This window comes from Myodes glareolus, chromosome 3, assembly GCF_982192425.1.
Source record: "Myodes glareolus chromosome 3, mMyoGla1.1, whole genome shotgun sequence".
Classification (NCBI taxonomy): Eukaryota; Metazoa; Chordata; class Mammalia; order Rodentia; family Cricetidae; genus Myodes; species Myodes glareolus.
Window position 1 is genome coordinate 15878231 of NC_142028.1, and position 58817 is coordinate 15937047.

Consider the following 58817-nt stretch of genomic DNA (forward strand, 5'->3'; position numbering starts at 1 on the left):
TACCACCCACCACGTGTTTCTGTGTACCAACACCTATCTTAGTGCCATAGATTTTTTTTTTCATGGCAGTTCCTTTCCTAAGTAGGGTCAGTGCACTCTCCCCAGACCTGAGACAGACGCTGGGAACATTATCCAGTAAGCCACTGCCACGTGGAGAGACACAGATTAATAGAAATGGGTTAAATTAATGTATGAGTTAGCTAATAAGAAGCTAGAGCTAATGGGCCAAGCTGTGATTTAATTAATACAGTTTCTGTGTGATTATTTTGGGGCTAAGTTAGCCCGGTGGCTGGGAACCAACAAGCGGCCTGCTGCTAGAGCTACCGCTGACTTCTCCCACTAAGGTCTATCTAAGGAACTCATGGATGCTCTGGAATACTGGCATCTAACTCCTCAGGAAACTCAGATCCTCTTCTAAGACAGTTTCTCATTCTTACATTATCTTTCCAGAGCAAAGGCCACACTCTAGTGTGTATTCCTGAAGCCCCTATGAGCCAGGTCAGCCTGCCTCCCCCTCTTCACCTGTAACTCAAGAGATGGGTTCTTTAAAAGACAGCACTCAGTATGGCAGGGTGGCATATGCCTCTGACCTAGGGTTTGGAAAGAAGAGTTGGGACTGGGCGTTCAAAGTCAGTCCTAGTTTAATCTAGGGAGTCTGAGGCCAGCCTGAGACCTTGTCTCAAAAAACAACAAACAAAAACAAAACAACAATAATGAAAACAGACTGTTAAAATTAACCAGTTAGGATACTGTCTTTGTCTCAGTGAGAAATAGTATATTAAAAAACATAATTTTCCCAGTCTTTTAGCTTATATCAAAATAAACCCCTTTAGTTTTGTGAACTTGAAACCCAAATTCAAAGAACCAAGGACCTGAACCATTCAAAAATAAGCCAAGGGCTCAAAAACTGGTAACAAAACAGATTCAATGGAGAAAACATGATAAAGAAAAATTAAGTTATTCTAAACTACCCTGTCTCCCTTGTAATCACTTTGTTGCCCCTCGCATGATCTACACTAGTTACCATAGTAATATCTTCATGTTTATTAAAAGAGTCAAACTATGCCAACAGAATGTTTAATTTGTTTTCCTCCCTTAAGTAATTCCTTTCAGCAAAACAAATGTGTGCCAAACACACACACACACACACACACACACACACACACTATACCACACAATACACAATCTGCTCTTTATCACTGACTTTACAAAGAAGGATTTATGTCAAAATATTTCAAATCCTCAAAATTCTTGGTATGCTTCTAGAAAAACACAGCCAGCTGTTTGTAGCAGCTTAGTTTTACCTGTGACCTCTGCCAGTGGAGAACATTAGTAGCGTGGTCTTAGGGGAGTGGTGTGGTCTTGGGGGAGTGGCGTGGTCTCCGCACCTGTTGCTGAGTAGTAAACGGGAAGCCATTGCTAAAACTGACCCCATGAGATGCTGGTAAGAAGGAAATGGCAGTGTGTGGAAGGCTCTTAGCAGACCCTCTGCCACCGGAAGGGCTCCAACATCTAGCTCCATTACTGTTCTTCCCTGTTTCGTTTTACTCTGGACTTCAGTTCTCTGAACCATCTTCCTCCTGCCTGTGGTGTACCCCTGGCCTTGATGTAGAGTGACTGTCTCAGGGGAACAGGTAAAAGAACAAATAATTCAGAGCTGCTTATAATGTCTTATGACTATAATCTTGGCTGAGGCAGGAGGATTGTAGGCAGAGTTTCTCTGTGTCCTGGCAGCTGCTCCCAAATAACCACACTGAGACTATTATTAATTATGAATGGTTGGTCAAGAGCTCAGGCTTATTACTGACTCGCACTTACAACTCAAAGTAACCCATTTATATCCATCTACATTCTGCCATGTGGCTTTTCCTCTCCGTGTCTGGCTGGCAACTCCTCTGTTTCCACCCCTCTTCTTCCCAGTGTCCTTAGTCTGGTTCTCCCACCTAACCTTATCCTGTCCAGTTATTGGCCAGTCAGTTTCTTTATTGAACTAATTGCAGTGACACATAGTCACACAGTGTACAGGAACCTTTATTCCACAGAGGATTGCTGCAAGTTCAAGGCCAGCCTGAAGTACATAGTGAGATAGAGACTGAGACCAGGTCTAAAAGAATTGACTATGACCTGTGGGGTAAAAAGTAAGTAGGCTCTGGAGTCTGAGTGTGTTGGCAGCTATGAGGCCTTGTGACGACACCTGAGCCCTGGGCTGGTTACTCTGCTTATGAAATATAAACAGTGCTTGCTTGTGGAAATGACATGACAGGACTTAGGTGTCACTACTCACTCAAGCAAAAGCAAGAACCTGGGCAGTCATTTGCATGTGGAAGAGAGATAAGGGGTTAATAGTATAAATACATGCTTTAGTGAGATTAACTGTAAGGACAGAGACAGACAGAGAAAGGGGAGCTCTACCGCATTTTAAGTGCCTCCTTTTTGCTAGGGAATATTCTAAATTAACAGGAAGGAAAAATTCATTCAACCTGGGAGGATAGCATTAAAAACAGCTTCTGGGGAGTGGGGAGATGGTTCGGCAGTTGTCTTAGTTCTGCTTCCATGGCTGTGAAGAGACACCATGACCACAGCAGCTCTTTTTTATTATTATTGATATTAATTGAGCTCTACAATTTTCTCTGTTCCCCTCCCTGCCTCTCACCTTCCCCCTTCAATCCTCCCCCAAGGTCCCTATGCTTCCAATTTACTCAGGAGATCTTGTCTTTCTACTTTCTATTTCCCATCTAAGTTTCTCTTAGTGTCCTCATTGTTGACTAAGTTCTCTGGGATTGCGGTTTGTAGGCTGATTTTCTTTGCTTTATGTTTAAAAACCACCTATGAGTGAGTACATGTGATAATTGTCTTTCTGGGTCTGGGTTACCTCACTCAAAATGATGTTTTCTAGCTCTATCCATTTTTTGCAAAATTTAAGCTGTCATTTTTTTCCCCACTGTGTAGTACTCCATTGTGTAAATGTACCACATTTTCCTTAACTATTCTTCGGTGGAGGGGCATTTAGGTTGTTTTCAGGTTCTGGCTATGACAAACAAAGCTTCTATGAACATAGTTGAGCACATGTCCTTGTGGCATGATTGAGAATCCTTTGAGTATATACCCAAAAGGACCACAGCAGATCTTATAAGGAAAACATTTAATTGAGGGGGCTCACTTAAAGTTTTAGAGGTTCCCTCATCATGACAGGGAGCATGGCAGCCTGCGGGTAAATGTGATGCTGGAGGAATTGAGAGTACTATATCCTGTAGCCAACAGGAAGTCGACTGCAACACTGAGCATAGGAAACCTCAAAGCACACCCCCACTGTGACACACTTCCAACAAGGCCATACCCACTCCAACAAAACCATGCCTCCTAATAGTGCCATCCCCTATGAGATCATGGGAGCCAATTACATTCAAACTACCACAGGAGTTAAGAACATGTACTGGTCTCTGGAACCTGAGTTTGGTCTCCAGAACCCACATCAGCCAACTCACAACTAGCTATAACTCCAGTGCCAGGGGTTCTGATGCCTCTGTCTTCCTCAGGCCCCTGCACTCACCTTACATACTCAGGAGCCACACACAGATGTCACAGTTAAAAATAATAAAAATTATCGTCCTAATTCTTATGAAGAGGCTGCCAAGGATGAACAGGATTATAGGGTGACAATGCCACTTTTGTGGCTGATGTAGTAACATCACCGTATTAAACAACAGCTAGGGGTCACGCATCCTGTAAATATTCATTGAGCATGTCCTATGTGATGGAACCATTCTAGCAAGGGAATGGCTAGGGAAACACCTCTGCCCTCAGGGATTTTCCATTCCACTTTGATGAGGCAGACAACAAAACAAACCGTAGGTTATTGGGCGGTAGGTACTATGGAACAAAACCGAGCAGAACCAGGGCCTAGGGGATGCAGTATGGGAGAGTTGCAATATTAAAATGGGTGATTAAGGAAAGTACCACAGAGGAGGAGCTGCTGAGCAAAAAGGGGTGCGCAGGGGTGGAGGGGAGAGTTAGACTCATACCTGTCTGAGGAAAGAGCCTCCCAAGGGGAAGCAGCCTAAGCGAGGCTGCTTCGGCTGCTCTCACTACATATGTGACACTTTACATCCCTCTGCTACAATTTTATCAATTACAAAACAAAGACAAGGAAAATAAATACCTCCTAAGTTTGTTGTGAAGGCTAAAAAGGTTAGCAGATGTCGAGGGGGGCAGGGTGATGATGGCTGCGTCAGTAAAGCTCCTGCTACGTAAGCATAAGGATCCCCAGCACCCACATTTAAAAAAAAATCAGATGTGATGGCACACATTGCAAATTTAGTACTGAGGGGGGAAAGGAAGTAGAGAAGGTGAAACCCCAGAGCTACATGGCCTATTATTCTAGCCAATCAGTGAGCTCCAGGGTCAGTGAGTGTCTCTCTCTCAAAAACTAAGGTGGAAAGTAACGAGGAAGATGCTGAGTTTCCACCTCTGGCCTTCACACATATGTGCACACATGTAATGTGCACTGGAATTCACACACGCCCACATTAATACATATATTTTTAATGCTGAGGGCTCAAAACAGACCCAGACTAATCAAAGGTTAGCTTTGGCAGTGATGAAGATGATGACAAAGACAGGAATGATAGGGGAGGAGTCGTGCAGCAGCTGATGATGATGATGAAGATGATGATGGCCCAGAGACTGAGAAAGTCTCTGGACCTCTTCCTGTCTCCTGCGCAGAATAACTTAAGTTCTCTGAGTCAGACATCAAAGAGTCGGTTCCTTTTCTTGATGCTATAACAAAATGTCTTAAGAGGGAGAAGGATTTATTTGGGCTTACAGCTTGAGGAGGCGCAGTCCACCACAGTGTGGAAGGCGCTAAGGCAGGAGTATAACGCAGCTTCTCACTAAGAGCACAGGAAATGCAAAACAGACAAAATACGGCCAAGTTATAAAGCTCAAAGACCCGCCCCCAGTGGGTAATTCCTCCAGCAAGACTGCACTTCCTAAGGGTTGGCATACCTTCCAAATCAGCACCAGCAGCTGGACACTGAGGGTTTATGCTCAAATCACAATGGAGAGTTGTTTTGAGTTTAGCTTTTTAAAGTAACTGACTTCAAATGTTCCCATTAGGAAGTCACTGTGTTACATCAATGAATAAGAAAGAAATGGGCTCATTCCAAAGAAAATTCTCTGCGGCTAGGGCTGGGGAGAAGGTTTAGCAGGGAAGAGTGACTGCCGCTCTGTCAGAAGAACGCAGTTCAGTTCCCAGCACACATAGCTAGTGGCTCACAACCACCTGTGTGGGCTCCTGCATTCTGGTGTGCACACTTCCACACAAGCACACATGCGTCCACACGTGTTTCAAAATAAAGCAAACCTTGCACAGGAGGCAGAAGCAGGTGGGTCTCTGTGAGTTGAGGGTGACTTATCTACATAACAAGTTCCAGATCAGCCAGAGCTATATAAAGAGTGAGACCCCATCTCAGACGTGAATGTGTGTGTGTGTGTGTGTGTGTGTGTGTGTGTGTGTGTGTGTGTAAGGGAGAGAAAGAAAAAAAACATTGAGAGAGACAGAGAGAGAGAGAGAGAGAGAGATCTTTATTTTGAGGCAGTGCCCCATTACACAGCTCTGGCTGTCCTGGAACTCCCTTTGTAGACCAAGCTGGCCTTGAACTCAGAGAACCACCTGCTTCTGGCACCCAGGGATTAAAGTCACATGCCCCTACACTTTGCTTAAAAAATAAATGTTTAAAAATCTCCCCCACCTAACCCATCTCTAAGTTGTGTCCTTTTTTGTTTCTCCAGCTTCCAGCAGGAGATGCACCCCTGATCTGATGGTTATTGCTTGCCTCTGTTTGGTCAGCATTGTTATCTCCTCCATAGACAGAGAGCAAAGGAATCCACTGGCTCCTTTTTAAAGGAGCTATTTAAACTTTTTACTCATCTTTTGGTATCAGAATCTGAGATCCACACTTCCCACCACACCACAGAGGATACAGGAGACAGAAGTTGGTGGAAGAAAATAAGTTTATTCAAAACCAGCCCTAACTAAGGCAGAAGACACTGTCTCAAATCCCTACTGAAGGGGATCTATCTATATTGGCTACTTCCTTGTCGCTGTGACCAAAACCAAAGGCAGAAGTTCAAGGTTCAAAAGGAAAGTTTTACTTATAAACGTACAGAACACCATGGCCGGAAATGCATGGCACCAGGACACCGGGCACTACAGATGCTTAAGTGGGACAGGGTACCAAACCTCAAGACACTAAGTACTCCAAGACCTAAGGAGCTTTAACATTCAAACCATAACAAGGTCTTATGTTCAAAGTGCTCTTACAGAGATGGGAGTGCAGACAGACACCGGGCAGAATGTTCCTGTCCTGAGCAGGCTCTGTCCTCAGGGATGCCTTTTTTTCTCTGCCCTAGCAGGAACCTCACAAAGGACCACTCTCCTGCCGCAGCTGCTTAACCAGACCTGGCAAAGACCTTTATTCCACTATTGCCCAAGCGCATGGTAGCCTCTACCAGGCGCATTCTTATCCAATCAGGACACCACTTGCCTATGAGTTGACCGGAGACCCACGGTGAGAGAGGCCACCACTCAGTTGTAGCCTATGAGACACAGCCAGGGTTTGTTTTCAAAATCAGCTTAGGAGCACAGCAGGAATCTCTTCTTCTGGGTGATTAGCAGAAGCGGTACATGTGTGCTCAGCCTTGCTACCAGCCTCCTTGCCACAAAGAGAGAAGAATTTGCCTCCTGAGAAGCGAATTCAGTGGAGGCCGAGCTAAGAAACAGAAAGAATTGAGACAGGCGGGAGCGTGTGGTGAGCCCTAGGGCAGAACTGTGCCTGAAGCTTACATCAAGCTTCATCATTACACGAATCAATAAATGATGCCTTTGCTAACGTAATCTGGATTCCGTTTTCTATCTCAAGCAATTGGAACGGGTCTGCGAGCACACACGTTCACATTTTTTTTTAAACTTGGTGATCCTAAGTAGTAAACAAATCACAGAAGAGTGAGAAGGAAAACACCGAATGATTTTTCTTTGGGACTTTTGTCAGCATTCAAGATCAAATCAATACGCTTTCAAACGGGGAGGCACGGTCGTGCAGAAACCTGGGTGGGAAAATGGAATGTGTTGGTGTTAGATTTCTCAGGCAGCACAGGGAGACCCGCATTCTCTTTCTTCCTCTCCGGTTGAGTCTGACCCAACAAGGCATTCTATCAGCTAGTAAAACCTCAGCCATGCCTGTGACAAGTTCCTACATGCATGCTCCTAAAACATTATTAGAAACTGGAATTTAGGCATGTTACTTTATAGACTAGATAGAAATTTTTATTTCAAATCCTTGCAGAAAAGCCTATGTTGTGGGGAGAGGATTGTGCGGAGTCAAGGTGAGACTATAAGGGGAAATGATTATCAAGTAACTACCAAAATACTTGAGTTCCGTTATGTACTATGAGATGCAGAATATACATTATATACAAAATATATATTTTTCTAGCCTTTCCCTCAAGAAATGTATGGCTTAAATTCAGACCTGATCTCCAACGGCCCTGCTAGTGCAGCAGATGGAATAAGGAGTGTGGGGTGACTGAACTCTGACTACGTGATGCAATTCTTAGCCCCTTGAAGAGGACCGAGATAAAATGCACCGGAAGTGGAAATCAGCTCGTCTGTCCCAGAGAGGAGTGGGGGAGGAGCCATATACTCCAAACAGCAGGATGGACAGCTAGCCAAGTAAGCCACCTGTCGGACTCCTCAGCAGCCGGCACCCTGTCTCTGCAGCTGGGGAGTCCCAGACTAACAGGACTGACTTAGGGTTACTATTGCTGCAACAAAACACGATGACCAAAGCAAGTTGGCAAGGAAAGGGTTTGTTTGGCTGATACCTCTACAGCACTATTTATCAACGAAGGAAGTCAGGGCAGGAACCTTGAGTCAGGAGCTGATGTAGAAGCCATGGAGGGTGCTGCTTACCAGCTTGCTCCTCAAGGCTGGCTCAGCTTGCTTTCTTACAGAACCTAGGACCACAGCCCAGGGATGACACCACCCACAATGGGCTGTGCCAGCTCCCTCATCAGTCCCTTAATCAAGAAAATGCCCTACAGGCTTACCTACATCCCAATCTTACGGAAGCATTCTCTTTTTCAAACAAGGGTCCCACCTCTCAGATGAATATAGCTTGGTGTCAAGTTGACATAAAACTATCCAGCACAAGGAACAAGAATTACCACAAACAGTTTCTGTTACCCTTTGCATAGAGTCTTTGGTGACAGCCTAGGGAACGGCTTTGCAGGGCGCCCTGGAGAGGCAGCAGGAAAAGTCCCCCAACATCCGGCATACATTTCTCTTTGGCGCCATATTGTGATCAACGAAATTTGGTGTTAGAATTTGTGGTATGTGATTTCGGTGTTAGAAATTGAGGACAGGGTGGGCGAGATGGTTCAGCAGGTGAAGGGGCTTGCGGGGCAAGCCTGACAACTAAACTTAAACTCTGGAACCCACATAAAAAGCAATATATGGTCATGTGCATCTGTAATCCCAGTACTTCTACAGTGAGGTGGAAAACAGAGAAGGGAATCACTTTGAAGCTCAAATGCAACCAGCCAAACGGAAATATTAAAAAAAAAAACTGCCTTAAAAACAAGATTGGCGGGTTGGAGGGGAAAACCTCCTCTCGAAGGTTACCTTCCGACCTCACATGGATATCATGGCATGCGCACACTCACACACATGCACAGTAGCAGAGATATGCTTGATCTTACTTTTAAAATTTAAATACATTTGATCAGACCTCTCACAAATTTGTATTCTCTAAGAAGAAATTTAAAAGGAAAAAGTCTCAAGAGGAATATGGAAAGAACGGAAAACCAAGTCCTAGGGTCATGAGAGTCCAGGCACTTTTAAGATGCCTTGAAGAAGAACCAGGATGAAGGCTTTGGATGAAGGCTTTGGATGGATGGTGCCAGTATTTGAGCCAGGTCACAGGATGTCTAGTGGGAGGGAGGGGTGAGAGGAGGGGAGGAAGACAATAAGACATTGTATATGGCAGTGTGTTGTGGCCAGAACAAGTACAAACAAACCATAGACATGAAGCGGGGAAGAAAATGAGATGCCTCTGGACCATGGATATAGAAGCTTTCTAGCAGAGATGAGAATGTGTCTAGGTTAGATGCAACCTCATGTGGGTGGGACAGCTGAGAAAGAAAAGGTAAAGCTGGATAGTCCTCAAATTTATACAGCCAAGAAATAGTTAGGTCTGGCAGAGAAAGGAGTAAGGCGGTGGAAGGTGAGACTTAGAACCCACAATGCAGGCTGACAAGATGGCTCTGTGGTAAGGGCACTTCCTGCTGAGCTGAGTTTGACCCCCAGAATCTACATAGTAGAAGACTCCTCAAAGTTATCTTCTGACCTCGACATGTGCACATGCACGCACGCACACACACACACATGCACGCACAAATATTGTTTCAAATATTTTAAAATTTATAAAGCCACATAACAAAGCCACAAAGTCAGCCGAAAGCATTTCATCTCTGTGTCTGATCAGGTTTCCGGTGGTTCTAAACAGGGGAATCTTACGGAGTGCTCTCCATACAGTTAACACCATTGTCTCGAGCAGCCCGCAGTGAACACGGTAGAAATATGGGCTCTGAAGCAGATGCTGCTATATCAGCAGACTCTTAGCAGTCTGTGCCTTCATCCAGTTCCTCTCTCCTCCAACATTGCAACCTATGTGGTCATGACTCTCAGGAAGTAAGTTCCTCCTGACTTAAGTTGCTGATGACTTAAGTTCTCCCTCCTGCTGCTATTCACAGACCAAAGCTCTGGAGACAGAAATTATTCTTCTGAAATAATGCAGACTTATGAGTTTGGTTAAGGATAAAAGCATGGTTTCTATTCCCTTGAGCTCTCCCACAAGTTCAAAGTGTTTAAGTATGAAATCTGTAAAGTGGGTCTTTTATTTACATCAAATCAAAACCCAAGTTAGCATTTCATAGTTTAAGCTGGACCTGGTAACACATCTGAAATCCCAGCATGGGAAGGTGGAGACAGGAGGATGCCCAGAGTGTGCTGGGAGATAGTTGAAGGCATTCTGCGGGCTCCAGGGTCAGCAAGGGAACCTGTCAATCAAACATTGTGAAGTACGGTAGAAGAAGATGCCTGATATGAGCCTTTGGCCTCTTCACACACACAATCACACACACACAGTTGGTCACACGCACACAGTCAGACACACACACTCAGACACTCATGAAACGGTAGACTAGTCTAGCTGTTTCGCTGTAATAATTCTTGTCTTCTTCTGTTAGTCCGGGGTATCTTCTACAGAGAAAACTGATGCTGAAAAATTTACATAGACCGTTAGAAGAAACTACTAGACAAGGCACAAAGTGACTACCTCTCGTAGTGATTACATCCAAGTAATGACGCGTCTTTCGTTTGTGTGTATAAAAATATCCAGAATGCATTTAATATTTATTTCTATGTCATAGCACAGTGCTTTCTTCAATGTGCCCATCTGAAGCTCTGTGTGTACTCTTTTACCTAAAACAGCAGGAGAGGGGCGAGACACTTGCTGCTCTTGCGTAGGACCCAGACGCAGGTCCCAGCACCCACATGGTCACCCACAACAGTCTGAGACTCCAGTTCCAGGGACTCCAGTGCTCTCCTGTGGAGTCTGAGGGATCCTGCATACATGTAGACACATACATAGATGCAGGCAGAACACCCATAACATACACAAGAATGAATAATTTTATTAAACAGTGAAAATAAAGTTTCTGGATAATTTACTTAGGAAATCAGTATTTGGGGGGTTAGTTGTCCACAGATTTGATTCCGGTTGACTTTTGTTAAATTAATTCATTTTCTTTTTAAATTTTTTATTGTTTTGGGTTTTTTTTGAAACAAGGTTTCTGCATCCCAGACTAGGATGATTCTTCTGTCTTTGCCTCCTGAACACTAAGATTGCAGGTGTGTGCCACCACACCCTACTACTCAGGGTTGGGGACCGATAAGGGGCAATGGTGCATACAAGAGAAACAATTTTCCAACTGAGACATCCCTGGCTCTTGATCTGGTCACATCCAACTGTCATTCTGCTGAATTTCTGGAACCTCGGGGCCTAGCAAAGATTGAACTGAGAAGTTGGAAAATAAGGGATTGGAGATTGCCAGGCAGGGCTTTCCTCTCTGGAACGTTTTCTGGGGATCTCAAAGGAGACTATTAACTTTGTTTATGGTAAAATCACCACAGCTCCTGCCCCTCTGAGATCTACAGCTACAGCTTGTCAGGTCAGATGCCCTCAGGAACCACCTGCCATCTCACTTGGCATCCTCGGAAATGTTTGAAGATAATAGCTTCATGCTCACCAAAGTCCTGCATGTAAGTGTTGAAAGAATGAAATAGGACTCTTTTTTGTAACTTTTATTTTATTTAAAAATTTCATGAGGCTGCCTGGAGAGGACTCAGCTCTCTAGGCCCTGGGAGGAACATCCCGCTGCCCCGTCCCACCCACCAAGCCCGGGAGACCCCGAGTAGTCTCCACACACTTGATAGCATCCTCCACCACATCTGTGACCACCGGAGCTTTGACACAGGTTGCCCCTGGAGAGAACTTTGGCCCAGACTGCCCCTGGAGAGAGCCTTTGCTCAGACTACCCCTGGAGAGAGCCTTGGCCCAGCCTGCCCCTGGAGAGAGCCTTGACCTAGACTGCCCCTGAAGGGAGCTTTGACCCAGGCTGCCCCTGGAGAGAGCCTTGGCCCAGACTGCCTCCGGAGAGGCACTTCAGAGTTTATCAGTATCCATTAGAAACACAGACCTGCCTGCACCTGGAAAAAAGCGACCACCTTAGCCACAGGCTGCACCTTTGCGGACTGGAGATGGGCAGATGGCACTGTAGGGACGCATCCAACAACATAAAAGAGCAGTATGGCACCACCAGAACCAAGTGGTCCTACAACAGGAAGACCTGAACGTCCTAACCCAGAAGAAGTGTAAGAAAACGACCTTCAATATAACTTTATGAAGATGATAGAGACCCTTTAAAGAGGAAATGAAAAATTCCATTAAAGAAATGGAGAAAAAGACAAACAAAAAATTGGGGAAAAAATCAATAGATCTCTTAAGAAACCCAAGAAAACACAAACAGGTGAAGCAAACAGCTCAAACAGTTCAAGATTTGAAAACTGAAATAGAGGCAATATCGAAAACAAGCTGAGGGAATTCTGGAAATGGGAACTCTGGGTAAACAAACAGGAACTACAGATGCAAGCATAACCAACACATTACAAAAGATGGAAGAGAACAATCTCAGGAGTTGAAAATATGATAGAAGAATTAGATTCATCAGTCCAAGAAAACAGTAAATCCAGCAAATCCTTAACTCAAAACATCCTGGAAATCTGGGACACCATAAAAAGACCAAACCTAAGAATAATAGGGATAGAAGAAGGAGAAGAACCGTAGCTCGAAGGCACAGAAAATATTTTCAACAAAATCATAGAAGAAAACTTTCCCAACCAAGGATATGCCTATGAAGGTACAAGAAGCTTACAGAACACCAAATAAACTGGACCAGAAAAAAATCCACTTACCATATAATAATCAAAATACTAAACATACAGAATAAAGAAAGTATATTAAAAGCTGCAAAGGAAAAAGGCAAAATAACATATAAAGACAGACTCATCAGAATTAGACCTGACTTTTCTACAGAAACTCTGAGAGCCAGAAGGTCCTGGTCAGATACACTGCAGACAGTAAGAGATCATGGATGCAAGCCCAGACTATACTATACCCAGCAAAGCTTTCAATCACCAAAGATGGAGAAAAAAAGATATTCCATGACAAAACTTCACATATTTTGATCATGCTTTTTCACTCCCCAAACCCTTCCCAGATCCTACCCACCCACCTTCATGTTCTCTCTTCTAAAATTATCAAAAATAGGAAAACCAAAATAACAAACAAAACATCAATAAAACAATATAAAAAGCACACAAAAAAACATGGAGTTTGTTTCTCATTGGCCAGCTACCCCTAGGCTTGGGGCCTGTCCTGGGGTGTGGTTGACACACTGGAGAAAATTGATTTTCCCTCTCCTGCTGTCAATTGCAAAGAGCTTCTTGGCTGGGCTGGGACTTTGTGTCCACTTCACTTTTTCAAAGCTCACACTGAAGTGTGACTTTCAGTTGGGGAGACCATACCCACACTTGGAGTTCCCCCAACGTGTGTTTAAAATTTGCATTAAAAATACTCTTTTAAGCCAGGCGGTGGTAGTACATGCCTTTAATCCCAGCATTCAAGAGGCAGAGACAGGTGGATCTCTGTGAGTTGGAGGCCACCCTGGTCTACAAGAGCTAGTTCTAGGACAGGCTCCAAAGCTACAGAGAAACCTTGTCTCGGAAAGGCAAATACTCTCTCTCTCTCTCTCTCTCTCTCTCTCTCTCTCTCTCTCTCTCTCTCTTTCAATAAACTGCAACTCTTCTTAGAGAATCCCACATCCACGCTCTAGGGTGTGTCTTACTTCCCTTCTGGAAACCATTCTGTCTTAACCCTCAGTCTTTATTAAGTCCCAACTCTGTGTTATCCTGGCTAGTCCTAAAATTGTTTTCTACAGTGAATACTAGTTTGTCCCGAAGTGATGTCCCCTGAAACATCAGAAAGACTCTTTGGAGTGCCATGAGATGAATGGAACTGTGTGCCCGCCCTGCTCTGTCCACCCTGACAAAACCACCTTCATGTTTTAGCTGCTAGTATCCCCTCAAGACCTTAGAGGAAACCGGTGAGAACAAACTCTGTGCTCTGGTCCTCTTCATGTAAGCAAGGAAATTATATTACTGCCATTTGTTGTTTTACTTAGTCCTAAGTGGTTTGTGATAATCGAGACACTGGGTCCTAAAGAAACTGTACTGAGGCAGGGGAGTAGGGCTGAGTGAGGGCCAGGAAAACCCTGACACAAAAGCTGTGAGATCAGCACACGAACCAAACGTGTGGCCTAAGGGAAGACTGACTCGGGTGGGCGTGTTACAGATGGGACAGCATGGCAGAAAAGCCAGGACAAGTATGTGTGAGAAACTGGGGCTGGAGAGACGGCTCAGCAGTTAAGAGCATTGGGTACTCTTCCAGAAGACCCAGGTTCAATTCCCCCAGCACCCACATGGCAGCTCACAACTGTCTGTAACTCAGGTTCCAGGGGGTTCAGCTCCCTCACACAGACATGCAGGCCAAACACGAATGCACATATAAAAAAGAAAGCCATGTGAGAAAGCTGGTACTATGCACCTGTCACATCAAGGGTCCCAAGCCTCCCAGCACAACCACTGAGCAATTAACACCCTTCCAGCTCTGGTCTCCTTCCTCTCTGGCTCTTAATGAACTGTCTGTTTTTGGTATAGTACAGATTTCTCTGTTCAGTTTTTCTTCTGGGATGCAGAACCCTGGAAATCCCAGGAAGGTGACGACCAGACTCCAATGTCACCCTGTATCAGTAAGAAGTCAAAGCATGGGTTGTGTTTCCTGGGAATGGGCAGTCACACTCCTTCCTTTATGATAATGAACGGATGACAGTTTGGATTACAGTACAGAAGAGTTCACCATATGAGAATGCCAGCACTTGCCTGGACTGGATGCTGTTGTAACTGCAGATGGACTTGTGAGAAGGAGAGATTAGTTGCTTAATTAACGCTTTCAAAGCAACAGCAGATTTAGAAGATTCCTGAACGAAATACTGAGTGCCTTGATCCCTACAGCAGCACATTCTATTTGATCACTGCGGTTATCCCTTTTGGTGTAACCAGTCAGAACTACAGGTGAGCAGTTTGTCAAAGGATGCCTCTCAAGACTGAAATGCTAACATACCACCCTTACAGCATTGATGGAATGTACAAAGTACCACAAAAAAAATGAGAGTTCCAGTTGATTTCAGACAGAAAGGAACACATCTTGCATTGCGCCTCTACTTGGTCCCAGCTTCCCTAAATGTGGAGATGCCCCCTTCCATGGTCTCTATGGCTTTCTGGAGGACCTGTAAGGTGAGCTCCATAGTCTGGATTAACTGTTCCAGTTCATCTGCGGCTGTTTCCTCTGGCTTGTGGGCATCCTCAGTTCCCAGGGCATCTTGCAGCTTCTTCAAGGCATCCTCTGGAGTGGCCTTGGGATGTTCTGGACTTGTGATTTTCTCGGATGTGGTGGCACTTGTGATTTTCTCGGATGTGGTGGCACCCAATTGTTCTTTGGTCTCTTCTCTATAGAAGTCACATAATCGGAGACCCATGATGGGGAACTGCATCAGGTTTGAGAAAGACAATTCCAGACTCCCAAGGACGAGACTACTGCTCAGCACAGAGGCAGCGGCTGGGACCTGGATATTTCTGAGCATTTCTCGAACTGTGTGGTGTGGGCTCACGTTGACACACTTCTCCACTGCAGAGGTCACAGCAGTCGCCACCGTGGAACATAAAGGCCGCTTCTGCCCTTGTTTGTGCTTGGCTTCAACCATCAGTTGCATCTCTTTAAAATTTGTGATCATTTGCTCAAAGAAATCTTTAATGCAACAGTCTTCCTTCAGATCCACCGGGAGGACCCGCGTCTTCATCGTGAGGTTAAACAACTCAACGAACTTATTTATGAAGGAAGCCAGATCTCGAATGTGGAAGAAAAATATTTTGGCAGCTTGACTCAGTCTCTCTTTATCCTTTTCTGACTCCGCAGACATTTCTCCAACAAAGAACTCGCAGCCCTGTTAAGCAAAGCAGAACGCAAATGAAACTAAGATTGGAGCCGGCCACCATGAAGAGACTAAAGGATGACTGAAACACAAAAAGTCCTGACAAGGACAGGAGAGCTCTCCAGTAGCGAGGCAGACGTGGTTCTGGGCTTTAATAGAAACAGAGGGTAGAGCAGGAGGGTAGTGCAGGAAATCTTGCTGAATTTATACCTACTTACACATTGGGTAGCTAGCTGGGCATTCGCAGGCATGGAGGCCACTGAAGAGGATCCCTCCCTCTCAGGACCAGCTTTGAACCCCACATGTAGTTGCCCTGGTAACACACTAACTTTACAGAAGGGGAAATATCACGTCTGTCCTTAGATGGGAAATGCTACAGCAGAGGGAGGAAGCCTGAGAGGAGGAGGGCGGGGCAGCAGGGCTTGCTCAGTCTCCATTAAGAGGAGGCTGTTTCAATCTGAGCATAGTGGTGCAGGCCTTTAATTCCAGCAGAGGTGGGTGGAACTCTGTGAGTTTAAGGACGCTGTCAGTACAAAGTGAGTTCCAGGACACCCCAAGCCAAGGACATGTAGAGAGACCATGCTCACAAAAAGAAATGGGGGGGGGGCAGGGGAGCGCATAATTTCTTCCTAGTATGGTAGTTTGTAGATTTTTTTAAAACTTATCTTGACTTTTCTGCTCTATTTTTGTGGTATTTTTATTCTTTGGGGCAAAGAATGGAATCTGAGCTCTACCTCTGGCCCTGAGCCACATGACATTCTGAACTGCCCATAAGAATGTCAGGTTACAATCTTGTCTGGTGATGGGGGGGGCAGACAATGGTGCCACATGCCTTTAATCTCAGCACTCAGGAGGAAGAGGCAGGCAGATCTTTGTGAGTTTGAGGCCAGTCTGGTCTACAGGAGCCAGGGCTGTTACACAGAGAAACCCTGTCTCAAAGTCTCAAAATGCAAACAAACAAAGTAAGATTACATAATCAGTCACCTAGATAGGACCCCTCAAAGCTGCAAGCTGAAGAAGTGAGATGCACAGCTAGTCCTGCTACAACACTGTCTGGGCCCTAGGGAGACGGCCACCCACAAGCCTGGGGACCTCAGTTTGACCCCAGAACCGGGTGGAAGGAGAAAATGACTCCTGTGAGCTCTCTCCTGACATCACTAGTGCAGCTGGGGCAAGTGCAGGCCTCCACACCACAACAATAACAACAGAGAGGCTGAAATGGCCTCTTGAGTGAGAGGAATGTGAGAGGAATGGTTGGTGTTTACTGATATAAAAACATACTATTACAAAGACAAAACCTCCACAGAGGCTAGCAGATCTTCACTGTCAATCCTGAGTCCTACCTCAGAGGTGGAGTTTTTCTTTCTCGCTTTCTCCCCTGTTTTGGATATTGACACAAACCCTAGTCCTGCTTGCCTTGATACTCTGGTCACCTCTGTCTCTCTCTGTCTCTCTGTGTCTCTCTCTCTGTCTCTCTCTCTCTGTCTCTCTGTCTCTCTCTCTCTCTGTCTCTCTCTCTCTCTCTGTCTCTCTCTCTCTCTCCACTCCTCTTCCTCATACAAATGCTCGCAAACTTATTTCTATCTCAAAAGATGGATTCTCTCTCTTCTTCCTACCCATCCCCTTATCTTAGCTCCTTCCTGTTGATGTGTAACGTAGGGGAGAGGGCACTCGTCTTGGCACCCTGGCCACACTTGGCGGTCAGTGTGGAGATGTCACAGATACAGGAGCTACAGACAAGCAGAGAGCAAGGAGTGCAGGCTTAGACTCAGCTCCCCCTCTCCACTCCTGCAGCCCACGATCTGGGGAATGGTGCCGCTCACAGTGGGGTGGGGCTTCCCACCACAGTTAATGCAATCTAGACAGTCTCCCCAGACATGTTCAGAGGCCCATCTCTCTGGTGATTCTAGAGTCTGCCTAGTTTGACAACACTAAACATCATATCCCTCCTCCTGGAAGCTGTCAAGATTTACAACTTGTCTGCTCTCCCCCCCACCCACCTTGAACTCCAGTTGAAGTGTCCTTAAGTTTTCTTCTGGGTTCTTTTTTAGATTATTTTATCTCAGAGGCTAAGAAGCCACAAAAGGGCCCGGCCCCAACATGCTCCTTGGTAACATACATAATCAAATACTGTGTGCTGTCCCAAGACTCCCCAGGAACACCAACAGCGCACGGACTATCAGTCTAATCTACCCCTTTCCTCTTCATTCCTGTCTGGTTATAGTGCCTGGCGGCTGGACCTTGACAGCGTGCCTAGATCCTCTTCCCTGCCACACCAGGACAAAGGACAAAACAGCACACGCACCAGCAGGCTCCAGACAGGTCCTAAAACTAGACCTGGAGGTGGCTTCCAGACGAGCCCTGCACTTAAGGCAGGAGGTGACTGTGTTTAAATCAGGAGGCCTACGCTCATCTTCAGTTGTTGGGCCAACCCCATGGCAAGCCTGGGAGATGCATGAACTTGCAGTCCTACTGGGGACTCATGCAGCGTTGGTAATTAGACTCATACACATGTGGAGTCGCCTGACCACCATCAGCCAAGGGCAACCATGTAGGTAACCAAGATGGTGGTACCCACATGGGCATAGCCATGGTGGTGCTAATGAAGATAATGATGCCTATGTGGCTGCCTTGGACCTACACTTCCTCCAGGTCCTCTGGGACCACATACTCCATATTTACCTGCACAGACATCTGCTCAGCCATCTTTACACTCTCCTTCCTTCCTTCCTTCCTTCCTTCCTTCCTTCCTTCCTTCCTCATTTCCTCTCTCCTTACTTCTTTCACCTTCCCTGAGTCCCACTAGGACAATGGAAACAGCACACCAAGACACCACAGGCTTGGACAAAGAGACTGCCACATAGCAATGGCAGCCATTGCCTGTGTACTCACACCTAAGGTAATCTCTCCATAGACCAACTGCTGTCCTGAGGCTGTGGGGATGAACACACTGAAAAGGTCAACTCTGTTACCCACTGGGTCCCCAAACCTGAATGCTTATCTCACCTGTCCTGCAGGGCCAATCCCTTCTGTGAATGGGGCTTTGAAATGTGGGGCCCAGATGTCAAAAAACAAGATACAGCAGAAGGGGCAGCCTGGGGACAGGGTTCAAAGTGAATACTGTCCAGGGTCTAAATGCCAGAGACTTTGCTAGGCAACAAGGAAAATCAGCATGGTTGGGGCGGGGGGGTCACTCCCTCTCAGGTCTCCTGGTTAAGTTTGGTCTGTACGTTCTTCTCTTGGAGTTGACTTCCTCTTGCTTCATCCCACCCCAGTGCTCTCAAAGCCTCCCAGAGGCAGGTAGTCCTCTACTTTTCCTAAAGCAATGAGACTTTTTCTGGGACAAGAAGTCCAAAGTAGTGTGGGAATTACTACTCACCTTCAATTTTCACCTACAAAGACAGCATCAATTGACATGCTGGGTTGGAGAGATGGCTCAGTGATTAATAGTACAGGACAGTTCTGTATTCTGTCAATTATGTTTTAAATAAATGCTGATTGGCCAATAGCCAGGCAGGAAGTAAAGGCAGGACAACCAGACAGAAAGTAGAGGTGGGGCAATGAGAACAGTAGAATTCTGGGAAGGAGAAAGCCTATTCCTCTGCAGTCTGGTCCAGACACCGAAGAAGCAGGATGTAACCTGCCTGGCTGAAAAGGGTACCGAGCCATCTGGCTAACATAGATAAGAATAAAGGGTTAATATAAGTGATAAGAACTAATACAAAGCCTGAGCTAATGGGCCAATCAGTTTATAACCTATAAAGATCTCTGTGTGATTTTCTTTGGGACTTGCTGGCTGTGGGAACTGGGCAGGACAGAAACCCAAACAAGCAGGCCCTCATGTTACAGGTTAAGAGCATTGTGTGCGCTTCCGGAGGACCTGGGTTCAGTTAAAAGTACCTACATGGCAGGTCACAGCTGCCCATAACTCCAATGTCCTCCTCTGACCTCTACAGGCTGCTGCACATGCTGTGCTCATGTGCGCTCAGACTCCCACTCACACACATACACATAAAATAGAAAAGGAATGCTGAGAGCTGATGTGGGGAGAGATGGTCTTAGCTGATGTGGGGAGAGATGGTCTTCCCAGGGATGAGTCACCTCATTGATCAGCCAATATCAAGTGTTAAACACTGAAATCATATACATACAAGTAACACGAAATGGAGTGAGAGGACTGTGTGTAATATATATATATATATATATATATATATATATATATATAGTGTGTGTGTGTGTGTGTGTGTGTGTGTGTGTGTGTGTACACTTAACAACAGCAGCTAGAGAAACAGAAGCCATGATTTCAGGAGGGAGAAGGGGGAGTGCAGAGGAGACAGTGCAGAGAGGAAAGGGAGACCCAGGCACTGAGTCTTTGGGACCAGTGCACCTCTGCTAAGACAATAACAAGTGACAAAAACAAAACTCCTAGCCTGGGAAAAAACAAACTCTGGGATACATTTTTGACTGTGTCTGGTTTTATATATCCTAAGAATCTGAACAAAGTCACCAGCAACAGATAAAGGTCCAAACGCAGTAGAAGCCAAAGAAAATAAATCTGGAGGAGTTGATAAGATGAATTCCCAAGGTTACAACCAAAGAGTCATCCCTCTGCCTGTTTGGTTTTGTTCAGTTTTACGGCGTTTTTAATATAAGAAAAACTCATTAAAAAGCAGAAAATATAGAAACAAGTTCTGCCAATTTATTAATCCCTCAAGTTACATTGCTTATGGCATCAACAGATTGTATTGTCGGAAACTGAAGGCTTCTCGGAACTATACCAGGGAGAAGTGGCTGTAAACCCGACAGGCAGAGGGACCCAGCAGCGACCAGCAAAGCCTGTAGATCATCACATTCCACCAGAAGCTTCCAGATAAACCCACATGAGAAAGCCCTTCAACAATACTCCTAAACATCAGAGGGGACAGAAACTTGGGAGCCCAACAAGGTAAGCGATGTGGAAAGTCCTACGAGTGAGCATTCTAACACCCTGAGTGCCAAGGGTTCAGGGCTCTGGAATAACGCCAGTTTTGGGGAGCCACATATAGTGCCAGCTTTGTTTTGAGAGGATCGCAGGGTATGCTTTGGCGATTGCCTCCTTGAAGATGACAGGGAATGAATACTTTCACTGAAAGATGTAGGACTAAGTCACTGAAGGAGAAAAGCAATGCAGACATTCATTTTAAGAAGGCTGGAGGTGCCATGATGCATGAAAGTATGTTGCTTGTGTGGATAACATGTACTTTCTATGTCATGAATGTCATCAAGAGACCCAGAAGCTAGTTCTGAGAGAATGAAAGTGAGCTCTTACTTTAGTTACTACACAGCTCTTGCTTGTACTCTGTGAAGTCAACCACACTTGGTGTGCCACACACACCATGTGCCTTTAAACAGCCTTTGATGAGGTGAGCATTGTTTTTCTCAGAAATGTCTCAAGTGCTTAATGGGATCCTTTGATAAGTGGAAATGGATAAACTTGATAGTCTACTATCTAATAGAATGCTCAGAATCATTAGTGCATTCTGTTCTAAATATTTCTCAGAGGAATTGGTATCAGAAAATGTATCACAACTTAAAATTTGAACACCAGAGATTTGATTTGAAGTGAGGCTCAGGACTAGACAGCAGCTGCTCTTTCCTTCTACAAGGCTCCTGGCCATATTTGTATGCTGTGTCCACTCACCAGTGGACAGTGAGGAGCCAAGACAGCAGTGCATATGCTGAGAGAACACCAGTGACAATATGGGAGCCTTGGCCCTACCTCCTCTCCCTCTCTTTCTCTCTGTGTGCGCATGTAATATAAAATATAATTATTATGGACAAAGTCCAGATCTACACAGCAGTGATTATACTGACATAGTGAACTTGCATGTATTAATTATCCTTTGACCTTCGACCTAGCTTTAGGAAGGACAGAACAAGGCCCATCTTATTTTTCTATGACCCCATGATGTGGGATTCCCCTCTGTATGCTGTGAATACCATTGGTTAATAAAGAAGCTACTTTGTACCTAATGCAGCACAGAACAGGGCAAGGTAGGAATTTGAAACAGATAGAGGAGAGAGGAGGTGGAGTCAAAGAGAAGCTAAGGAGCTGCCAGAGAAGAAAGATGCCAGCTGCCACCCTGAACCTTACCAGTAAACCACAAGCTTTGTGGTAAAATACAGAATAATAGAAATGGGTTAATTTAAGATATAAGAGCTAGCCAATGAGAAGCGTACGCTAATAGGCCAAGCAGTGTTGTAATAATATAGTTTTTGTGGGATTATTTTGGCTCTGCAGCTAGGAACAAATAAGCAGCCTCCGACTACAATCCCACCATACTATCTGTTCCAATTTAGTGAGAAATAAATCCCAGGGGTCTTATCATTTCATATTAAATGTCCTAAGTATACATTCCTAAAAGGAAAATTTCTTCTGAAATGTATCCTATGTTCTCCAAATCAACACTATTTCAACAAGACCACTTTGGAGAGAGATCAGTATCATGGCATGAAAATTTACTTTGATTATCAGCATAAAAGCTTTTGAAATGCAATTTGAATATGTTTCAAAGGTAATAAAAACTAGGATCACTAAGATAGTAAAAGTGTGTGCTGTCAAGCCTGACAACTTGAATTTGATCCCCAGAAGTCACGAGGTAGAAGGAGAGAAATAACTTTTACTTCCATGTGAAAATAATTCCTCTTATGTTGTTTTTCTACCTATTTATTCCAGGGAAATAACACGGATGATGGAGGAAAAATAAACTAACCAAATCATCCATATAAACATTACATCAGTGACATAATTTGAGATTTAATGAATAATGATAAAGATTTAGAATAGTTTATATAACTAATAAAGTCTTATAAAATTAGAAACATAGGAAAGTAAATGAGCTAAAATAAAAAGAATTTTACTATTACTATCATTTTACCGTGACTATAACTTTGCAGAGATCCTTATGCACATAGACAAAGTTTAGGACTAACTACAACAAACTGAGATAGTAGGACTGCAGATGTCTTTCTCTGTTTAAATATACATTTTTGTAATGGTTTTATACATAAAATATTCTCTGTTACTATTTTTAATTCCTCAACATTATGATTTGGGCATCTACCAGAACTCAAATTATATGAAGCTTCTTCTGTGAAGTTTCCTGCAGGTCCCCCAATCTTCATTTCTCTCTTTAAATTCCTGTAGCTCTTGACAGACAAAGCAATGGTGTTGTTCATAAAGTACCCTAAAGAGTCTTGTGGAAAACGTAACCAGCAAGAAGCAACATAGCAGTGAAGGAGGGGGTGAATAAGAGAGAAGCATAATGAGATATATGTATAAAATACCATAATGAAGCCCACTATTTTGAACGTTAACTTTAAACTTTAATTTAAATAGGTATTTTAAAGCATGGTAAACCAGGTGTGGTGGCACATGCCTTTAATCCTAGTATGTGGGAGGCAGAGATAAGAGGATCTCTATGAGTTCAAGGTCAGCCTGGATTACATCCAAAGTTCCATGCCTGCCAGAGATATTTATATTGATATTATTAAGAGGCAGTACCCTTTCTCTTGTAATGTGGCTCTTTTCCAGCAAAGTTAAACCACCTGCACATTACCATAAAATTAACCTTAATTCCTTTCTTTTCTATTTCTCCCCCACCCCACCCACTTTGAGACAGTCTCAGGTAACTCAGGTTGATCTTGGACTCACTGTGTAGTCGAGGTTGACTTTGAACTTGAACTCCTGATCCTCCTGCCTCTACCTCTTAAATTCTGTGATTGAGTTAGTTATGCACAACTACTCTTGGACTCAAAAGCCTGTTTTAACTACCCAACACTCACATCAAACTATATTTTAACCCCCTAGAGCCCAGATGTAAACCAAGCACAGCAAAACTGCATCAGCAAAGGCATGGGTGAGATGGGACTCCCAGGAGCCACGAGCTCCCCCTACTGGCTAGCGAGTTCCCAACAGGCTGTGGAAGGGCACTAGAATCTGGCTTAGTTGATGCTGCAAGAAGTGGACAGTAACCTTCAAACAGAGTGAGAGCTTTCTCATTCACAGGAAGCACTGGTTATATGATAACTCAGATTTTATGAAAGCCCAAATCTGCCATACATAGGTCTGTTACCTGTTAAACTCACCTCTGAGGCTCCTAGTAATGCCTCGATCTTTAACAGGCTCCAGGCAAGTAACTGTCAAAAATGTAATAAAGTGGTAGTAAGTGTATGGCCCAGAACACCTTTCGGGCATAGATGGCATTGTGTCATTGGCAGGCATCAGTGAGCTTTAAGAAGCCTAATAACAGGGCTTCTGCTCCACTGAGTAGAGCAACCAGACTGAAATTCAGAAGCAAACAGTTGAAAGCCAGAATGGAAGCAGCACACATTATCCACTCTCGATACTTCGTGCAGCATGAGCCTTAACTATCATGTGCACATTTAAAGGGATCAGTTCAAAAACCCACAAGCTGTGACCCTTCCTGAGTAATCAAGTGTCTCTACCTGGGGGCAATACTAATAGAGAGAAATAAAAAGTGGGAATTGTTTAAAAATTGACTTCACACAAGTCAATCACAAATCTTGTATAACCATTTTTTTTCAATTTGACATTGTAGTTATAAATGCCTTAACTTCCTAACCTGATTAGAAAAACCAAGGAAGTGGAGCATCACCCATAGTTCCTTCTTTGTGTTTCACTAGGTTGAAGAAAAGCACTTCTGAAAATTGTACCGAACACAAACTACAAACAACAAACGCAGTTCAAAGATGCTAGCTGGCTTTAGTTTCAGTGTTAGGGTAGACAGCATCAAATTCTTTTAAGTGTGCTCTGATGCACCAAACACAAGATAATTGTTCTTTTAACAGAAAAGGACAGATGTGAGAACAAACAAGATCAGAATATAACTTGGTAGTCAGTTGTCTGCCTTGTAAAACAGAAACAGGAAGACAGCCTTACAACACAGACAACAGAGAAATGATTGCTTGGTAATATATATATATATATATATATATATATATATATATATATATATACCTTTATGTATTTATAATATATAAATATATAAAGCAGGGTTAGAGAGATGGCTCTGAGGTTAAGATCACTGGACGCTCTTTCCAAAGAACCTGAGTTCAGTTACCAGCACCCACATGGAGGCTCACAACTGTCTGTAACTTCAGTTCTAGGGAATTCGGTGTCTTCTTCTGGCCTTAGAGGGCACTAGGCACACACATGATGCACAGACATGCATACATGCAGACAAAACACTCTTACACATAAAATAAAATAATTATAAAACTAACCATTGCAGAGTTTAACAGAATGTCAAAGTGCCAAGCACACAGAAAGCCTATTTGAAGTATGCACATTAAGTTAGAATGGCTGTTCTTTCTGTGCCCAGTTTTTCAGTAAAATAAACTCAGAAAAGCATCATTGCTTTCTTCTCTTAGTAGAAGGTGCTGTGAGTCACAGCACAAGTCCCCCCAAGTTACCTGTATTGTCCCACAGTGTGCTTTGGCTACTAATGCTTTTGTGAGAAGCCATTACCTTCCTTCAAACACTCACTCTTGGCTGTCTTAATGGCTGAGGACAGAGTGTGATGGCTGCTCTCAGCACTCAGGAGGTAGAAACAGGAGATGACTGTGAGTTTGAGATTTACTGGGCTACCTAGTGAATTCATATGTGTCTGGCCTACATGTGAGACCCTCTTTCATACAAAACAAATGGTCACATGCAATATAGACTATACTAAATCATTTAATGTGTGTGCTTTACGAAGAGAGTCCTAGACATAATCATAACTGTCCTGTCCTTGTTTGGTGTCCCAATCCTCCTTAAATGATATTCCAACCAACCATCTTGAAAATACACTCTTATTCTGAGAAATTTTTTGTATTTTGAGCTAGGATTTCACTGAACTGCTCTGGCTGACTTGGAACTTGTTATGCAGTACAGGCTGATCTTGAACTCACAGAGATCTGCCTGCCTCTGCGTCCAGAGTGCCAGAGTCAGAGGCATACACCACCATGCCTGGCTCATGGAGAATTTTTTTAAGATTCTAATATTACATGGGCATCCTTTTCGATAGTCCTTATGTTTTCAAAACAACTGGCCTGTAGAGGTATAAAATAGGCTAACATTTTATTTCCCTTTTTAAATTTTGAAATTATTTATTGGGGAGAGGTGAGGTGGTTGTGGGTGGGTGCATGAATGCCGCGGTAGGTGTGTAGAGGACACGTCCCAAGAGTCAGTTCTCGCCTCTATCATGTGGGTTTCAGGTTTGTAAAGCAAGTACTGGTACCCACTAAGCCATCTAGACGGTCCTGGTGTGAATAGTTTACAATATCAAATGCATACCCACTAAATTTATATCAGTGTTACTGTAGACACAGAGATCTTTATACTATTGATTTACCTCTAGGTGCCTGAGAAACATATCTGGTAGACACACACTTAACGTATTGGCTAAGGGATTGGGGAAATAAGTAACTAAGTAAACAAGAGGTGGAGAGCTGACCTCTGAAGGGCTGTGAGGGTTCAGCTCAGTTTGCTGGATGCTTGTGTAGCATGAATGAAGCTCTGCATTTGGTCCCCAGCACCGAATAAAGCAGGCAGGGGGTACAGGCCTGTAAGCACAGCTCATGGGAGGCTGAGGCTGGAGGATCAGAAATTCACACCTAGTTTGTCTCAAACCAACAAATAAATCAAACCTGCTAAGTTCTCAGGGAAAGCTTTCGCTGTGGCTACTTTGAAGGCCTCTGGGGTAGAGTCACACAGGTACTCTGTGACAATTTCAGCTTGATTTTTCAGAGACGGTGGCTGCAATATGGCTCAGAGTGACTTCCTCTACCCAGAAAACCCAAAGAGGCGGCAAGAAGTGAATCGCCTTCACCAGCAGCTCCTGGACTGCCTGTCTGACAGCTTCCAGGTCACCAACAAGCTGGCAGGGGTCCTGAACACCCACTTGGGCTGTAAGCTGGCCTTCATTGAAATGAAAAGAGATGGGACCATCAAAGAAAACTGTGACATCATTATCCAAGCCATGACCAAAATCCAAAAGGAACTGCAAAAGGTTGATGAGGCCCTGAAAGACAAACTGGAGCCAACCCTTTATAGGAAGCTTCAGGATATCAAGGAAAGGGAAACAGAGAAGATAGCAATTGTGCAAAAGGTCATTTCGGTCATCCTGGGAGAAGCTACATCTGCAGCCAGTGCAGTGGCTGTTAAACTCGTGGGCTCAAATGTCACAACTGGCATAATTAACAAGCTGGTCACAGTGCTAGCTCACATCGGGACTTCTCTCCTTGGTAGCATTGGAATTGCTGTGCTTAGTCTTGGCATAGATATGATCATTCAAGCCATCTTGGGAGCAGTGGAGAAGACGCAGCTTCAAGCAGCCATCAGAAGTTACGAGAAGCATCTGGTGGAGTTCAAGGCCGCCTCAGAGAGGTACCATCATGCCATCACTGAGGTCAGCAGTGCCGTGAAGCGCCAGATGAGATGAAGTCGTGTCTCTACCACTGGGTTAGTCCCCTGCTTCCCCCTTCATTGCAATGCTTATTTCTTTAACTAGCTTCATTTTCCATATGCCCCTGATGTGGACAGAGACAGAGTAAATAATTTGGAATGTCTGGGTTCTGGAGCAACAGTGAGTGCCCAACTCGGAGGTACCAGACCCTCAAGGAAGAGTCTCTAACCAGACGTTCTCTTCCCCTGCTGTCAGAACCATGTGGTAGAAAGGCATCACTGAGCAGCAGGTACAGAATTGTGTCCTTGTTCCCAATCAGTGTCCTCAAACATCCCACATACATGTCGAGACCATGCCTATCACCTGTCCCAGCCGTCACTTGAGTCTAACGAGACATACTCATCGGGCTGGACACACACCTATGGGACACACACCTACAGGAGAACTAGAAATACTTCCATATTTTTACCACTGGATTAAATCCAATTGTCTGATGGATTTAAATATGGAAAGGACAGCAAAGCAGCTACAGTTCCTTCAAGAATGAAAGGAGGCAATGGAACTCGGCTTGGTGTCTACTAATTACAAAGCGTGCCTGGGTGGATTTGGAAAAGAATAAAATAATAAAACTTGTTTCTATAATGCAACTAATATTGACGAACTGTCATGTATCACTTCAGCAGTGTAACACTCTGGAACAAGAATAAATCCCAACTATCCACGCATAAAACATATTAGGGGGAGGAAGAAGACTCCATTCCCTTTAGGAATTTTAGAAACAGCCAGAGGCTATGGAGGCCTACTGATACACCTTAATTTCTATAGCTACAGCATTTGTTTTCTAAATCCTTCAGCTAAATTCCCACTGAGCCAATTTTAGGGTCTACTTCAAAAATTATTATACTGCTGATGCTGAGAATGTCTTTTTTATAGTTGTTTTGTTTTTAAGTAAAAAAAATACATTGATACATTAAAATAAAACATTGAGTATGTCTCAAAAATATCTTACAGATATGAAAAATTTTAACTAGCCATATGACTTTTTCAAATGTATTACTTTTTATTTTACTGCTGCTTTTATAAATTATTTTCAACATATCACAGTTTGGGTCACCTTCAGGTTTATTATTTTATTACCCGATTTGTAAGTTTTGGATGACTAGATCTTTACTGACACTCAGAGTAATCAAACCAAGAATTTACTAAGACACCCAAGCATCACGGGTCATATCTGCAATTCCATCAGTCAAAACGATGAGATAGGAGGATGGGGAGATGGAGTCCTACTTATTGAATAGGCAAGTCATGGCTTCATAGCAATCCTATTTCAAACTTTAATTTTTTTCTACTACAACAAAGCTTAAGTATGGAACTGACGTAACGCTGTTGTGGGACACACTTGACACATTATAAACATTAATATGCATCTCTCGCAATACTTATGAAACACCTGGTATCAAAAATTCCCTTATAACCTTTATCTTGAAAAACATCCAAGCATGAGAGCTTTAAGAAGATTTCAATTAAAATGCTTACCTTTAAGGGGAAAGGGGGAAGGAGTTTTAAGGAATGGGGATGAAGAAGGGAAGGACGAGGACTAGAGAGAAATAATTATTCCAAGCGTGTAATGACATCATAAAGGACTTTGGGCTGACGGAAAGACCAGTAGGGATGGGAGTGTTACGGAACAACTTCTCCTCTGTAAAATCTAAAGTATGTATTATGATTCTCTTTAAAAATATTTTTTTCGTGTAGTTTATCTATTCGTGAGTCGCGCCAGGAAATGACTTTTTTTTTTCAGTTCCACGCGTGCTGGGTGTTTATGAACCACTACTGAATTTCTAGGAGCACCAGGCACCAGAGGGCTGATGTTCGCCGAGTCGGTGCCCAGTGTTACTCGGGAACTTACTTTCATCCATTTACACCCAACACGGGGAACGAACCAAAGACATGGCTCTGCCCGGCGGGGACACAGGCACCTGACGTCTCAACAGAAGGAGCCTCCGGAAATACGTCAGAAGTCCGAGAGAAGCAAAAATTGACCAATCAAATATCAGCTTCCTTCTTTTCATTCTTATTGGACTATATCAGTGTCAATCTACAATGCTTCGGAATGAGGCGGGTTCTTGGCCGACAGCTATCCAATCGGATGTTGGGTTGGAGCGGAAGCAACTCTGGCCCTGACGTCGTTTTGTCCTCTCTATGGTCCCGGGCCTCAGCAACGCGGTGAGAGCGTCGGCCGCGGGTACAGGAAGTGACGTAAGGATGGCGGAGGGGCGCGAGGTTTCAAGATGGCGGGGTCTGGGTGGTTGACCGAGAGGCAGAGGTGAAGGCCCCGACCGCAGAAAGTAGGCTGGGACCGCCCGCTCCCCGACCTCGCCGATCCGGGAGCCCCGCAGTCGCGTGAGTGTGCGCGGTCGCAGTGCTCCGTCGCCCGCGACTCTCCGGGGCCTGCGCGGCCGCCTCGGAGACACCGGGCCCGGGAGTCGCGCTCTTCCTCCGCCGGGCCGGGGTCGCGGGAGCTGCGAGCTGGAGGGCCCCGGGGCCGGGCCGGCGTGGCGCGGCGTCCTACCGTCCCGGCCCGTTATTGCCGCTTCCTGAGCGCATCGGCCGGCGGCCTGCGTTGACGTCCGGCCGCTCGAGTCGGTGTCAACCGTCGCTATGGTGCCGGCCGGCAGTTGCGGTTGAGACCTCGGCTGTGGACCTGGAGAGGCCCTGCGGCGCGTGTGCTGTCCGGGTCCCCACGGTCTTTTGACCCGATCTCTCCCCGATGCTTCTGCTTTTAGGAGAGTCGCTTTTGTAGACGAAGGCATAAGGCCTTGTAAAAATTCTCAGTGACTCGTGGCTCTTGTGTTTTCAGTTGTGGGAGGGGGGAAAAAGGTCAGAACGTGAACCTGAGGCTACTTCAAAAAGGGAAACACTAAAGACGTTCAAAAATATCAAAGCTTGTATCCGTGTTTTTTTTTTTTCTAGTTCTCTATAATCAGTACCCTTCTCTTTTCTTCCTTCCATCATCCTGCCCCTCCTGTTTTCTGATAACGAAACATTTTCTAAGGAAATAATTGCCACCGAAGAGTTCTGAACCATCTAGAAAGTAGCATGGAGCTGGGCAGTTGGTGACTTCACGAAAGAAGCATTAACTAAAGCCTACAAGGTCGTAAAGAAGCCAGAGGAGTTAACAGTTGTGGATCTCCTCATTCCTTACCTTTAAAGGTGCCTTTTAAAGAAAGAAAGTAGATTTGTTTAGTGTGCAAAGAGGAGCAATAAGAAGGTACCCGTAGGCAAATGTCACATAGTTTCAACGGGAAACATTTGTTACTTTTTATTATTGGAAAGGTTAAATTTTGAAGGTTAACATTCATTCATTTTGAATGGAAGGAGGATTGATACAAATAAAAGCCTTGAAAATATTTTCCTACAGTGACTACCACTCTTAGTTACCTTAAAACAGAGAAATCGCCGCCTAGATCCATTATCCCTACTTGTGTTTGATTTCCCCCTCTGTATAAAGGGGATGTATGAAAGGACTAATGACTTCTTATACTCGGGGTTTGTATCCATTGCTAGGACTTTTTTCTAGTTAACTTTTGTTTTGTTTTGAGATAGTCTCTTATAGATCAGTCCACATCCAAGTACAAGCTCCTAGTTGATTCTTTTCAGCTGACAGAACTTTATAAAAGTGTTAAATAGTGAGTTAATGATATCTCATTGCCTTGACTAATACAGATGTTAGCTTTTCTGTGGTCAGCAAAGGTAAAGCTATATAATACATTCAGAATTAAAGAAAAAGCAGATTCTTACAAAATAATCAAGGGATATTTCTTTCAAGAAATTGATGAAAATTCTAAAAAAGGAAGACATTTTAAACATACAGGAAAACTGAAATTGTTCCTTTTTTTTAATTGCAGGTTTTTTCTTTAATGAAGAAGTAAATCATATAAATTGTCAACATGGGACGGAGATCAACATCCTCCACCAAGAGTGGGAAGTTTATGAACCCCACAGACCAAGCTCGTAAGTGCCATTAGTGTGGATGACAAAGTAGAAGAGATAAAAACTGCAGAGAATATTTCACTGTGGCTTAAGCAAGTTCAGCATTGGTAGGAGTGAGTTGGGTAAAGTCATGTTGAATTCTTAATAAAATTAATTCACATGACTAAATTGTTGAGAATGTAAGCAAGTTAAAACCATGTTTCTTTGTTGAACTTGGTTGACTTGCAAGATGAAATCGGATTGTCTTTTGTATTGGAGGTTTTAAACATAGTTTTTAAGTGATCGTTTGGTATTTGAGAATCTCTCCTTGTGGTTCAGTTGTCTCTGTGAAAACACACATTTTGACATTGGGGGTGTGAGGGTTAGAGCTACAGTTGTCGACAGGTCGGAGCCTCTGCTGTCGTTGCATAGCCCATGCTGCATAGGGAAGCCTCGGGAAGTGTGTGTGTGTGTGTGTGTGTGTGTGTGTGTGTGTGTGTGTGTGTTGTTGTTGTATAGATAGTAATGCTGATACTGAAGACGTGCGTTACATGGTCTTTTCCCCTCTCTTTAGGAAAGGAAGCCCGGAAAAGAGAACTGAAAAAGGTACAAATTCAGATGAACTCTGTATATTAATTGAGATTTTTGAATGAAATAATATTTCAAATTATTTGCCAGAAAAGATGCTTTATACTTCTAATAAAAATCAGACAATTGACTATTTAAAAACTGCTTTGGGGCTGGGGTGATGGCTCGGTGTTGAGTGGCACACAGTGCTCTCACAGAGGCTCTGAATCCATGCCTGGCATCAGTGTTGGGTGGCGCACAACCATCTGTTCTGATCTCCACAAGAACCCATAAACGCATGCCCATGCATGCACATAACACATACTCATAAATGAAATTTTTTTAAATGCCTTTTGAGAATAATTCTTAGGTGGGTGTGGTAGTACATGCCTGTAATCCCAGCACTTGGAATGTGGAGATCATAGTCAAGAGTTATCAGGAGTTGAAGGCCAGCCTGCTACATCAGACCCTGTCTTCAGAAAGAAATTATTTTTGCTACTTATCAAAATGTAGCTGCTTTGTTAAATTAAGCTGTTGAATGAATGCCAATAAAAGTGTTGCTGGAAATCTGTGTGTATCTTGTTAGCTATTGACAAAGAACTTACAGGAGTAAACATTTGCTATCCCTCTTCAATGCATTGAGGGGCTTTTATAATCTCTAATATGCCTTTGTTTTATTCTTTAGTCTTGAATCTTTCAAAAACGTCCCTGTCCAGCATAGTATTTTTTTAATTTAATTGCAACTCTTGTTTTTTGTTTTTAAATAAGATTTTCTTTTAGTAGTTGCTGTCTACTGGGTTGATGGAATTACTTCCTAAAAGGCAGATCTTTTTAGTAAAGTCTAAACATTGTTGAGAACATGAAATCTCGTAGCTTTTTCTGGTGGTTTAAACACATGATTAGAAACAAAGGGAAATGTGAAATTATTCTCAGATTCTTGAGACAAATTGAAGTAAAGATGTCCCAAGCATCCCGCCTCTCACTAGTTTTCTCTTTTGTTTCCCTAAGAACAAAAAACAGCGCATGATGGTCCGAGCTGCGGTTCTGAAGATGAAAGATCCCAAACAGATTATCCGGGACATGGAGAAATTGGATGAGATGGGTAAGACTGTATGGAAAGGCCTGATTTAATAACAAGTGTAATAATATGTTGTACACAGCAGCAAGCAGCATAGGCCTAGGGAAACAGCAACCCAATAGCATCGGATACCATGTTTTGTTTTAATGTTATGGAAATAAAGTGAAAAGATAAGATCTATTTCTAGCTGGTGATCATATATCCTGAAGAGAGAAGGCATCATTCAGTTGGAGTTAATTACTGTTATTAGGTAACAAAGGCCTAGTCTGGCCAGCTCACTTTATAATTGTTCAGATTTCATTATATTTTCCTTTGCTATTGTAAGTAGAGTAAGAAAAGACAAATTCCTAGTCACTGGGAATGTTGCAGTAATATATCTTCTAGATGTGAGTAAATCTTCGTTATAGGAAGATTTAGGAAAAGAATTTAATTCAACTGGTACTTCAAGAAAAAAAAATTCTAATCATCAGGGCCCTAGTTCCATTTATAAAAATCTAAAGTAATTAAAATCGAAAAGTGTGTGTTGACTTCCATAATCGAGATACCCCTATAAAGCTGCCTCCGGGAGGAAGCCCGGAAATCTGAGGGCTGTGTGTGTCTGCTCTGCTCCAGCACAACAGTAGTGAGCAGCTGCCCAGGGTAGCAGTGGAAGGTGTGTGTGCAGTGAGGGTAGCTGGTCGACACGGCCATAGCATCGCAGCAGATAGCGGGGAAAGCCGCTCTTTCATTCCCAGGTCCAGAGAGGACTGTCATGCAACTGGGTGACCGCGTGCTAGTTTATAAGTCTGTGGAGGAAGATGAGATTGGCAGGACTGGGAGTCTGTCCCTCCTAGCACAAAGGACTCCAAAATGAAATGGTGGTATCTGAATCTAGTTTGTTATAAGGAGGTTGTTGTTGAAGTAGCTCTTTGATTTTTAATTTTTCAATTCTATAATCTGCTTTTCTCCCAGAGTTTAACCCAGTGCAACAGCCACAGTTAAATGAAAAAGTACTGAAAGACAAGCGTAAAAAGCTGCGGGAAACCTTTGAGCGAATCCTACGGCTTTATGAAAAAGAAAATCCAGATATTTACAAAGAATTGAGAAAGTTAGAAGTAGAATATGAACAGAAGAGGGCTCAGCTGAGCCAATATTTTGATGCTGTTAAGGTAAGCTGCTCTTGAGGGAGGACCAAAATGGGTTGTAGTTTGCTCTTGAAGTTAATGGGGCGTTGATCATTCTCAGTCTCTTCTTTTTTTGCAGTTGTTTTTAAAGTTAAGTGTGCACCTTGTTCTCTAGCCCATTTAGATAAATTATATGTAACAGTAAATCTATTGATGATAAAGAAAAACAACACATGACAAAAATTAGTAACAGTGTGAGTCAGGCATGGTGGTGCACACCTCTAATCCTTGCCTGAGATCCTAGACTGTCTATGAAAGAAGGTGGATGAGGCCCCAGCCTCCTCGTGTTGCTTCTTTCAGTCACTGCTCCATGTATATACACTTCCAAAGTGGGCAAAAACGGGTCTATTAACACTGGCTGACCATAAGGTGTCAGAAATTAATTAAAGAAGGGTGGGCTATGACCAGTTGTGTAAGCTTTTACAGTTTATTGTAAATTTCCCTTTACTGGGATAGAAAATCAAAAACCCAAATGAAATGGTTTTTGTAAAGTAGATGGCATGCTTCCAACAGCACAGGACAAAATCCCAAGAAAGGCAGATGGATTTTAGAGACTATATATACTCTTTGTTAATAGATGTGTGTTACTGTCCAAAGTATTATAGTAGCCCTGCCACTTTGAATGGTTGGGTTTCTTTAAAATCCAAAAGGAATCAGCTGGTTATAGGGATTATAAAAGAAAGGATAAGCTATATTTGGGTTCTTGAAAAAGAAATGATAGATTTTGAAGAAGGACGCTTAAAAGAGATCCCACAGTAGTTTAGAATTGAATATAATAGAGGGTTATTTATTTAGGGATAGACTCACAAATCTCAATGCTCTGCTCGAAAAGGGAACAGCAACCAACTGCCACAGCTGGAAGAGAGAGCGGACACACACACACACTCTTTATATCAGCATATATAGTATATGAGGCCCCGCCCAAGTGGGCAGGTAACTTAAAGGCTGCTGACTGTCGAAATTCCTACAGCAAGATTTCTTTCAATCCTTCAGTAGTTTTGACTTGAGGCGTTCAGCTATTTTCCATATTTGTGTTAGCTGGAAAACAAATTCAGAGGACTCACGGTTCTTGGGGTTGTTTGAATTGGTCCATACCACTGGGTTTCTGTGTTGCAGAATGCTCAGCATGTGGAAGTAGAGAGCATCCCTTTGCCAGACATGCCGCATGCTCCGTCCAACATCTTGATCCAGGACATCCCACTTCCTGGTGCCCAACCACCCTCCATCCTTAAGAAAACCTCGGCTTATGGGTAAGGAAGCCCTATCAGCAGCAGTGTTTGACTGTGAAGTACCACAGCGAGTACAGTGAGACATTTAAGGCGGTGTGGGTGTTATTAGTATGAGATGCTGGTAGATGAGAAGAAAGAGAGAGGGAGCCTTGGACTTATGAGGGGAATTAAACATTTTCACTACCGTGTTGATGGAGATAACACAGTCAAGTTCTCTTTACAGGCCTCCAACTCGGGCAGTTTCTATCCTTCCGCTCCTCGGACATGGCGTCCCACGTTTGCCCCCTGGCAGAAAGCCACCGGGCCCTCCACCTGGCCCACCTCCTCCTCAAGTTATGCAGATGTATGGCCGGAAAGTGGGGTTTGCTCTAGATCTTCCCCCACGTAGACGAGATGAAGACATGTTGTATAGTCCAGAACTTGGTATGAAGGGATGGGGTTTTTACTTTTGTGTCCTCAGTATTGTTTCCATGTCGGCCATACTTAACATGTTCGCCACAGTAGAACATAGGAAATAAGTGAGGATACCATGTACTTACTGCTGTGGATCCCCATGGATAATTCATGAGATCTGCCTGCTGAGAGCGCCTTGCTTACTCGGAGATGTCACTGTGCATCCCCTGGATAGCTCTTCCTAGTTGTGCTGTCGGCTGACCAGAATTGCTGATTGTGCATGTGACTGTACTCATAGTTGTAAAGTATAGCGTGCTTGAACTTTTTACAGGAAAACAAAAAAGAATTTTAAACAAGTATACCCAATGAAAAATATCATCATAGTACATGGTAGCTGGCATTGCATGTTATATTGAGTTAAAATAGCATCATTTTGTCTTTCTGGGTACTGGAAAAGCCAACCAGACAACTTGTTCCTTGTTCTCTTTCCGTCATCAGCTCAGCGAGGTCATGATGATGACGTGTCCAGCACCAGTGAAGACGATGGCTACCCTGAGGACATGGATCAGGATAAACACGATGACAGTACTGATGACAGCGACACCGACAGATCTGATGCAGAGAGTGAGGGGGATGAGTTTGGGCACCGCGATGACAGTGAGCGAGACAACCCTGAGGAGAAGAAGTCAGGTACGTGCAGGCTGACGTGCCACGGTGAGACTAGAACACGGCTCAGCCCAAATGCAGAATCAAAGTCATAGCACACTTTTCTGTTTTTTAATTTGAGGTGGTATCTATGTGGTTTATTATTACTGTTACATTTATTTGTATATTTCTGTGTTTGTGTGCACCCATGAGTGCACATGTATGCCAGGGCACATATATGAAGGTCAAAATTGGTTCTCTCAATCCACTCTGTCCTGGAAATTCAACTCAGGTAGTTTGATTTGGTGACAGGTGCCTTTATCTCCTGAGAGGCAATCAGGACCAGCTTTTAATCCCAGTTTGGTTTGGTTTGGTTTGGTTTGGTTTGGTTTGGTTTGGTTTGGTTTGGTTTTGCAACAAGTGTCACTGTTACTTAGGCTGGCCTCAAATTCATGGTGATCCTGCTGCTTCTCTCTCCAATGTTTTAGAATTACAAATATAAACCCCCATACTTCTCCATTTGTCCTGATAGTTTGAAAAGTTTTGATGCATTATTCTTAAGAGATATTTGTGAGGAAATGTACTTATAGTTTAAGAGAAAAAGTACATACAAGAAAGTCCACAAAATACAAGTATTCAGCACCATGAAGTTGCTAGCACGTACTATCGCCAACATGTTGTAGGAAATGAACATGCTGTGGGAGAGTAACCATGTCTTAAGTAAGCTTATTTAAATATCTACCCTGGAAGCTTTTTAGATTTTCTATGTTAATGGTGTGATATATTAACCAGGGTCATAATTGCAATTTAGGTGTATCTGTAATTTAGCATCTCAGGCCTATATTTTCTTTTAAAATGTTTATTCATTACCCTTGGTGTCTTGTCTTCGTTGAGAAAAACACCTAATTTAGCAAATACTTTATGTATAATAGAATAACTATTCTCTGTGAATCAACTATGAGCATCTTTCAGAAAGGTTTGGGTTTTTTGTTGGTTAGGTTTTTGGGTGTGTATGGTGCTTGGGAGTAAACCTAGGACTTTGATGGATGAATGCTAACTACATTCTGTTGCCCTGTGTCCCCAGTTTTATACAGTGTGTTATATTTTGTCAAAATTGTAAGCATTGTGTTTTAGGTACCAAGCAGTTCAAAGAGCACACCAGCTCTGTGAAACCCCAGGAGCTGGGAGCTTCTTTAGGGACTGCTGATGTGACCTGCAGTGTAGTGGTCTGTATTATATTTGTATTTATAAATACAACAATGCTCATCCTAGCTTTTTCATTTTAAAGAGTGTATGAGGAGTGTGTGAGTGAGAGAGAGAGAGTGTGTACAAATGTACATATATCTATCTGCACATGGGTGTGCAGATGAGCCTGTCAGAGTGCTCCTGAAGGTCAGAAGATGACATTAGATCTCTTAGAATTGAATTTTCCAGGCCCCTCAGGATTGCGTGAGTGCTCTTAACCATTGAGCCATGGTGTTTTTTGGATTTTTCCACGTGTTTCTTAATCATGATTGCTATCAAAAATTCTATCACAAATGGTGATAGAATGAACCTGACATTATAAAATTATAGATCACTCTGGAGTAGGAATTGGTCTTAGAAAGGAAAGGGGCACTAGAGCCCCGTGGACAGTGTTTCACTACGTAGTCTCTTCTTCTTCTGCCAGCTATTATTGAGGGGTTTTTATTGGCGGGGGTGGGGGGATTGTCAGGACAGGGTCTCACTGTATCTGGCTTGCATGAGAACTCACTATGTAGACCAAACTGGCCTCAGACTCACTGAACTCCTGCTGAGCACTCTAATAAAGATAAAAACCAGCCTGCTTTTCTTGTATATTTAGCATGTTTTTCAAATGGCTATCTCAGCTCTCTGGTTTTTTGTCTAACATTTATTGCTTTTACCATATTCAAGCCATTTTTTTCTGGGCAGCAAAACTTCAAGATAAACTAAAACTCGTCTCACGTAGAAAGTGTAATGCTTGACAGTGTTCAGTCGGTAGTCTCTGTCGGGGTACGAAGTCTTTCTATTTCTAGTTTACGTTGTGGTAGCACTGGTGGTGTTAAGGAGTAATAATAATTTTTAAGCTCCTGATAGGTTATTACTGAGATTTTCCCCACCGTTTAGGTGGTCTATTATCATCCATTGCATTGCTAATTTTCTAGTGCTGAACCACCTTGCCCTTCTTGTGCACCTTATAGTCTATGTTGATTAATAGGGTAGACTTGAGTTAGTGGGGATGGCGCTTTCATGGGTTGGACAGCTTTTGTTTTTCTTGTGACTTAATGTTTGACTGATTTGCTAAAGAAAACTCTGTTTTTGTTTTGGGTTTTTTTTTTTTTTGGTTTTTTCAAGACAAGGTTTCTCTGTAGCTTTGGAACCTGTCCTGGAACTAGCTCTTGTAAGCAGGCTGACCTCGAACTCACAGAGATCCACCTGCTTCTGCCCCTTGAGTGCTGGCATTAAAGGTGTGTGCCGCCACCACCCAGCAAAAATTGTTGTTTTAAGTCATATCTTTACTGTTTTAATTTCCGTTTTGGACTTAAAATTGCATTGGCTAATTCAGTTTGTAAATATACTTTTTTAAGTATCCTGACAATTTCAAAATCTCTAAGTTTTAAATCACCTTAGTATATATGCCACCAGTTAGCACAGCATTGGTTATCTTTACTATGTCTCTCTGCATTTCTCGTCTGTCATGGGTTATAGTCAATCTTACTATTTGTATTGTCTGCATTGTAGTGAACATTTTTATTGAATTTTGATGATTCTTGTCAATTTCATTTCCTTCCTTGACCATTCAGGTCTGAGTGTCCGATTTGCTGATATGCCTGGAAAATCAAGGAAGAAGAAGAAGAACATGAAGGAGCTGACTCCTCTTCAAGCCATGATGCTTCGGATGGCAGGTGAGAAGCAAGGATGAATGTTCTCTAGCATTCTCTGTGCACTTGCTTAGCATACTTTCTTCCATGTATAGTCAGCAGTTCTGAAGTAAGTCGTGCTCTGTATTCTGTAAACTGAAGGTGTGCAGCCATTTGGTAGTCTGCCCAGAGTTTCACTGCCAGTAAGCTGTGGAAACGACTAGTTCCGGGTGCCACATATGTTCTCGGGCTGGTACGTGGAGTTTGGAGGACAGCCTGTGGGAGTCTGGTTCTCTGCAGCTACAGTGAGTCCCACAGATTGAATTCTGAATGTCAGGTTCAGTGGCAAGCCATCTTGCCAGCCCTGAATAACATTTAATTCCAAGTTTGTCTTATTCTTACAGCCTGCGCTCATGCTGCTACACTAGTTACAGAGGAACAGAATACTATTTGGTTGTTGTGTATTTAAATAGTAGGAAAAGGGCTTTTGGATTGGTGGTTTTTAAGAAGAAGTTTTTTTATTTTTATGTATTTACTCATTTGGTTTGGGGAGACAGAGTCCATTATGTAGCCCTGGCCATCCTGGAACTCACTCTGTAGACCAAGCTGACCATAAAGTCAGAGATCAGCCTGCCCCTGCCTCCCAAGTGCTGGAATCAAGGATATGCACCGCCACACCCAGCTATAGTGTGTTTAGTCGCTGTTCTCCAGGCCATAAAGCACAAGTCTATAGCTAGTCTTTCTCTGTCCCACCAGCCAACTCCCAAATCATGACACAGAGACATATTGTTAATTATGAAAACTTAGCCGTTAGCTTAGGCTTATTTCTAACTAGCTGTTACAACTTAAATTAACACATTTCTGTTAATCTGTGTCCTGCCATGTGGCTCCTGCTGTTAGCTCTCCTCTTGCATGTCTTGCTTCCTCTGCTGCTGGCATACTCTCTGCCTAGCAGTTAACCGGTCAGCTTTTTATTAAACCAATCCAAGTGACACATCTTCATGGTGTACAAAAAGATTATCCCACAACACAATTCACCTCTGTTTACCTGTTTTACAATTTTCATTCAGGTCAGGAGATCCCTGAGGAAGGACGGGAAGTGGAGGAGTTTTCTGAGGATGATGATGACGACGACTCTGAGGACTCTGAGGCGGAGAAGCAATCACAGAAGCAGCATAAAGAGGACTCCCACTCGGATGGCGCATCTGCTGCCCCTGCACAGCAGCAGGCTCCTCCCCAGTCTGTCCCTCCTTCCCAGATACAAGCACCTCCCATGCCAGGACCACCGCCTCTTGGACCACCACCTGCCCCACCCTTGCGGCCTCCTGGGCCACCTACAGGCCTCCCTCCTGGGCCACCTCCAGGTAAGCTCCCCCAGAATAGGGAATGAAATCATTCGCCCAGAATGCCGTGTGTCAGCAGTACGGATGTCTTCTGTTTGCTCCTGGTTACACTCTCTAAGCCATCAAGGATGCTCAAAGTGTTGTGTTCTGTTCTGTTCTGTGAGCATTGCTGGTAGCTTAGAGTTCTGACGGTTGCCTCTCTTTGTCCAAAATTTCTTTTTAGGGTCTTTTGTTTCTGATTATGTAAGCTGAATGCATGAACATAATTGTTCTTCCTTTAGTCCCTTAAAGCGATAGACTAGCCCAGTTCTACATTGGTCTCAATGGTTGCTATCTCATGCAGCAGAGGTGACCTAAGTGGATAGATCTGTAACAAACCTGATGCCCTTTTTTAGTGCTCAAACACTTGTTGAATGAATTTTATGTAATACTTCTTTTGTGTTTATAAAGTGATCTAACTTCTGAATAAAATGATTATCTGAGTTGCTTTTATACCCAAACATTATTTGTTTGACATTGTTTTCTCCTTTCAGGGGCTCCTCCATTCCTGAGACCACCTGGAATGCCAGGAATCCGAGGGCCTTTACCACGACTTTTACCTCCAGGACCACCACCAGGTCGACCTCCTGGCCCTCCCCCAGGTCCACCTCCAGGTCTTCCCCCTGGACCCCCTCCTCGAGGACCCCCACCAAGGCTACCTCCTCCTGCACCTCCAGGTAAAGTTTTCAGTTTCCATAGCAGAAGCTAGCCCTGGCCTTTGTGCTCAGGGGTGCACTGTTACCTGAGGGACTTTGAGGGCGTCCAGTGGGTCACACGGGTGTGTGTTCTCCAGTGGGCATTTACATTTTTTCCCACTCATCATTTGGGACTTCCCCAAGGAAATGAACACTTCGCAAAAGTTCTCTGTCTTAGAAGTTTTGCTGAGTACAGCTAGAGCTGTGCATCATGGATCCTCAAAATTCCCATCTTCAAGCTTAAATCACAAGGGAGGGTCCCTTCCTCTTTACCCATTGTCCAACTTCAATGGTACAGATTTCAATGTGGGCTTGTAGTATGACCACATTCTGCTTGACTACACTAAATGTTCTACTTCAATCTGAAGATTTCTTTTCAAACACAACAGCTGAGGCTTTTCCTTTGTCTTGGTGCTATGTAGAGTAACTGAGTTTAGGTAATCAGCAGTTTGGATTTGATGTGGTTTGCTACTTTATATTCACTCTTAAATAGCTTGAGAAGAAAGTAAAAACCCAGAACTGGGGAGGTGGTTCAGTGGTTAAGATCACTGGCTGCTCTCCCAAAGAACCTGGGTTCGAGTCCCAGCCCCCACATGGTGGTTCACAACTGTCTGCAACTCGACTTCCAGGGGATCTGATACCATCTTCTGACCTCCACAGGCACCAAGCATTCGTGTGGTGCACACTTATATATGCAGGCTAAATACTCACATATAAAAATAAATTGGATAAACTCAATAATTAAAACAAAAAGAAAGTAAAAATCGGTGGGGACTGGAGAGATGGCTCAGCAGTAAGAGCACTGACTGCTTTTCCAGAGGACCCAGGTTCAATTCCCAGCACCCACATGGCAGCTCAGAGCTGTTTATAACTCCCAGATCTGACACCCTCACACAGACACATGCAGGTAAACCCCAATGCACATTAAATAAGAATAAACTATTTTTTTTTAAAAAAAAAAAAAGGATGTATGTCACAACACCCAGCTATTTAAAAATAATTTAAAAAGTAAAAATTTGATGTAGGGTATGTACATGCCATGACTGTTAGTTTGTGAACTCTAATGAGATAGATCATAGTTCCAGTCTCTCATTCCATTTCCATTTAGCGAGCCAGGACTAAGACTGTTCCTTGTTCACTCTGGGAGTGATTAGAAGTAACTAGTGCAGGGGGATCAACCCACCCTTGACCCTAATACCCTCACACTAGACAGCCAGGAGCATCCTGGGACGGCCAGATTGGAAATCATGTCTGAAACCAATTTGTCAGCTGATGTTACATTTTTCAAGTAGGACAGTATTCGCCAGAAGAAAAGCTTGTGAGCGCGGTGCTACAGAGTAAAGGCGAACATTATTTTATCCTGTTCTTTCCTATCAGAATATATGCCTTTCACATAGCAGGTTCTCTAAGTTTATTGCATTTCCTGTAAATTACCTTCTTAAGGAACAGTATCAGCCTATGTTCAGACATCATTAGTGGCAATTAAATGCCATTAGTTCTTATACTCATCTGTCTGCCTCTTCATTTAGGTATCCCTCCTCCTCGTCCCGGCATGATGCGCCCACCCTTGGTGCCTCCTCTAGGACCTGCCCCGCCTGGGCTTTTCCCACCAGCTCCCTTGCCCAACCCGGGGGTGTTGAGTGCCCCACCCAGCCTCATTCAGCGCCCGAAGGCGGATGATGCAAGTGCAGCCACCATCGAGAAGAAAGCCACAGCGACCATCAGTGCCAAGCCCCAGATCACCAATCCCAAGGCAGAGGTCACACGGTTTGTGCCCACTGCACTGAGAGTGCGCCGGGAGAATAAGGGGGCTACTGCTGTTCCCCAAAGAAGGTCAGAGGATGACTCTGCTGTGCCTGTTGCCAAAGCAGCCCCAAGATCTGGTCCTTCTGTTCCTGTCTCAGTTCAAACTAAGGACGATGTTTATGAAGCCTTTATGAAAGAGATGGAAGGGCTGCTGTGACAGCTTCTTGTGCCAGGACAGGCTGCTGCCGCCAGCACCGGTCTGTGGAACAAGGGGCTCCTGTTAGACGTAGTGAAGAGCAGTGTCCACCGTCGGGTTTTCCAGCTTCAGTCCGGGGCCTCCTGGCGCTTGCCTTGCTGTGGTCCCTGCACAGGGCGTTTCTTTATATAGACCAGGATGGGAAGCTCTGCTGCTGACACCCGTTCCCTTTAACGTCACCATTTCAGCCCCTTTCTTCCCCTCTCCATATTGGAATTCTATCAGAGAGGTCTTAGTTATTTGTTTGACTCTGCTATGGGCACTGGAGTAGAGATTTCTGGGAGGAAGAAGGTTTATTTCATCTTGAGTTTTGTGTTTGAGTTATTTTTAATATTTTTTCTGTAAATATTTTGTAATATTTTACTTGTAGTGAAATGGATTACAATGTCATTTCCTATTTCAAAGCAAAATATGTGGAAAGAAAATGTACAATTCTCGGATTAAAGTTATTTCCCACGACCTAATCTCTGAATGTTTCATGAAGAAATAAAATGTTCCATACCAAGATCTGTTCTGTGTTGATGATAATGTGAACACTTCCTGGGTTTGGGGCAGAGACAAAGAACACGTTTACAGCAGTGGTTCTCAGGAACCACTGGATTCCATCCAGAACGAGAATGGATTGTGTTAGAAATTGTAAAAAGAAACTTTGAAATAGAAAAGGATAAAGAGGAAGAGTTCCTTCAAGACTATATTGGCTCCCCAGAAATTCAGAGGTGTGAACAATGTCTCCACTTTGGCTGCTTAGACAGGGCTCGAGAGAACCTCAGGGATATGGTTGTGATTGAGTAAGAATGGCCCCAGAGGCTCTTGACATCGAACACTCTTTTTCCCAGTTAGTGGTGCTGTTTAGGGGAGGTTTGGGTGTCTGGCTTTGTTGGAGGAAGTATGTCATGGAGGCAGGCGAGGATTCCCCTTTCCAGTTGTTCTTTCTGCTTTGTACTTGGTTTCAAGATGTAAACTCTGAGCTTGCTGCTGCTGCCGCCATGCTGGTCCGCCATCCCTCTGCAACTGGAAGCCGAAATACACTCCATCATAAGTTGCCCTAGTCATGTGTTTTACCACACCAACAGAAAGCAGATAGGAGAACTTTGGGAACTGACCGTTCTGGTGAAGACTTTGGCAGGGGTTTCTACCAGTTGACCCTAGCGTTGAGACAGGGCTCATGTGACTCCACAGACGGGCACTGAACATGAGTTTCGTGTTGCTAGGCACTCCTCCGCTGTGCCCACTGCATCTCATGCAAATGTACAGTGTCAAAGGGATGGTTTCTGCTGGGCTGGGCTGGGCTGGGCTGGGCTAAGTCTTAATTCTTCCCCAGAGTTGAGTTCTCTGCTGGATTTTAGGTTCTCTGAAGCTTGGTGTGTCTGGCTTTGTTAGACAAAGCACTAAGTAGTCCGTTTGGTTTGGGATTTTAGTGTAATTAAGAAAAGCCAACAGTGAAATTGGCCATTTCAATACAGGGATGAAACAATTACATTATCCAGTTAGCATGGTAAGTACATTTCTGCATGAATAGACTTGCTCCCCAGAATTTGGTCTGAGTCTGGTTATTTTAATATTCTAATTGGAGAGAGTTCTGTTAATGGCTATGTAAGGAAGCTTTTGATTATCAAAACATCTCCAAATGTGTATCTGAAGAGTGTAATCATAAAGCCTCACTACATCAGTTCCATCTGCAGGGAAGGCAGAGAAAGCCAACAGTTCTGGTTTCTTGTCATGGTCATAATTGGTTCTCTGGCTTCACAAGCGTGCTCTGCGTAGGTCACCACTGTGGCATAGATGGATTACAGACAGGCTCACCCCACCACGTCGGAAACCGCCCTCATTCACATTACCAGATCCTCCTCAAAACCCACTGAGCTAGCTATTAATGTCATTTGACTTTACCTGGAGACATAGTCTTTCTTTCTTTCTTTCTTCCATTCTTCCTTTTCTTTTTAATGTAAAAGACCAGGTTTGTTTGGGTAAAGCACTCCAGCCCCCCTAGTCCCCCCCCCCCGCGCCCCCAGAGTGTGGGAAGGGGAAGGGAAGAGGCAGGAGAAAATAATGGAAACACAATTTCTATTCAGCCCAGAGAGAAACAGCAGACAGACCAAAGAAAGTACTCCATTCACTTCAGCTTGACAAACCAGTGGATTTACTGAGGTGACTTAAAAAGAACATGACGAGGGGCTGGAGAGATGGCTCAGAGGTTAAGAGCATTGCCTTCTCTTCCAAAGGTCCTGAGTTCAATTCCCAGCAACCACATGGTGGCTCACAACCATCTGTAATGAGGTCTGGTGCCCTCTTCTGGCCTGCAGAAATACATGCAGACATAATACTATATACATAATAAATCATGTTTTGTTTTTTTAAAAAATGAGTGAGTGGTGTCCCTGTCCACACACCCCCCCCCCCCCCCCCCCACACACACACACACAGGGTTTCTCTGTAGCTTTGGAGCATTTCCTGGAACTTACTCTGTAGACTAGGCTGGCCTCGAACTCAGAGATCCACCTGCCTCTGTCTCCCGAGTGCTGAGATTAAAGGTGTGCACCACCAACTGTCCAGTTCCGTTTGCTTTCTGTTGCTGTGGTAAACACCATGGCCAGAAGCAGTCTGGGCAAGAAAGGGTTTGTCTTAACCACTCACAGTCCATCTTGTTGTAAGATGGGGCAGGAACTCAAGGCCGGAAACTGAAGCAGAGGCCCTGGAAGATGTCAAAGGCTTCCTGGCTTTCAGCTACCTTTCCTATTCCTCCCGGGACCTGAAAGGGTTGTCACTGCCCACAGTGGGTTGGGCCCTTCCTTCCACATCAACCAGTAAGCAAGCAAATGCCCCACACAGGCCAATCTAATGGAGGCATTTTCTCAGTTGCAGTTCCACCTCCCAGATGGCACTAGCTGTGCCAAGTTGACAAGTCAGTACAAGTGACCAAGCCACCCTATCTCCCCCAATTGTATGTAGCTTATTTAACCTTGAAGAGGGGCTCCTGAGGCTTGTCACTTCCCTTAGCTACCTCACTCTCTTGAGCTTCCTTCAATTCTTCCTGCATCTCTTCAATCCACAGAAAATAGAAAGCCATTTAATAGTTTTAAATGAGCTTGAAAGTGTTTCCAAGCCAGGCAACTGAGGAGCATTCTGACTTTTTGTGGTTCAAGTGACAATGACCCCCACAGCCTCAGATATCTAAATGTGTGGTGTCTGGTTGGCAGAAATGTTTCTGGGAAGGATTAGGTGTGCCCTTGTTGAAGGTGTGTCGCTTGGGATTGAAATCTCAAAAGCCCATGCCAGCCGGGCCCAGCCTCTCTCTGCCTCCTCCTGTTGGTGGATTAGACGAAAGCTCTCAGCTACTGAGTCAGCACCATGCCTCCCTGCCTGCCACCTTGTTCCCCACCAAGATGGTTATGGAGTCATCCTCAGAAGCTGTAAGCAAACCCCCAATTAAATGCTTCCTTAAGTTGCCTTGGTCATGGTGTCTCAGAGACAGAGAGGCAACTATGCCAGAACCTAAGTCCCATTCTACCAAGTTCAAGTTCTTAATCACCATAGCATTTGCCCTTGCCAGTTCTGGCTTTGTGGGGCTCACATTTAGCACACCAGTCATGGGGTAAATTCATGTGGCGTTTACATCTAGACAACTACGTCACGGGGTAAATCTTTTCATTCTAGAACTCCAAAACTGAGCAGACCAGTTCTCTGGGATCCAAAGATCAAAACTGGCCCTGTAGGGAAACAGAGCAAACCTTGGTCACACTGCACCATGTTCCACCGAGCGGCTTCTCTGCAGAAGTGTCAGTGTGCAAGTAAAACCAAGCACTGTATGCTAGCCCAAGTCTGGCCTCAGCCACACCAGGTGGTAGCAAAAGTTGGGTGGAAATGTGGACAGTCATCAGCTTGTATCTTGCTCTTCCAGTAGCGTTTCTCATGGGAAGAATCATAAGACAGATGGGTAAGATTACCTTTGCTCTTATTTCTTCAGGACTCAAGTCCCAGATACCTCCTCATATCTTTAGTAAATTAGCCTCAAATGTCAAACTAGCACTTAAAAGTTACACGTTTGAGTCTGTTAATGTGGAACTCCTGGACAGAGAAGAGTGACTGCATATATATTAGCTCTTAGTGGCATCACCCACAACTAATTCTTTTATTTTTTTTAAGATTTATTATGTAGACAACATTCTGCCTCCATGTATGCCCACACGCCAGAGGGCGCCAGACCTCATTACAGATGGTTGTTAGCCACCATGCACCCACAACTAATTCTAACAACTGAGTTTTACTGTTTTGAGACAGTCTCCCTGTGCAGTCCTGTCTATCCCGGAAATCAACATCTTCCCAAGTGGAGTCAGAGTTGTAAGCCACACCTGGCTACAAGTCTTTAAAACCTCTACTGCTGGGAAAAGCTGTCCTCCAGGTATGACAAAGGACCTGCCCTGGTCAACTCTGAGCACTTGTGATAACCTGCAGGCCTGCACAAGATAGGACCCACCAACTTTGTCACTGTTGGGCTCAAGACCCCACCTTTCGCCCCCAAGATGTATGCAGTTCATGATTGTGAGGGGCAGGTTCCCAAGGTCCCATCCTCCCCTCTCCCTAAGATTTACAAGTGACTGCTATTTTTCTTCAAGGGTATAGCCTTGTGTTGTCTTATGCTTTTATAAGGACACCCTGTTACTAAGTTACTCGGGTGGACACACCTCTATTCCTGTCCTCGATGTCCCACAGCCGAGTAGGTACTGGATCACATCTTACCTACTCATGTTCACCTATAATTTAAGTCACAAGGGCAAACCCTTAGTCCTTGTAGATGGCACTTTCCAATGAAAGCATATATATGGTACTAAAATCATCTCAGTCCTCCTCACAGGTATTTTGAAAAGCTTACCTCCTGACATTGCCCATGATACTCCTGGAGTCTGTTCTCAGATGTCAGAGGGAGCAATGTGCCTCTTTTCTGAGAAGTGTGTGACGCAATCTTTTAGGATGACCACGAAGAGTATCCATTTGACAAACAGCAGAGAACCAAATACTCAGACACCGGTTTGTAATGTATTATTTATTTGTCGTTTTTCCTGTCTTCAGGAACCATGAAAAGGGAGGAAATGTGGGTTTCAGGACAGTGGCAACCTAGCTGGCCTCACTCACAGCTCTCCTCTCCCCACTAGATACTAGCATACGGTGTAGACAGCCAATCAACACAGGGGACAAGGGAAAATGGGCCAGGCACTGCAAATGAAGATGAATACAATTCTGACTCCCAGTGAAAAAATGAAGCCGATTGAAACCTTCTCTGGGGTGGTTTTTGCGGATCCTGTGGGCAGAATGAGTTGCTGAGGATGGAATGGAACGGCCAAGGGGAGAACAGCATTTCCAGAGACCTGTGGGTTTCTCTTGCTCTTACCTCACGTGACCTTCCTCTCCCTACCAGGTCATTACTCAGCTTTAGAGCTAGTGGGAAAACGGGGCTCCAGACTCCAGGAACGTTATTAGTTATCCATAAAAGCAGGGTTTAATTTTAAGTAAAAATCAAGCTACTTTCCAGGGGCAATGCTCGAGAAGAGGCTGATATGAAGATAAAACTTAAGGGGAAAATGTAGGTATATGTTTGGGGACATAGTCCCAATGTGGGTCAGGAATGGCCTCGAACTCACTAGCCACGAACGACGTTCCACTCCCAAGTGCAGGGATGGCAGGTGCGGGATGGCAGGTGCGGGCCACCATGAGCAGAAAGAGCAGAAAATGTTAAAGGCTGCTAAACCTAACTAAAGACCGAGGGCCCCGCTGTTATGCAATACCGTCGAGGGAGCAAACTTCATGACTCACTTCCGTATTGCACAAATGAGGTGAAGACGGCTGGTATTCAGATCATGAACACGTACTATCTATTTGCTCAGAAGACTATCGATCTTAAATTACTAGCACCTGTCAAGGTCCCTACGTTCTCGTCTTCTCCAAGTAGCTCAACCTTTCTAAATATGGCCAGCGAGGCAACTTCTTGCGCATAGCTCGAAACACCTCTCCTACCACACTCCTCCCTGAGAAGGCCTGGGTAGTTGGGCTAAGTTAATTCCAGAGTAGCCTTCCCCGCACATCTCCGCTTTCCTGCCCACTGTGATGCAAGGGGGAGCTCCCAACCAAGCCACTGGATCCCCTCTGGCTCCCACATAGCCTGCAGCTCGGGGCGCGTCCCCACCCAGCACCCCGTCGGTCCCGCGACTACACAGCTCTCCGGATTACTCGCTTTTCACCGACTTTATTGGCTGCGGGCTGCGGTGGGCTCTGCACCCGTCGGGCTCACTTGCTCTTCACCTTCTGGCTCTCCGTCTTCTTGGGTAACAGCACCGCCTGGATGTTGGGCAGGACGCCGCCCTGCGCGATGGTCACACGGCCCAGCAGCTTGTTGAGCTCCTCGTCGTTGCGGATGGCCAGCTGCAGGTGGCGCGGGATGATGCGCGTCTTCTTGTTGTCGCGCGCCGCGTTGCCCGCCAGCTCCAGGATCTCGGCCGTCAGGTACTCCAGCACGGCCGCCAGGTACACCGGCGCGCCCGCGCCCACGCGCTCCGCGTAGTTGCCCTTGCGCAGCAGCCGGTGAACGCGGCCCACGGGGAACTGCAGGCCCGCGCGCGACGAACGCGACTTGGCCTTGGCGCGCACCTTGCCGCCCTGCTTGCCTCGCCCCGACATGCTCGACCCCACGCCCCGAGCTCCAAACACCGGCCGGCTCAGTTCCGGGACGCCGTGCGCCACTCCGGAACTACCTTGAGGAACTCGCCGCCTGTGACAGGCAGGAGCCGCTCCCAATCAGCTCGCCCGAGCAGAGCGCCCGCCTTCCCAGATGCGGCCCAATCAAAAGCGCAAATTCCTAGTCCTAATTTACATAGTTAACAGGCTTTCCCAGTCCGGTTGGAATTGACTGCAGGAAAGGGAGGAAAATGGATGGTTCCTGTCTGTAATGCCAGCACTAGGGTAGCCGAGGCAGGAGAATTGCCAGAAGTTTGAGGTCGGCCTTAGCTATTCTGAGATCCAGATCGGCTTGATAGGAAGGGAGGGAGAGAGGGAAGAAAAAAGAGGAATTTAGGAAAACCTTGCATTTGGTACATGGCTATAAGCCAGAAATTGGAGTTGGAGGTCGTCGACCAAGACTTTAGAATACTCTAAAATAGACCCAGCGCTGGAGGAAGACTGCTTCGACTTGTTCTTATATATTCAAATTCTAGGCCCGTGGCATTTGAAATAAAATAAGGTGTTTTTTATTTAATTAGTAATTATTTAATTGCCTTCCACTGATTCACTGAGGTAGTTCAATTTACCACATTTTTAAAAAATTACACAACTGATGTAATGTCAAACGTTAAGTAAAATGCTATTTAACTAAAAGATCACAAATTTAACTTCTTCCTATTCTAATTACAATTTGATTTCACTGAAATAAAGTTAATAGTGAAGTGGGGGGGGCTGCTTGTGATCTTAATATTAAGGAGGTACAAACGGGAGGAGCAGTTCAAGGTCATCATTAGCTACAGAGGATCCCGTCCCAAACACAGAGCACATGCATGCACACACACGAGGAAAAGTAGTGTTTACATGTATTTATGTATGTCTTTATGGCCTAGCGCAATGTTGAATAAACAGTAGCTGGAGTCTCAAATACACCTATTTAAATCTGAGCAATGTATGTATTGCCACCATAAACGTGATCAGCCAGCACGGAGCCAGACAGCTTCCTCAGAATTCTGCCTTTACCACCTAACAGCTGACTTGAACACACTATTTAATGATTTAATGTCCATGAGCATTCAACAGGACACACACACATATACATACATACATACATACATATATATCCTGTTGTATATACATATATACAGGATATACTTATATACAGTATATACCTATATATGTATATACTGAGCCAATGCCTATGGAAGCCTCTGGTGCCGTTTTGGCAAGAAAGTACTAGAATGACTTCTTTAAACCAGCTTGAATGTGTGCTTATAACATAGAAAAGTCCTTTTCTTTCCTTTTATTTATTTTTTTTTTGAGACAGGGTTTAGCAGAGTTTGAAAAAGTATTCTAGATGCAGCTTTGCCTTATTTCTGTAAGAATTTTTATTTTTTAGAGTTTAAGGATTTAAAATCATGAGATAAAATTTAATGATTCAGGCTTTCCTAGGACTCAATTAATCTTTGTTGTTGTTTTATTTTGTTTTGTTTTTCGAGATGGACTTTCTCTGTGTAACAGTCCTGACTGTCCTGGAACTCACTCCCTAGATCAGGCTGGTCTCAAACTCACCTGCTTCTGCCTCCTGAGTGCTGGGATTAAAGACGTGCACCGCCCTTCGTGCTCAATCTTTAACAGAGAGAACAACAACAACAACAAATACTGTTTGAGTTATGGGGATGGATGAAGATTGAAAGGCACTGTGAATTAAAAGCATTTACAAGTATAAAACTTTAGGAAACCGTTTTCCTGCTGGGAAGCTTATCCTCAAGACTGCGACCAGCAACAATTTACTAAAATGCTCAGTCCTCAGCAAGCTCATTAAGCACCTGGGCAAGTGTCGTGACACCCCCCCCCCCCCCCAAATCCTGCGGTCTTCTCAACACAGTAAACTTCAGGGCAGTCCTGTCTTAAAAACAGTAACAGCATGTGAGCGGTGGTGGCACACACCTTTAATCCGAGCACTCGGTGGGCAGAGACTGATGGAACTCTCTGAGTTCAGGGCCATTTGGTCTACAGGGTGAGTTCCAGGACCGTCGGGGCTGTTCAAACAGGGAAGCCCTGTTTCAGAAAGGAAAACAAAATAAAACAAAAAACCCACACCACCCAAAGAGCCTCTTTCTGGTTTGGGGATTTGCAATAAAAAAAAAAATCTATTCAAAGTCAGGCTTCTAATAAGTGTAACTTTACCTCTGAATAGAGAGGGGGTGAAATGTAGGTGAGTCTGTCTAGCTCAGGTTGGCCTCCAGCTTGTGGCAATCCTCCTGCCTCACCTTCTAGACTGCTGTGATTACGAGTGTGAGTCACTACACCTGGCGAAAACTTGAAAGTTTTAAATGCAAGCTATGAGATGCAAGCTTATCGAAGTGACACGTTACAATAGCTGAGCTAAGTAACTATCGAAACAGACAGCTGGTTGAGAAGAAAATATTAATGTGTTTGTCAGGCAGAAGCAGAAAAACCCACACACTGCAGAAAAACAATTGAATACGAACAGGAAGTGAAGAGGGGAGTATTAGCGCGGTCACAAAAGGAAGTGACCATCCATTCAAAAGGCCCACACATGAAAATGTAAACTGCTTTAACGTAAGGTCTAGGAAGCTAGATCTCTAGTGCTAGCTTCTATCCATTTTCACACTACTTTACAGTAGTCTAAGGATAAGCATTCTGCAAAGAGAATGTCTCAGAAAGTGCTGAAGATAGCAAGCATGATGCGGCCTTTTTATTTGCGCTAAGGAAGGGAAAAATAAATTGTTACCTTGTATCGTTTAAATTGTCAACTATGCTAAGGATTTTCAGATTTGGGGGAGGGAACAAAAAGTCTTTTCAGGTCTTGGAGCTAACTCAGCCAGGAGTAAAGAGTCAGGGGGCGGCGCCTAGAGCTCCGCCCACTGCTTGCTGTTTTCAAACAGGTCCGCTCCCAGAGAATATAAGCTCTTGCTTGCAGCCTGAAAGACAAAGAGTTTTCGGTCGTTTTACTACTCATCTGTCTGTAGCCATGTCTGGACGTGGTAAGGGCGGCAAAGGACTCGGAAAAGGCGGCGCCAAGCGACACCGCAAGGTCCTGCGAGATAATATCCAGGGCATTACCAAGCCTGCCATCCGGCGCTTGGCTCGGCGCGGCGGAGTCAAGCGCATCTCCGGGCTCATCTACGAGGAGACTCGCGGTGTCCTCAAAGTGTTCCTGGAGAATGTGATCCGGGACGCTGTTACCTACACCGAGCACGCCAAGCGCAAGACGGTCACAGCTATGGATGTGGTCTACGCGCTCAAGCGCCAGGGCCGTACTCTCTATGGCTTCGGCGGCTGAGTGCTGCCACCAGCTTCAGACCTTTGGTCTCGCACCAACACCCCCAAACCCAAAGGCCCTTTTCAGGGCCCCCAAAGCATCCAGAAAGGAGCTGGGGATACTTGCACAGGGGGGCTGGAGGAGGGTTCTCAACCTCGGGTTATGTTATCTCAGGAGGTTGGCGGGTTGCATTGTGACTTATGCAAATCAGGTCGCGTGAGAGCACGTTCTCATTGGAGCAGTGGGCCACCGGCTCCGCCCACCGATGTACAACGTGGTCCGGTATGCTTGCTGAATGCTGTTAGTCTGCGTGAATTATTTCTGTTTGCTTGTTTGTGGGTTCCAGGCCGAAAGCTGACGGTGCGTGGTTCCGTACCGCTTTGCGACCTCTAGACCTGGGAAGGAGTGACCTGTGGCGTGCGTCCTCCAGAGGGAAAATGCTGAGGACCCACGTTCCTTGAGGACTGGGGCGGAGGCTTGGGACCCCCAAAGTAAAGTGACCCTGTAGCGTAAATTAGGCTTTCTCAACTGTAACTATTTACCTGCCCCTAAATGTGCCTTTTGGAGCAAGGAGAGGATTCGGGGTCTAAGTTTAGCTCAGTCTGAATTCGGGTACACAGACCGGGGTTTGTCTCCTTTGTCTCCTTAGGTCTCCAGAGTGTAGGGGACTTTACGAGCTGCTCTGAGAGACGTGTTGGTTTCTCAGCACCCAGATGAGTTAGCTGGAGTCACCTGTAACTCCAGCTCCAGGGCACCAAAATGCGTTTGACTTCCTTGGGCACCTGGGCGCAGGTCTGCATCCCCACTCTCTTCCGTACACAAAAATTGTTTTCAATGCCCAATTTTTTTGGCATTTGAAGTTCACTAGTCTTCTCACTGGCTTAGGAATGGGAGGCATTTCTGGGATTCCCTCAATAGAAACCTGGGATTTCATTAGGAACGGTGATCTGTGAAATGCTTCCTATGTGGCATGCAGGAACTTCGTGCCAATCTTCAGCAGATTTACTTTAAGTGTTGTTAATGAACACTTTATAGCTGTGGATGGGACAACGAAGAGTAGGAATTTGGAGGCTGGATTTGAACTTGGCCCTGTGCGATTTTACACAGCTTCATCTTATGTACCCCTGTTTTTGCCAGTCAGGCTCCCCTTTCCCATTACTGACCTTTTCACTTCTACCTTCTGAGCATATGTAACGCTGGTGTAAATTTCAGAGGGATATTTGTCTAACGAACTCATTTCTTCAAGCAAGTGAAAAACTGAGTTGCTTATTTTCTATCTTTAGAAATATTTTCAATTACAGTTATTTGGTTTTATATGTTCAAATTCTTTTATTTTTACTTTTTGTCCAGTGAACTGTTTTTTCCTGAGTTAAGTTTGGTGATTTTCGTTTTCTTATAAAGCTGTACGTTTTTATCAAAATATTAAATACAGAAAATGTAATAAATGTTTATCACCCCCCATTTTAACGAGTGTATTTTAATTATTTGAGAAAATGTATCAAATATCTATATTACTAGCAAGAAAAGTGAAATTTGCCATTTAATGTTACACGAATAACAAAAAAAATCGCATTGGTGCAGTCATTGTAGAAATCAGTTTGGAAATTTCTCAGAAAGCTTAAACTAGAACGGCCTATATATAATCCTCTGTCCCACTCTTGGGTTTGTGCATAAAAGACTCTTAGTCATCATCGCTCCATATTTATTTCTACTTTATTCATTATAGCCAAGAAATGGAGTCAGCCAGTGTGTCCATCACCAGATGAATGGATGAAGAAATTATGGTATGCGTACCTGATGGGTTTTACTTGGTGATAAAGTGAAATCTGGACGTTGACAGGAAGATAAGTAGAAGAGGAAGTTAGTATGTTAAACAGAAAAACCCATGACTTCTTCAATGTAGAGTTGACGTGTGTGTGTGTGTGTGTGTGTGTGTGTGTGTGTGTGTGTGTGAATTGCATGTGTGTGTAGGTCATGAAACTAGAAAGAGGATGCGAGGGAAGGGGGTGTGAAAAACACATGCTCTGAAACCAGAAGCCAGCTGCCTACGTGTGGGAAAGAAGAAATGAGCCAGGCTCACAGCAGGCAGAGAGGGCAGTTTGCTATAGAAAAAAGTGTAGTAAATTGGGTATGAAAACTCCACAACTAGATGAATGTCGGCTATTTACACGACTTGGACGGCAGGGACAGCTTTCCCAGCCCCTGTGGCACCCCAGTGGCTAGGCCCTGCCCCCAGACTGTTATAATGGCCTTTGACTAAAGGTCGTAATGGCCATTCCCAGCCCTCTGAGGTCCCGCCCTGCAGAAAAAAAAATCCCACCAATCCCCGAGCCTGCCCCAAGATCAAGCCGCACAATTCCTCCAATCCCAGATCACCCTGGAAAATTTACCTCCTCGCCCTTCATCCCCAAGAAAGGCTATATAATCCTGTCTTCTGTTTGGTTCTCTTGCTGTAGTGGTATATTATTTGATTTATATTTTCATAAATCTTGCCTGAAGACCAGAAGCAAAGCTAAAGCCACTAGAGGTCAGGCAGTGGTGGCACACACCTTTAATCCCAAAATTTGGGAAGCAGAGGCAGAAGGATGTCTGTGAGTTCAAGGCCACCCTGGGCTACACAAGATCAATGCAGAAACAAATCCAGGTGGTGGTGCGTCACACCTTTATTCCCAGTCTTAGGGGGTCCTATGCCTTTAATCCCAGCACTAGAGGGAATATAAAATGGGAGGAGAGAGAGGCTTAGTCTGCGATCACTTCGCTTTGGTAGAGTTAAGACTTCTCTAGAGAGTGACTTGATTACTTTGCTTTTCTGGTTTTCGGGTTGAACCCCAATTTCTGTCTCTGGGTTTTGATTATTTGTGTTACTGTCTGCTGTTTCTCTCCTGAGAAACCACCCTTCTGGGATTTTCCCTACCAATCCCTCCTGTGAGATTTGTTTATCTTATTCCTCGGCTCCCAACTGCCAGGATACCTTTCCCCTGGACGCTGTAAGATTTACAATGACTCAGCAGGTGAAGGCACTTGCTGCCAAGCCTGACAACCTCGGTTTGCTTCCAGAGACCCATATAGTGGAAGGAGAGAACAAACTCTGCAAAGAGTCCTCTGACTTTACACATTCACATAGTGATCCCCAAATAAGTCAAATAAGACATATTTTGACAAAAACATAGATTTAATGCTGGGGATGTAGTTCATGTATGTGAGGAGGCTCAGTAAAGAATCTGCCACAGTGGCCATTCCATTATTAGGTGGAAGGGTTTCATTGTGGAACGGGAGAGGAAATATCCAGAGGCATCTGGAAGGGTCCAGAGTGGAGAAATAGTGAAGATAACACTTAAGGGCGCTGAGGGGGAAGGGGTAGGGACGGAACACTGAAGGAATCCAGAGACCAGCGTGGACTTTGACATGCAACCATATGAGCCATATGCCCCTTCTTCCAGAGGTGAAGGAAACGATTCTTGTGGGGGAGTGGGGTGGAAAGCCCATTCCATATGTCCCTAAGGAATGTTGGCTTTTATCTACCGGCCGTAAGTCCCTCTGCAGTCTAGCTTGAGCTCCTTTCTATTCATGTGGCCTTCCTGAGATCTAAATGTTTGGGAAGGCACTTGTTTCACGTGCACGAGGCCCGAAAACACTAAATGTTTAGTCTTACAAATTCAGTTTTATAAGACTGGATTTTACAAGTTCATAATTCATAACGAGCAAGCCCCTGCTGTACCTCCCGCTCCCCAATGTCTACTTTGTAGAAATCAGTGAGAAACTGAGCCATACAATATGCTGCATATATTTAAAATTAAATCCATTACCCCCCCCCACACACACACACGGATTTAGTTTTTTTCTTTGCTCCCCGCAAAGTAGGGATTGGGGTTCTTGCATCTTTAACCCTCTCGCTGTGGTCAGTTTTGAACTGACTGTCAATGTTGGTAATGCTGATATCCCATCTGTTCTGAGCAAGGGACAATCCAGCCACCTTTCTGTTCCTTTGGCCACTTCCTAATCCAGTTCTTCCCACCGATTTGTAGCAACCGCTTCAGTGACAATTAAGTACCCACATTGTGCTGAGGACATTGTCTGCTTGTCTGACCAGCACAACAGCCTCACAGAAAACTGAAGGTGTCAATAGGATCGACACAGGGCATGAAGCTAGCGGAGAAGCCTTGCTTTAAGCTCGAATTGGTCTTCATTCCCAATTCAGTTAGATCCTATTGTCACAGAAGAAAAGGTGTTTTCAAAGTCAGTGATTATTACGTTAAATTAACCAATTATCTTTTAGAATAGTTAAAATTTTGAGTCACAGCCCTAAATTAACCCAGAACAATGTTTCTTGGCAAAAATAAAACACCATGTAGTGAGTCACCCGTGTAATTTCAAATTTTGAGTACTATATTGGAAAAGTTTTTTTTTAAAAAAAAGAGTTTAAAAACACGAATGTATAGCTAATGAAATATTTTGTGACCCACTCTGTCAAAAATATTAGAATAACCAATAGAAAAATTGCTAAGGTATATAATATGTTATAATCTTTTGAACTAAATTTTTGAACTCTGACGTGTGTTTTATGCTCATTAACACTAACAGCAACCTCCAGCAGGACACAGCTTGTGAGTGTGTTTGATCTACCTCAAGTTCATCGTCTACAACTGGAAACAGCGCTCCACATCCAGCAGGCTCTAGGCATACTGTAAAAACTTGCAGTAGATGAATAAAGTACCAAAAATTATTTTCTTTGACTATGAACATATATACTGGCAAAGCATTACTTTTTGAAAAAATAATTTAGTTAGCTTGAAATATCAACATAATACTAAAACTGTGTGCATCCAATTTAAATAATTCAGTATGGCCAACCTTGAATTAAAGGGAGTGTGCAAAGCCCAAGCAGGAATCACATTCTTATACATTGTTTACGTTGTTATGCGTTGTTATTAAGTCTTCACACCTTACAAGGCAACTTTCTGCTTTTGGAATCTAATGTATCCTCAACCCATGTTTTCCAATCTACAATGAACTTGTGACCTCATGATGTATGCCCACCCCTTCGCCTTGCTAAATCCCTGAGCCTGTGATATCTGATTGCCCTTTGCCTTATGGAAATGTGTCTTCCCAGACACCGTAATGTCTCCCCTTCTATCCCGCGCTACCGTCTCGCCAGCAAGAACCACGCGGTACACATAGGATACTTTTGCAGTAAAGCTTTAATGCCCCTTGGGAGAGCGGGCATCAGCCAACATGGCGGAGACCCAGATAAGATGGAATCCAACCCTTATAAAGGAAACAGTCCTCGCTTTTGACGTGTCACTCTTGGATGGGTCCACTGCCCATTATCCCAGATGATGCCTCGGGAGTAGGCAGGGACGCAGTGGTAGAGAGTTACCAAACACGTGCGCTGGGATTAAAGGCGTGTGCTACATCACCTTGAACTCACAGAGATCTGCTTGTCTCTGCCTCCCAGGCATTGGGACCAAAGGCGTATACTACCACGCCTTGAGGTCACAGAGGTCAATCTGCCTCTGCCGCCCAGGCATCAGGACTAAAGGCGTGTACCGCCACACCTTGGGGTCACAGAGGTCAATCTCTACCTTTGTTCCTAGAAGCAATGGAGAATGTGGTCCGGCCCTCCACATATCCCCCTTTTTTTACTTCTTTGCAGAAAGGCA

General features: G+C 44.3%; 6 protein-coding genes across 10 annotated transcripts in view; 4 read left to right on the forward strand and 2 right to left on the reverse strand.

Moving 5' to 3' along the window:
* Art4 (ADP-ribosyltransferase 4 (inactive) (Dombrock blood group)) overlaps positions 1–6895 on the forward strand; it is a 16648-nt gene extending 9753 nt beyond the window's left edge. The window contains exon 3 of the mRNA XM_048432459.3: positions 5791–6895. Within this exon, the coding sequence (XP_048288416.3) occupies positions 5791–5903 (113 nt within the window). The 3' untranslated portion in view covers positions 5904–6895. The remainder of the gene's footprint in view (positions 1–5790) is intronic.
* A 7612-nt stretch (positions 6896–14507) lies between these two features.
* On the reverse strand, positions 14508–29451 carry C3H12orf60 (chromosome 3 C12orf60 homolog). Of its 3 annotated transcripts, none has more exons than XM_048432453.3 (3): positions 29086–29451; positions 23854–23904; positions 14508–15738 (listed from the first exon to the last, which is right to left on the reverse strand). In XM_048432453.3, the coding sequence occupies exons 1-3, from the start codon at positions 29089–29091 to the stop codon at positions 14956–14958; spliced, it is 840 nt and encodes a 279-aa protein (XP_048288410.3). In that variant the 5' UTR covers positions 29092–29451; the 3' UTR covers positions 14508–14955. The 3 variants fall into 3 exon arrangements, with proteins under 3 accessions (XP_048288410.3, XP_048288413.3, XP_048288412.3); XM_048432456.3 differs by lacking the exon at positions 29086–29451 and adding an exon at positions 28713–29057; XM_048432455.3 differs by lacking the exon at positions 23854–23904.
* Positions 20300–27827, forward strand: Smco3 (single-pass membrane protein with coiled-coil domains 3). 2 transcript variants are annotated; one of them, XM_085687267.2, is made up of 2 exons: positions 20300–20671; positions 26506–27827. In XM_085687267.2, the coding sequence occupies exon 2, from the start codon at positions 26535–26537 to the stop codon at positions 27210–27212; it is 678 nt and encodes a 225-aa protein (XP_085543393.1). In that variant the 5' UTR covers positions 20300–20671; positions 26506–26534; the 3' UTR covers positions 27213–27827. The 2 variants fall into 2 exon arrangements, with proteins under 2 accessions (XP_085543393.1, XP_048288415.3); XM_048432458.3 differs by having other exon boundaries at positions 20303–20671; positions 26519–27827.
* On the forward strand, positions 29442–43670 carry Wbp11 (WW domain binding protein 11). Of its 2 annotated transcripts, XM_087904039.1 has the most exons (13): positions 29446–29579; positions 30232–30389; positions 31085–31190; positions 31723–31754; positions 32724–32817; positions 33745–33941; positions 35073–35206; positions 35409–35608; positions 36077–36268; positions 39028–39129; positions 40155–40448; positions 40961–41143; positions 42691–43670. In XM_087904039.1, the coding sequence occupies exons 3-13, from the start codon at positions 31127–31129 to the stop codon at positions 43122–43124; spliced, it is 1926 nt and encodes a 641-aa protein (XP_087760165.1). In that variant the 5' UTR covers positions 29446–29579; positions 30232–30389; positions 31085–31126; the 3' UTR covers positions 43125–43670. The 2 variants fall into 2 exon arrangements, with proteins under 2 accessions (XP_087760164.1, XP_087760165.1); XM_087904038.1 differs by lacking the exon at positions 30232–30389 and having other exon boundaries at positions 29442–29579.
* A 5711-nt stretch (positions 43671–49381) lies between these two features.
* H2aj (H2A.J histone) lies at positions 49382–49926 on the reverse strand. The gene has a single exon (XM_048432450.3). It carries the CDS (start codon positions 49830–49832, stop codon positions 49443–49445), a length of 390 nt encoding a protein of 129 aa, XP_048288407.1. The 5' UTR covers positions 49833–49926; the 3' UTR covers positions 49382–49442.
* A 2892-nt stretch (positions 49927–52818) lies between these two features.
* H4c16 (H4 histone 16) lies at positions 52819–54618 on the forward strand. The gene has a single exon (XM_048432449.3). It carries the CDS (start codon positions 52867–52869, stop codon positions 53176–53178), a length of 312 nt encoding a protein of 103 aa, XP_048288406.1. The 5' UTR covers positions 52819–52866; the 3' UTR covers positions 53179–54618.
* The last annotated feature ends 4199 nt before the right edge of the window (positions 54619–58817 follow it).

Bases quoted from the DNA above. Each gene is read 5' to 3' on its own strand.
- H2aj (XM_048432450.3), bottom strand. From the start codon at position 49,832: ATGTCGGGGCGAGGCAAGCAGGGCGGCAAGGTGCGCGCCAAGGCCAAG.
- Wbp11 (XM_087904038.1), top strand. From the start codon at position 31,127: ATGGGACGGAGATCAACATCCTCCACCAAGAGTGGGAAGTTTATGAAC. The intron at 31,191-31,722 runs GTAAGTGCCATT...CCCTCTCTTTAG, and splicing joins GAACCCCACAGACCAAGCTC to GAAAGGAAGCCCGGAAAAGA. The intron at 32,818-33,744 runs GTAAGACTGTAT...CTTTTCTCCCAG, and splicing joins GGAGAAATTGGATGAGATGG to AGTTTAACCCAGTGCAACAG.
- C3H12orf60 (XM_048432453.3), bottom strand. The intron at 15,739-23,853 runs GTGAGTTTAACA...TTTGCTTAACAG, and splicing joins CATTACTAGGAGCCTCAGAG to GGCTGCGAGTTCTTTGTTGG.
- Smco3 (XM_048432458.3), top strand. From the start codon at position 20,607: ATGAGAAAGCCCTTCAACAATACTCCTAAACATCAGAGGGGACAGAAA. The intron at 20,672-26,518 runs GTAAGCGATGTG...TTGATTTTTCAG, and splicing joins AAACTTGGGAGCCCAACAAG to AGACGGTGGCTGCAATATGG.
- H4c16 (XM_048432449.3), top strand. From the start codon at position 52,867: ATGTCTGGACGTGGTAAGGGCGGCAAAGGACTCGGAAAAGGCGGCGCC.